This window comes from Scyliorhinus canicula, chromosome 7 (assembly GCF_902713615.1).
Source record: "Scyliorhinus canicula chromosome 7, sScyCan1.1, whole genome shotgun sequence".
Lineage (NCBI taxonomy): Eukaryota > Metazoa > Chordata > Chondrichthyes > Carcharhiniformes > Scyliorhinidae > Scyliorhinus > Scyliorhinus canicula.
Window position 1 is genome coordinate 159134444 of NC_052152.1, and position 72089 is coordinate 159206532.

The 72089-nt window shown below is 47.9% G+C and overlaps 1 long non-coding RNA gene and 1 pseudogene across 1 annotated transcript; one reads left to right on the forward strand and one right to left on the reverse strand.

The window, feature by feature from the left end:
- Nucleotides 1-6136: 6136 nt before the first annotated feature.
- On the reverse strand, nt 6137-14496 carry LOC119968655. Its single transcript, XR_005461164.1, has 3 exons — nt 14281-14496; nt 12863-12993; nt 6137-7200 (listed from the first exon to the last, which is right to left on the reverse strand). It is a non-coding gene; the product is annotated as an uncharacterized LOC119968655 (long non-coding RNA).
- Nucleotides 11957-12045, forward strand: LOC119969822 (annotated as a pseudogene).
- Nucleotides 14497-72089: the final 57593 nt, after the last annotated feature.

The following is a 72089-nucleotide window of genomic DNA, read 5'->3' on the forward strand; positions in this document are numbered from 1 at the left end:
ACCATTCAAGGCAGGTGAGTGATGACCACTTGCTGTGAGGAAAGCTGTGGGGCTCCTCAGATTCTGTCTTTTTGCTGACAGTGCACTGACTCCCATTCTCATGTCTGAGTGTGAATCGGGGGCACTTCATTTTGGACCATAGTTGGACGGTGGGGGGGGGGGGGGGGGGGGGGGGGGGAAGGGGCATCTTTGTGTCCAATGAGTGATGTGGGTTGCATTCCAGCATGCCCATTACTGTGGGTTTCATGTTTTCTCACTGACAGCATATTTTGAAGGGCCTGTAGCAGGAAATAATTCCAGATGGGGAGAGAGCCTCACCCTACTATAAAGTTTTAAATGACACAGGCATTACATATATATTTTAATGGTGAACATTTAATGTGACACTTATCCATTCCCTAACTGCTGAAATGTCGCTGACATCCCACTCTGAATCTCATGATCGCACCCTATTGTCTGTATCAGCTCTGGGTAAACCTGTCCCAGAGGCTCAGCATCTGACTGGGACCCAGCTGGGTCCTGGGATTCAGCCGACCTCCGACTGCTGTCTCGCCTGGGCATTCCTGCCTCCACTTGATGCACATCAGCAACTGTGAGGTGCTGGGTAGACGTCATTGACCTTCTTGTGGCACTGGGTGCCGGTCCTCCTGGTCATGCTCCCTGACTTGGCTGCCGCTGCCAGTTCCTCCCAGGCGGCACTGGCTGCCTTGTGGCTGACCCTCAAAAACTTTGGGGGAACAAGGCATCCTGTCTGGCCTTGACCGCTTTAAGTAGTCTGCGCAGGTCTGCTTCCCCGAATTGTGGGACTGGTCGCCTTGGTGGCATGACTGCAAGCTGAGAGGGGTTCATTGTGTAGTAGCGGTTTAAGTGCTGCTCTCCCTTGTTAGCAGGTGGCTGGTGAGCATGGTCCCAGCGAATCAGCCGGCAGGACCATGCTTTGCAGCCAGAAACTCGTAGGGCCTCGTTAAGTGGACCAATTAATATTTTATTGTGGTGACGGCCTCGCTGTTGGGAAGCTTGCGGCAGTTCCTGCTCGCTACCATACTTAGAAACATTTCTGTTAAATTGCGCCCTAAGTGTGTTAGATAGCAGTGGGAAGTCACCAACAGAGCCAGCAGGAAACTCCCAGCAAAACCCGCCAAAAATAATTTAGAAACTTTTCCATCAGCTCGCACCCTTGGTGTTCTGTAGTGAGTACCATTCATGGCACTGTGCCCAGTCACTGACAGTGAGAAAATATTCTCTGGTGGGTAGCGTGGATGGAAGGTAATAATCTCAGGATTGAATGGGGATCAGGTTCCACATTTCATGAATGCACCAGTATCACAGGGTCTGAGACAATAGCCAAGAGTGGAAAAATGAGTTATGTCATGATTGATAATTAGAATAGATTATATTAAACATGACATTAAGTATTTGATCTGTATATAGTAATGGCACTAAGTTTGTTATTGAAGACTAGACCTTTTTCGTATTATTGTACTACAAACTAAATGTGTCTGCCACCAAATATCCACCTCTGGTCTTGAGGCTTACCTCTGTTTCTCATTGAGATCAATTCAGTTTGCTGAGTAAATGAAAAATTCAATCTCATTAGCTATGAAGAACTGAAGTGTGGCATAACTTCTGACCAAGGAGACCGTGTCCTTTTTTATCTCTTGCGTTATTGCAAACTAGTTTTGATGTGTTGGGTAAGCTGGGTCTGTGAGGACTGCGTTTACTGCAGTGGTGAGAGAGACAGGCTTCCAACACTTGAAGAAATGCAACTCGATTTTATTGAACTCTTAACTATCATACATGCTTTAACTGTGGGTCGACACTATGCTGACTTGACTGGAGACCTGAGGCTAACCTGACCAGACTACCTTACTACCACATGGTGTTTGTTCTAGTTGCTGCTCACGGGCTCTGACTGTCTCAGAGGCTGGATCCTGAGAGAGCGGGAGGACCCGTGCCCTCTGGCTTTATAGTGGTTGTGTCCTGTCTGGTGATTGGCTGTTGTGTTCTGAATGTTCACTGGTCATCCTGTGTGTCAATCACTGCCTGTCTGTGCACCATCATATATCTGTGTGTATATTATGACAAGTTTCACTGATAATATTGGTCTGCATCTTAATGAAGGGTGCGACCTAATAGCCACGTTATGCCTGAAAGGCAGCACAACACAGCCGATGAATACTGGGAGATCCCTTTTCCGGGATCTACCCGGCTCGCCACATCTTATGAGATCTAACGCGATCTCGCACGACGTCGCAATGTGAATTCTGCCCATTGTGAATCACATCCTAGCAAATCTGTTAGTCTCACTCTAATATGCATTCCCATGATCTAATCAAGGCATTGGGATCTAACCCCTTTGCCTTGGAGATCTCGGGTAGGCACCGTTCAATACGTCTCCACAAATGGGGTCCAGAGTGAATGGCACCCGTGGGGGTCTCCCAGGGCATAGGAGGCCGACAGGTGCTGCCCTCTGGGCATTTTGGCTTCCTGGCACTGCCAGTGCCACCTGGATACCTTGCCACTGCCAGCTTGACACATTGAGAATGCCACATGGATGCCAGCCAGGCACTGCCAAGCGTCTAGGTGGAACTGCCATTTGGCAGTGGCACCTGGGACTGGGACTTGTCCCGCATGCTGCTCTTGCATTTACAAAGAAAGATTTTGCACTTGCCTTCACCTATTCTTTCTTCAGATCAGTTGAATACATGATTGAATCTGGCCAGGATGCAGAGCTACTTAATTAGGCACTGTATTGTCTGGATCCTGGTTAGTTACATCTATGCTTTGGCAACATCCTGGAACCTACAGGCTAAAGTCAAAAATGGCACCCCCAGGGGTGCGCAGGTGCGGGGTGGCGGTGGGGGGTGGTTGCTGAGGACCTCTCATGGTTGAGTGGGAGCTTTTGGGGTTTCAGGGATCGCGTCAGGGGGGTCGAGAGATCGGGACGTCATTTTTCTCCTTTTGCACTGAGGTGCTCCGATTACTCAGTGCAGAAATGGGACTAAGTGCGGCCTCGTCAGGCACTGAGGCCCCAAATCTACCCAAATTGTCCCATTCAGTAGCATGTGGTTTCTCAACACTCCGAGCACTGGGGAACACCTGGCTAAACGCGCTCATTATGGGACTCTGTTCCCAGTCAGGTAGATCGCATCCATAATGTTCGTTACCATTATGGGAACTTTTCATGGAGGAAAGAGAATCAAATGGAAGAATGGTTCTTGATTGAATAGCACAATGTAGCAACATCTGTGACTTCTTATTACACTTATAATTCCTCTCTGCTTGTCAGGGGAGGTGTTAACACACTCTAGAATTTCAGGTGAACACATTCAGCATAGTATACTTTGGCATAATTTCCGTTTCCAACATGAAGACTTGTCAAATGGGTGCATGGGCTGAAAACAGAACTACAAAAGTATAGATCCATTCTGGGAACCATGCTCATATTTAATGAAATTTCATGGCAGGAGCTGAGCCTTACTAAATAACCCTTTGTAAGTTGAAATGAATGATGTGGTAGTGCAGAATTTCTGTGTGTGCCTCAGATCAATTAAACTGCATATCTGATGCCTCGATATTGTAATATATTGCTCATTATTCATTCTGGTGTATTAATTCTTTGGGTAGTGTGAAACTATAATACTTGGAAAGGGCAATAGGCCAAAAAGGTGTAAAGCCACCTTGGATCTCTAAAGAGTGTGCGCTTGGCTACAATAAAATGTTATTGAAGTAAATGGGAAGCTGTTTGCGTGTTAGGCTAAAAGTGTTTCGACTAAGTGCGTGTTATCTTGAAATTGAAAAATGACCACATTCCATTTAATGCGTTTTCAATTAAATATGTTTCGAAGATAAGTTTTGCTTTTCACATTAAAACTGAAACAATGACAAGTTAAATATTAAGAATAAAAGCAAAAATAGGAAGTTGCATCCTGAAAATTACGGTATAATTATAGCCCACTGCCAGTAACAAGATAAAAAAGTGCTGGTTTTGCTTTGTGTACAGATGCTTTCCAGTATATTATGGTCAGTTAAACTTCCTTGTTTCAGAATTTCTCAGTGAAAGTAATGCCAACAAAAATCCAGTATTTATTTTATTATTCCGTTTCTAAAATACTGTGTGAAGCAATAGCTGCAAATATTCAACGCTTTGACCATGTGCTAACTTTATAAGACCTTCGCCAAACATGGGTGAATTATGGATTGTGCCTCCTTCTATTTAGACTAAACATTCCATAATTAATCTTTTCCTACAATATTTTTGGTGAATCAGTTCGTACTTGTTAAATATACTGAAAAAATTAATATTTTCAGTTTGGGATCATTCATCTTGCAGATCGTATTGAATGGCCTCGGTGTAGTATATTTGAACCCCAACCCCCCCCCCCCCCCCCCCCCCCCATCTATATGCCTATCTAGGACTGGGACATGCCCCGCATGCTGTCCTTGCATTTATAAAGAAAGGTTTTGCACTTACCTTACTATTCTGTCTTCAGATCAGTTGCATACCTGATTCAATCTGGCCGGGAAGCAGTGCTATTTAATTAGGCACAGTATTGTCTGGACCCTGATGAGTTATATTTATGCTTTGGCACATCGTGAAACCTACAGGTTAAAATCAGAAATGGCAGTACAGGGTTAAGTTCCAAGCAGGCCTCTTCTTCCTTCGCACCAGCTGTTGGCCTGTTTCAATCTTGCTCTGGCCTCAGTTAACATGCAATTGAGGTCTTATTAAGGATGTAAAACTCCTGTTAGCATTTACACATGAATCTCCTGCCACAATCTATGAATGTTGTCTACATGGACTTCCAGAATGCATTTGATAAGATCCCCCACAAGATAGTTAGGAAAAATAAAAATGTACAGAATTGTAGGTAACCTTGTTACAAGGGTTGGTAATTAGTTGGGGTAGGAGACAGAGAATAGGGATAAAGGTACACATATCACTAAAACCAAGTGCACAGGTACGAAGAGTAATCTCATTGCCGAGTGGAATGTTGGCCTTTATCTGAATGGGACTGGAATACAACGAGAAATTACACTTCTGTTGTGCATTAGGTTTTGGGCACTGGTTCTCAAGAAGCATATATTGCACTTAAAGGTGTGAAGTGAAGAATTATCAAAATTATACAGAATTTGAAAGGATTGATTTCAGGAATCTTTAGGTTAAAAAAATATGGCGGGATTCTCCGGTCCGCCGTTTTCTGATGTGGCTTGCCCCTGCCGGCAGCAGGATTCTCCGTTCCCGCACCCCGCCAATGGGGTTTCCCATTGTGGCTACCTCACGCTGTTGGGAAATCCGTGGGTGTGGGTACACTGCCGGCGGACTGGAGGAGTCCACCGACGGAGAATTCCGCTGGTGGTCTATCTCTTAACTTCTACATTCCTTGTAGTCACATGGCACAAGGGCGGCACAGTGGCACTGTGGTTAGCACCGCTGCCTCACAGCGCCAGGGACCCGGGTTCAATTCTGGCCTTGGGTAGCTGTCTGCATGAAGTTTGCACAATCTCCCCGTGTCTGTGTGGATTTCCTCCAGGTTCTCTGGTTTCCTCCCAAAGTCCAAAGATGTGCAGGTTAGGTGGGTTGGCCATGCTAAATCGCCCCGAAAGTGTCCAAAGGTTATGTGGGGTTGCAGGGGTAGGCTGGGGAAATGGGCCTGGGTGGGGTGTTCTTTCAGAAGGTCAGTGCAGATTTGATGGGTCAAATGGCCGCCTTCTACATTTTCTATAATTTTCCCAAAAAATGGTCAAGTGTCAGCTTCTGACTGTAAACCAGTGTGGTTCTCTCCAGAAACTCCCTACCACTCTCCTCCCCATGGCAATGGAAGACCCCCTCCAGAAGCTTTGGGATGGTGGTATCGGGGGAGTATTGGGGGGGGGGGGGGGCACTCCCCGCCTGCTCATTCTCTGATGCGTACCCCTCTATCCCACATCACATATCAGGGGAAACCACCCTGACATGTCCACCTCAGTGCCCCGATACTTCCTCCTGGCACTGCCACTGTGCCAGGGTCAATGGCAATCCTCCAGGCACCTCTGCACCCCAGCGTTGTCATCATGACTGGAATTTATTTTTGCAAACCAGTAGTGATTTGCGCCAGCCTGATGCTACACCGCTGGGGGAGCGGTCTACGGGGTTGGACGCTATGGCGTAAAGCCATTTAATGCTATTTAAATACATGCAAATTCATGTTAATCAGGTTTACGTCTTCACTGGGCATGAACCTGATCATGTCACTGGCAGAGGGCGGGGATGATCTCAAACTGAGATCTCCTCAGCGCAAATCCCGCCATTGTCCTCGCGTGAGATTTTGCTGCCATAATGGGATTTGCGCTCATGGGGAACAGACCTGAAAAACGCGCCCAATAATGACGGACTTGTTGGCGAACCAGCTTTGTTGAATAGTTTACAACAGACCTGGAACTGAGGCAAAGAAAGCCACCAATGTTGAAAAGCTTTGGAAACTAGGGGTCCAATGTCACCTGTTTCTCCCAAGCGTGCTACACTGTACAGATATCAAGCTATAAATTACTCTCACCGCATCTTTTTGAAATCCACTTCCATCGCTGTCATTGGCAGCAGGTTCAAGGCCATTATCACTCGCTTTATTAAAAGTTCCTCACATCTGTCTACATTTCTTGCCCAAAATCTTAAATCTATTTCCCCAACTCCCATCAGTTAATTGGAATAATTTTCTTTCACTACTTTATCTTAACCGGTCATAATCTTGTACAAATCTATCCTCAACCTCCTTTATTCAGAGGACAACTCTTGCTTTTCCAACGAAACCTTGTAGCTAAAATCCCTCATCGTGGAACCATTCTGGTAAATCTCTTCTACACCTGCACAGGGACTGCCACTTTCTATCTCTTCTCCCAAAACGTTTTGCCTGCCTCCTTGCTGCATTAAATTCCATTTGCCTTTTTGCAACAGTAGCAGAAGGAGGGAGAATTTGGTTTTTACCAACTCAAATAGTGCCAGAGGGTCAAGCACAGGAGCCACAAGAGGAAAAGAAGGAAGTCAAGGGGAGCAGAGGGAACAACAGAGGGTTCCCGAAGGATGGCTCATAAGGGAGAGGGGCGAGGGGGGTGATGGTGCAGGGAATGATCATTGCCACTTGATTGAAGACTGCTTTTGAGAGAGGTCTGTATCTTCTATCAAAAAGTCCATCATCTTCATTCAATCCTTTCAAACTGTTCCACCTGAAGAACACAAAAGCATAACAAATTACTGAAATCAGTATTCACCTACGACAAAAATAAACAATGAACTGATCATCGGCACTGTCTTATCAAGGTTATTGTCTTGTGCAGTTGTGCTTCCCCTCCTTTGGGTAGGTCTAGCTCAGTGTTTTTCAAACTTTTTTACTGGGGACCCATTTTTACCAACCGGCCAACTTTTGGGACCCAACCTGGCTGACCTTCGTGACCCACGCCGGCCGACCTTCGTGACCCACGCCGGCCGACCTTCGTGACCCACGCCGGCTGACCTTCACAGCCCACACCGGCCGACATTCGCGGCCCACGCCGGCAGACCTTTGCAACCCACGACAGCTTACCTGCGCGACCCATCAATTTCTCTTACCTTGTTTGCTGCTGACAAAGTGGCACAGTAGCACAAGTGGATAGCACTGTGGCTTCACAGCGCCAGAGTCCCAGGTTCGATTCCCCGCTGGGTCACTGTCTGTGCGGAGTCTGCACTTTCTCCCCGTGTCTGTGTGGGTTTCCTCCGGGTGCTCCGGTTTCCTTCCACAGTCCAAAGATGTGCAGGTTAGGTGGATTGGCTACACTAAAATTGCCCTTAGTGTCCAAAAGAGTTAGGAGGGGTTATTGAGTTACGGGTAGTGAGGGCTTAAGTGGGTCAGTGCAGACCCGATGGGCCGAATGGCCTCCTTCTGCACTGTATGTTCTATGTTCTAAAAATGGAGGAAATGGTCTGGAGTCCCTTTGGCCCTCGTACACGTTCCTCCAACCTGTTGGATGAAGGGGAAGCCTTCCGTTGTCGTAAAGTATGGAGTCTCGATCTGTCCAAAGCTTTGCATTTTTTTCCTGTAAAATTTTATCAAATAAAACCCCCCTGAACTTGTAAAAAAAATAGCTGCGACCGTTTTTAAAAAAAAGGGCCCGATCACCGGCGCATGCGTGCCAGATCATCGGTGTTCGCAACCATTTTGAAGGCTGCTTGGAGCTGCCATTATTAAAAGCCGGCTGCTGCGGCTGTTGCACACAGATTTGCGCGATCGGGAGCGCCGCGACGGACGGCTCTGCGACCCTCCCGCCACATGCCCGTAACCCACCTGTGGGTCGCGCCCCCGAGTTTGACAATGCCTGGTCTAGCTGCTATATTTTATGCACTACCTGGTCCTGGAAGAGAGAGAGTGATTTATTGTGATTAGGTGTTTTTACAGGTTTGCATGTTGTCTGTAAGGCCACACATGGTTGAAGAGCTCAGATATTTCTGCGGTGCGTGAAGTCCCAAACATTAAATTCTGCCGTTGGTGCCGAAATGGGTGGTGGATGCAATACGTTGAGATTGTAATGCTGGTTGTGATGCAGTTATTGAGACATGTTCATGAGATGGAACCTCACCTTAACCACTCGTGTTAGAACATTAACTTCCTTCCGTCACTGGAGTCACGTCCCGGCAGCAGTGCTCCTAGCTGTGACCTTCTCAGCCATCTCATTACACATCCATCACATTAGCTGCTTCTGTGGCCTCCTTCTTCGCCACTTCATGCCAGTCCTTCTCTTCCTTTCTTGGTCCCTCAGTCATCCTGATACATGCCATTATCTCTCAGTCAGTGCATTCCACACATTCAGTGGAAGTCCATGTGGGGAGGGTACACATGCTATTCCATGGAAATTGGTCCTAATCAACACTTGAGTGTCAATTTTGGCTCCCCCAGGCAGGTCTAAATTAGGGTAATCAGCAATTAGTTCCAAAACTGTGATCAAAACGAGACTTTTAAAAAATGTTTCTGATTTTTCCAATTAAGGGGCAATTTGGCGTGGCCAATCCACCTACCCAGCACATCTTTGGCTTGTGGAGGTGAGACCCATGCAGACACAGGGAGAATGTGCAAACTCCACGCTGACACTGATGCAGGGCCATATCGAACCCGCATCCTCAGCGCGTGAGGCAACAGTAGGCCACCATGTCGCCCCAAAACGAGAGAGAATGATAAAGAACACAGTATCCCTATGCTTTATTAATTGAAATGTGGGAAGCGCTGGCAAGACTGACTCATTCCTAATTTGTTGCTGACCCTAATTGCCCTGAGAAGGTGGTGGCAAGTCACCTTCATGAACCACTTTAGTCCCTCTCATGCAGGTACATCCACAGTGCGTCAGGGAGGGAGTGCCTGTTTTCATTCTTTTCCCAAAATAATCCCAATCTTAAAATTAGAACTTGGTCATTTGAGAGTGAAATCAGAATGTACAGTGGAGCCTTCTTTATATACACCTTTAAAAAAGGTTCCTGATGCTGTTTATTGGTTTTAAATGATATCAAAACTTGTTTGCATTCACTAAGAATGTATTCCAAATACTCTAGTGGTTTACATGGGATTTGTATCATATGATGAAGCATTGAAATGTACTGATAAAGTGTTGAGTCAGCTGATTTCTCCCAGGAAGAGCAATTGGCCTTAACATTCCTGGGTCACTCAGGAAAAATTGCCAGATTTTACACCTGATTACCATCCAGTGAACTGTTGATCTATGTGCATATATCACACAACATCAGGGGTGAGATTCTCCATTCCTGATGCTTGGGGCAGGATACTGGGGCAGGATTTGTGGATTCCCATGACAGCAAAACTAGCGCCACTCCTGGACCGATTCAGTGACTGTGGAGGGGCTAGCACCGGCGTCACGTGGAACACAACTGATTCCAGTGAGAAACGGTACGGGATTCGCTACGTCCATGATTGACATGCGGGAGGCTGACAAGCTGCAGCTGCATATACACATTACAATCCCCACACACACTCATCACAGCCAACAATGTGGTACTGGTTGCTCTGGAGCGTGACCATCCCACTAACGGGTCAGCTGGGGCCAGAGGGCACCTAGGGGGGTACCTGGAGGAACACCCATACCACCAGTGGGCAGTCAGCAGCATGTGCAGATGCATGGCTGCCTTGCAGGCCACGGCAATGGGGCTCCATGCCCGTTCACCCAGATCCAGCAACTCACCTCCTGGCTACCCCCCGTTACTCCCCCTGGACCTGGCACAAGCCCCCCCCGACCAACGGCATGACTGTCAGCAAAAGACTGCAATCTTGGACACTTTCCGTACCCTCTTTCTCCCTCAACAGCCATGCGCCCCGTTGGGAATTCACCCCAGTGGGGGCGGAGCATTGCGGAGGCCTCGGAGAATACTGGGTCAGGCCCGCTAATGCTATGCCAACGGTGTTTACTGTACGAGCTTTCTGGAAAACATTGATGCAGCTGTTGAGGCGACGGAGAATTGAGATTTGGTGTGAAACCAGCTCCTGCCACGACTTCGGTGTCCAAACTGATTTTTTGCCCAATCGCGTTTCCCGAATCTGGTGTCGGCTGACGGAGAATCCCAACCCAGGTTTTTCTGTTGAAAAGACACAGGTTTGAATCATTTCGCTGGGTTTTCAAAGTGGCTGCGGACCCAGTTTGGACATGATTTCCAAGTCCCTGAGGTTGTCATGGATTCCAAAGCCTATGGGGAAAGTTGCAATTTTCAAAGGGCTGCTGGAGGAGGGAGCGGGAAACTTGCTTGCTATCAATTAATGACCCTTTAAGTTCCTTAAGGAACTTGTAAAGGGGCCTTTCTGGTACAGTGCAAAAAAAAAGGTAAGGTAAGGTGGGGTTACGGGGATAGGGTGGAGGTGTGTGGTTAGGTAGGGTGCTCTTTCCAAGGGCCGGTTCAGACTCGATGGGCTGAATGGCCTCCTTCTGCACTGTAAATTCTGTGATTCTGTGAATGCAGTATGATATAAATCACTTCTGAAGGAAGCAGAATCCACTTGTACCTTCCAAATTGTCCATGATTTGATTGGGAAGATTTTGTTTTGTTGCACTGCCGCAATCTTTATGAATTATTTTTATGGGTAAGGTAATCCAAACTTGACAGGCACTGCAATATTTTCTGCCTTGAATCCAGGGCGGTTCATTCTATAGCTCCTGAAATTGAGGCAATACTAAGCTTCCTGTGAATGAAGTAGAACCACACACGCTCAACACCAGTCACATTGCTTCAACATTCAACTCCAGCCGGTGTTATTGATCACATGGTCTGATTGCCAGATGTTAACAACTTGTTTATGGAAGGATGCCTTTTGAAAATATTTTTAATGGAGACATTTCTTTTCACTATTCAATTTGCAAAGTTGTATATTGATTAGAAACTGTTGTAAGCTGATAACTATAAGTTGCTGTGTGATAAATGAAATGAAATGAAAATTGCTTATTGTCACGAGTAGGCTTCAATGAAGTTACTGTGAAAAGCCTCTAGTCGCCACATTCCGGCACCTGTTCGGGGAGGCTGGTATGGAAATTGAACCGTGCTGCTGGCCTGCCTTGGTCTGCTTTAAAAGCCAGCGATTTAGCCCAGTGTGCTAAACCAGCCACTGCTCTGCTTTCCCCATTAATTATTCCTCATGCATATCTGGTTGACATCTGCCATTGCAGAAGCTGTGCTACCGCTAAGCTTATTATAGTTCCATAAACTGTCATTTAATTCCTAATCTGTGTAGCATTTATATACAAACAGTGAGCAGGGTAATAGTTTTGTGTCTTTTAACTAGTGTCATCAAAAGTGACTGTGGCATGCAAAATGGTTCATTGGTTAGATTATATTCATTCATGTGGTCACTTAACAACAGTGTTTTTATTCTATCTTTTATTGTAGAAAACCGCACATTCATTCAGTTGACACACTGAGAAAATTGTGTTGTAACTGGTTATGTTGATGTTGTTTGGGTTATTATGTGAATGGAGAGAAAGCATTCCCTTTGATGAGGTTGGGAGGGGCCTCAGTAGTCTTACATAACACACAAACTGTTGTTTTTTCAAGCTGCATCACACAGTGATAATTATGTATCTTAGTCCGAATCTGTCTATTGCTTCATTTGATACATGTTCAAAGGTTAGGAATCATTTGTGGTTTTGGATCTATGGTCAAAATTTAATACCCATCTCTCCCCCGATAACGGGTTTGGAGCCAGGGAGGCGTGGGGGGGGGGGGGGGGGGGGGGGGGGGGAATGGGAATCGGGAGGGGGGGGGGGCAGGGATGACATTTAATCAGGCAGGAAGATGTGGTACTGAAATCCTGACACCTTCCCACCTTTTCCCGATTAAATCCAGGATGGGAAAACTTGTGAATTGTCTATGGGTTTTACTTGCAGTCTCCAAGGGCCCTTGTTCAAAACCACTCGGAGCTTGATCGAGACAGCCTTCACTGGGAAGGGGATAGAGCCTCAGAAAACCACACCCTTGCTCTTTCTTCTGAGTCACCCACCCCTTGCCACTCGTCTAGCCAACGAACCAATCCTTCCGACCTCCATCCTGCCCACGCTCACCTGTGGCCTGAGTCCCTCTGCAATCCTTGACCTCTGATTGGTGCATTATCAGCAGATGCCACCACTGCCAGTGTCACTTTTGGGCAATGGAGAGGCGGCAGCCACTGTCAGGGGACTGGATTTGCACCCCAGGGTCCTGAATCCCAGGACGGCCCATCACTGTTCTGTTAAGCGCCTGATGAACACTTAATTCCGAGGGGCCTTCAACAAAGGAAGTTGGGCTCCAGTTGGTCCTCCTGCCAGTGGAAAAGACCACCGTTACCAACATTAAATTCTGTAAAACATTTCTCTTAATGTGTACAAGTACCTTGTTATTTTTGGAATAATTTCAGGTTCCGGCAATTGCTTAAGGAATGGAGAATGAAGATCCTCCGCTTAATCTTCCATGCAGTGAATTTATCCATAATTACTTTAATCTTTATGTAGGGTCCATCTTAGCTGTGGAAAAATAAATTAAGGTTCAGCAATAAAAATCTTTCCATATCTTTCTGAGGGTTCATTTTGTTGTTTGCAGTTGATGTTTGTATGATCACTACAGGGAAGAACAACTTACTCACTATGGGAATGTTATGATGCAAGACTTTGTCAGGAATTAATATTAAATAACTTGAGCTGCCTGTTGATCTGTCAGAATAGGAGTTTCATGCAAAGGAGGTGGAATGGTCTTCCAACTCAACTTCCAATCTGTTATCCACGTACCCCTATCCCCACTCCACTGAGTATTCAGCCCAATGGAATGTCCTGCCCATCTGAATCACATGTGTTACTTTAAAAGCCACAAAATCATGAAATGGATTGTGCTGGCATTTGTAACACTGCATTTATACTTTGGCATCCTTTACTATGCCAAAAAATCTTCACTATAACAATGGGAAAATCAAATCATTTCATCTGATTTATGCGCTGCTAAATTACAGTACAATGTTGGTCAAACACTATATTTAGCACAGTCACCTCTAACACTACGGATGTTCTTATTATGCCAGTTAAGTATTACGTTTGCTGCAGTTTCCATAATTAATGCATCCTTCCTTAATCATGAATACAATAAATTGGAGATATTAGGGCGGCATGGTGGCACAGTGGTTAGCACTGCTTCCTCACATCTCCAGGGTCCAAGGTTCAATTCTGGACTTGGGTGATTGTCTGTGTGGAGTCTGCACGTTCTTCCTGTGTCTGCGTGATTTCCTCCCACAGCCCAAAGATGGGCAGGTTAGGTGGATTGGCTATGCTAACTTGCCCCTTAGTGTCCAAAAGGTAAGGTGGGGTTACTGGGTTACAGAGATAGGGTGGAGGCATGGGCTTAGGTAGAGTACTCTTTCCAAGGGCTGGTGCAGACCCGATGGGCCAAATGGCCTCTTTCTGCACTGTAAATTGTATGATTCTATGATTTTGTTATCGTGCCTTTTCTGTGATCTTAATTTTATACTTAATTCGAAAGATGTGCCATCACTGGGCAAGACCAGAATTTTTGTGCCAATCCAAGATACAGCAAAAAAGTGGTCCTGGGCCAGAGGACAGTTAAGCGTCAACCCCATTGATGTGGATCTTGGGTTACTATTGGCTAGATTGGATAAGGCTAGCAGATTCCATCCCCAGAGGATATTAATGAGCCATTAAAAATGATACTCCAACAGCTTCATAGTCCCCCTTACTAATGCTAGACGTTTATTTCCAGGTTCTTAAACAACAATGGCAGGGTTTGAAATGATGTTAGGGACTTACGTGGATTTTCCAGCATTTTCTCTTTTGGTTTGAAATGATGTTCTCTGGATTATTACTATCAGCTCTGAATTTATCTTTTAGTAATTCTATCTCTGACCAGATCATTCATCAGTTTTTCAAACTCATGAAAAGGTTCAACTAAATGTCTCAGTCAGCAACATACTAATCAATATTCTCCCCCTCTTCCTGAGCTCTGATGTTGAACATACACGTTCCTTGTAGTGAATAAAATGGCTTCTGTCCAAGACCTTTGTTTCACCCAAGATAACCTCAGTAATCACATGACTATGGCAAATCACAGGAGACATGAGGCAACAGTGGGTGTGCCATTTTGAATTTGTACAAGAGTAATTCTGTGTCACGTAGAATTACACTCCTTATCCTAAACATCTCCTTGTTTCCCCAATCCTCCCAACTCCTTTCTTCTCTCCTGAAGTCTGAAAATCTGAAAACATCAACTTTTTAAAGGTTCTGAACCCAGATGACCAGTAAAAAATTGCTCCTTCATTGGTAAAAGTTCACCAATTGAGGAGCAGACTCTTTCATTCAATTGGGCCCAGAAACCCGGCAGGGTTGAAGCCAGAAAATCTTGAAGTTAGCTTTGTTCCAAATGCAAAGAAGAGAGAAACGAAAATGAGCTTGCTTTATGGGCTGCATTACAGAAATTCAAAGGCATAATTTGAGCGTTGGCTGTGTCCTGCGATGGATACGTAGAACACATATTCTTAAATAATCATCCCGACTGTAACAGGGAGAAGTTTACCATTTCCCAAATCATAGTTGTTCTTGTTTTTGAATGAGATTACAATTTATGGGCAGTTTTGTACTATGGGCCCATACTTGTGCAGAGAGAGAGGAGCCTAAGATCATTTTATGAAACAGTTTCACAAAAAGTTAATCCAGCTGGCAGAGAGGGCAGACTTCCATCAGGCTTGGAAAAATTCAAATATTGACCCCATAACTGAAAAGACAGTACCCAATCCTGTACAGCCTTGTCCCTCCCTCTACACTACGTACATTGAATAAAATTAGAAACAGATGGTAAATATTTAGAAGCATCTACAAATAAAAATTACTATTTTCATACGTCACAAATTCTCATGGGATTATCATTTCAATTGAAACAATATTACGGTTTCATTTACAGTAAAGATAGTTACAGTTTGCATTCCCTTTCACAAAGCCAAATGTTTTTATTACTTTAACTCCCACTGACATTGGCATCAAAGCATGTTTCGATTTTTTCCTTTCCAGTAACTAATAAAAGCCAAGCAAAATATTTGAAAGAAGGAAATTACACATTATACCCAAGTGTAAAATTACAGCACCAGTCTCAAATTCAGTTTGATTGTGAGGTGTGGTGAGAGGGTCAGAGGAAGTCACTGGTGCAACATTACTTTCATTTTGTAAACCCCACCTGCTTAGATATTCCTGCACTAAAATGCATTTACTAAAAGTTAAGGAATAATTTGATTACTTGGTTTCACATTCTGCTAACAGACATTGAAATACCTGAAGTACTCAGGAGGTCTGGCAGAGAATAGAATCATGGAATCCCTACAGTGCAGAAGGAGGCCATTCAGCCCATCACCTACCTTTTGAATGAGCCCTTCACCCATATCCTCTCCAATGTCCACCCCTCCCTATCTCCATAGCCTGACCTGCACATCCCTGGACACAAAGGGGCAATTTATCATGGCCAATCCACCTAATCCACACATATTTGGACTGTGGGAGGAAACTGGAGCACCCGGAACAAACCCACGCCGACTTGGGGAGAATGTACAAACTCCTCACAATGACCCAAGGCGGAATTTAACCCATGTCCCTAGTGCTCTGAGGCAGCAGTGCTAACCACTGTGCCACCACGCCACCCGAAACAGACTTTCGGTTCGAAAAACAGAGCTAATGTTTCAAGTCTAAGTTTTTTTTGGGAATGCCTCCTCCAACTTCACTCACATTCTCCTCCCCCTCCCATCATCTCCCATCCCATTCGTCCCTCCCCCTTACCCCTCCTTCCATGCCATCTCCCTATTGGGTTATTATAATGATATGATATTGTGTAATATCTTCCAGTGTAGTCCATGGACGGGATTCTGTGGCTCCCCCTGACTATGGCGGCGCTGGACACAGTCCGCAGCCACCACGCGAGGTTGACAAAACCTCAGACCACAAGTGATCCACGCCATTGGGAAGTCAGCCCATCGGAGGTGGAGCATTGGGGGAGGGCCTTCAGGTGACGTCCTGAGACCATCCCAACGGCGTGCGGTGTACTCATCGATGACGCCGTTTTGGAGGGGGCGGATCATCCAACGACAGACACCAACCCTGATTTTTGCGTCAAACGGGATTCCCCGCACAATCGGCCAATGCGATTTCGGCGTCAGCAATCGGAGAATCCCGCCCTAAGTGTTGATGCCAATGCAGAATCCATGGACTTTTACGTCAGAAAAAATGGTGCTGCACCTGGACCGGTACCGCTACCGTTGAGGGGCTAGCACCAGTGTCACGTGGAACGCAATTGATTCCAATGAAAATCGGTGCGGGTTTTGCCGGGTCCATGATTGACCCTTGGGAGGCTGAGGAGCTGCAGCCGCACATACACATTACACTCCCCACACACATTTATCCCAGCCAAAAAGATGGCACTGGTTGTGCTGGAGCATGCCCATACAGCTGATGGGTCGGCTGGGGCCAGAGAGCACCCGGAGGGGGTGCCCTGAGGGGACACCTATACGACCCGTGGCACTACGTTCACAGTGGGCTGTTAGCGGTGTGCGCAGCTGCATGGCTGCTTTGCCGGCTGCGGCAATGGTGTTCCATGCCCGTCCAACCGACCCCACAGCCCACCTCCTGGCCACCCGCCGGCCCTGGCAGAAGCCCACCGGCCAGCGGCACAACTGTTCAGCAAACTATGGCGATGTTGGACACCTTCCGTACCCCCTCTCCCTCAGCAGCCGCCAAGCCTGGGTGTCATGATTTTTAAAAAGACATGTGAACCACGCCATCGGGATAATGGCCCATCGGAGGCGGAAAATCGCGGAGGCCCCGGGGAATACCGGGTCAGGCCAGCTAATTATATGCAAACAGTGTCCACTGTATAGACGTTGTGGATTGCCTTGATGCCACTGTCGAGGTGCTGGTACATTGCGATTTGGCGTCAAATCGGCGCCTGCCGCGATTTCGGAACCGATTCTCTACCCAATTACCTTTCCCGATTTCGGCATCGGCTAAAGGAGAATCCCGCTCCATATCTTTTGGGGATCCTTTATCTCATCTTCTGTTAATCATGATGTGTTTAGCCTGTGTAGACCTCCATTCTCAAATTAACTTTGACATTTTTATGGCTTGCTTGACTGGTTCAGACACACCTGAATCAATGAGTCATGGCTGAGGACTTATCGGATGGTGGGGTTTCCCTTCTTGCCATCTGAAGAGTAGGCGGCGAAGACAACCCTGCCTGCCGTGCAGCCATTTAAAACTCCAACAGCCTTTGGCTTCAGCCAGGACTTCTGCCCCTCACCAGGGAGGAAGTTGTTGGCAGTTCTGTAGTCCCTGCAGCACCAAGAAGCTGCAGTGGGCAAGACTGGGACTGCAAGCAGTCCCTGGAGCCGAAGTCCTGGGAGTCCAGGACGATATAGGTGTAGTGGTCTCATGGCAGATGTGGAGATGAGGCCCAGGCAGAGAAAGTTGAGGGTGTCGAGCGAGAGGCTGGGGGTGGGGTGAGAGTCTCTGCATATGCCGGCCCTTCCAGCAGGAGTGCCCAATTTTGAAGAGAGGTTGTTGATGCAAGCACCCTTCTTCCCTTACCACCTGAGACTGGAATATAGTTTAGTTTCACACTTCCCCTCGGCACTGGTCTCCCGCCAGCTGGAAATTAAGACTGTTTGGAAAACTCAAAGTGGTCAATATTGGCCATTTAAGGACCGCAATTGGGCAAAAGCGGGAGGGCTGGCCAAGACTTCACCGATCCAATTGTAAAATTGCAGAGAGGGTGGGAGCCTGATGGGAAAGACATCTGAGAAATTTTACGATCACCCTCCCCACCCATTCACAAATGTGGTGGAAGGGAATGTAAAATTTGGTTGAATAGATCTGGAGGTAATGGATAAAGAACTGATTGGCAGACAGGGAGCAGAGAGTGGGAAAGAACGTGTCCTTCTCAGAGAAGCAGGCAGTGACTAGTGGGGTACCGCAGGGTTCAGTGCTGGGAACCCAGCTGTTCACAATATACATGAATGATTTGGACAAAGGAATTGCATGCAATATTTCCAAATTTGCAGACAATACTGAGCTGGTGGCAGTGTGTGCTGTGAGGAGGATGCAAAGAGGCTGCAGGGTGACTTAGACAGGCTGGCCTAGTGGGAAAATACTTAGCAAATGCAATATAATGTGGGTAAATGTGAGGTTATCCACTTTGGTGGCAAAACAGGAAGGCAGACTATTATCTGAATGGTGGCAGTTTAGCAAAAGGAAAGTGCAACAAAACCTGGGTGTCATGGTGGAACAGTTGCTGAAGATTGGCATGCAGGTACAGCAGGTGGTGAGGAAAGCTAATGGCATGCTGGCCTTCATAGCCGGAGGATTTGAGTATAGGAGTAGGGATGTCTTGCTGCATTAAACAGGGCCTTGGTGAAGCTACACCTTGAGTATTGTGTGCAGTTTTGGTCTTCTCGTTTGAGGGAAGGACATTCTTGCTATTGAGGGTGTCCAGCGAAGGTTCACCAGACTAATTCCTGGGATGACAGGACTGACATATGAAAAAAAACTGGATTGACTGGGTTTGTACTCCCTGGAGTTTAGAAGAATGAGAGGGATCACCTGGAAACATATAAACTCCTGATGGGACCAGACAGGTCAGATGCGGGAATAATGTTCCCGATGTTGGGGATGTCCAGAACCAGTCTAAGAATAAGGGGTAAGCCATTCAGGACTGAGATGAGGAAGAACGTCTTCTCACAAAGAGTTGTAAACTTGTGGAATTCTCTACTACAGAAATCTGTTGAAATGAAATGAAAATCGCTTATTGTCACGAGTAGGCTTCAATGAAGTTACTGTGAAAAGCCCCTAGTCGCCACATTCCGGCGCCTGTCCGGGGAGGCTGGTACGTGAAGTTGGGGCCAGTTCGTTGGATATACTCAAGAGGGAGCTGGATGTGGCCCTTGTGGCTAAAGGGATCAAGGGGTATGGAGAGACAGTGGGAGTGGGATACTGAATTTGCATGATCAGCCATGATCATATTGAATAGTAGTGCAGACTCGAAGGGCTGAATGGCTTACTGCTGCACCTATTTTCTATATTTCAATGTATGCTGTTTAAACAATTTGAAATCGGATAATAGGTCAGCTGCATCCCAATTCCAACTGGGAGTTTTTGTGGAGATTCTGACAATATACCTTTGACCATCCTTCTTTTATTGTACATCAGACGAGTGTTGCTGAGGTTGCTTTTGTGCGCTTTTCTGAAGCTCTGTCCATGAAAATAAGTTATGGTGAGAGTGCACCAAGGAGTAATGGCGTCTTTGCTTTTTATTCAATTTATTGTTCAGCATTGCCCGAAGCTGCCCATTGAAATCGCAACCTTCTCTAGCCCAATTTTTCTGACGTTTTTTGTTTGATTCATCTTTGCTCACTTTCCCAACTGAGCTAACCCGGTGCTGGTCCTCACATGTGCTGTCCCACTCATGGAACTGCCAGGCGAAGCGCTACCATCTCACCATGAGGGATCCGCCGGCTTATCAGCTCTTTATTTGAGCATGTCTCCAAAGCTTTCTTCGCAGACATCACGCTGCGTCTTCAACACTGCCTGATGCGAAAACTTTGATGCAGTCTGACTAAAAGGTCAAGGGTCTTCTTGTGCAATATAACATGATCTATGGTTGTTCTCCAAGTCATACCTGTACTTAACCTTGCTGTCACGTTGCTGATCATCATGTGTTTTTTTAAAATAAATTTAGAGTACCCAATTATTTTTCCCAATTAAGGGTCAATTTAGTGTGGCCAATCCACCCATCATGCACATCTTTGGGTAGTGGGTGTGGAACCCATGCAGACACGGGGAGAACGTGCAAACTCCACACAGTGACCCAGGGCCGGGATTCGAACCCGGGTCCTCAGCGCCGTAGGCAGTAATGCTAACCACTGTGCCACCATGCTGCCCTATGTTGTGTTATTTTAATGATATAATGCTTTCAGTGTATTTACTGTGTAGCCACCTGGGTTGGCCACTTCCCGAGTTTAAAATGGAGATTCGCTAAGAATGCAGGGAAAAATGGACAGGCTCAGAAAAGCAGGCAGAATGCAAAGTTTTCCTGGATATTCAAGCTGCAGAAAAGCAGACAACACTGAAACCGGCAGTCATCTACATATTAATGAGCGATCCCCGGGAACAATAGCAACAGTTAAAGATAATCGAGGTAAAGCCAGACTCCTCGGCGCCAGCAGGAGTCCAAAACAAAAGAAGCCAACGAACACTTAGGAACTGCCCAGCGATCAGGGAACAGCTCCAGTATTGGAGAAATCAATTCAAATGATCAGAACTTAGTCCAATCAATTGGAGCCAGGTACGGGGTTCCGCCCAAAAGGGCGCGAAGCCCCTGGGGACTATAAATTAGAGTCCCCACGTTCATCTCGTCCTTCTTGGCAGGGTCACTCAGCAGCTTGAAGCAACCCGTGACCTGCCTAGCAGCTGCACCAACAAGTAAGTGTCCAGTCAACGCACGCTACGAGATAGGCGCTCCTGACCCTTAGTCCATACCAGCTGGAAGCCCGCAGTCTCAGGATCGAACGAGAGGCCATTGTTCCCTGACCGAGTGGGTTCCTTTTCCAAAAGCTAAGTATTGGCCTGTAGTGATAGAGATAGTCTAGTTCTGTAGTATTTTATGCATGAGTAGCGATTGACTGTGTATATAATAAATGTGTTTTGATTTGAACCTTACTAACTGGTGTATTGAGTCATTGATCAGCACTTGAACTTGAACCTCGTGGTTGTATCATAAGGATACCTGGCGACTCTAGAGCAAGGTGATTAAACAGAGCCAATTGAGTGTAAAGCACACTCACCAAAATGGGCAGAAACTGTACAAGACACAAAGCACCATTTGCTCAGAAGGGACTGAGGAAACTCATTGTAAGTTCATTCATTATGATTTAGCACATGAGAAGATTTAGGCATAGATATAAAGCTTGAATGCATCAGAGATGTGTGTGTATGCTCTGATCAAAACAAAAGTGAAACTAATACTGCATGACATGACACATTGCCCTTCCAGTGATGTCACAATGATATTCCTCTCCCCTTCTCCTCACCCTTCTCCCATGCCACTTGCAAGTGTCTCGACTTTTAAAGACATTAAATGGATTTACATTAATTAAAAACAAATTCCAATTTTGTAAATGGAATCACTAGAAGAAGGAGGAGAAAGATCATTTAGGAATCATCAATGCTACATGTCTTCATTACTAATCTGGAGTATCAGTTCATACCTTACATCAGATATCACATTCCTCGTTCTTGGTCTCCACTATTGTCTCCTCCATTTGTGCTTCGTGACTTATCTGGAGCACTGGCATTAACATCATTAGAGAAAATCCTCAGAGTAGATGTATTTAAGCTGGTAATTGGATGGTCACGAATACGTGGCACTAGATACAATGATGTTTTTGGAATGGTTGAGGCAGTGTGCTGGTGAAATTGCTCTTCCCCAATGTCTCTGGCGAAGAACAAAAATACAGGTTTCTTGTAAACGGTGAATGTCGTGTGAAAATAGCCCTGTGAGAGTTTGCTTCACATGCTGTTCTAGAAAGCCTGCAGTAATGGTGAGGCGAGTGATGAATAAAGAGATGAGATAACATTTGTATTAACCTTTAACGTATAGGTGGTGGCCAGATTTCCGTAACCTAACCTCCATACAATCTCTGTGTCAAGAAGCCCAAGCACTTCCTCTTCTAAGAACTAAGGGGCTGGTGGTTGCACGGGCTTCATTCTGCCCAAATGTATTCAAGATATTTATTCAAGATATTTATACATCGCCTTGTCCTACAAGAAGAAAATCAAGAAGTTCAGTGTTGGCGTGATTCATGTAACAGTATTTTGCAGCCAGTAGTGCGGCGCTCGTCCGATAACTCCAAGATGAAGGGGATAGATCCTTAGTTACCTCAGGGAACCTCATATTAGACTGAGACTAGCTGTCTCGCTCTAATATGCAGATTTACCAAAAAGTGACTTCGGGACCCTCGGGGGAACAAGGCATCCCTCCTAGCCTCCACCACGTCCAGGAGCCTCCTCAGGTCAGCATACCCGAATCTTAGGGCCGGTCTCCTCGGCGACATTGTTGCAAGCTGGCTGGGGTTGGTTAAGCAAGTGCAGCTTAAGTACTGCTTGACCTTGTTAGTGAGGGGGTGGGGGGCTGGCCAGCGCGGTCCCGGCGAATTAGCTGGCATTCGGGGCGAGAAGTGGACCGATTAATGCTCAATAGGGTTGCCGGCCTCGCTAGGCCGAGCGCTGGGAAACTTGTGCCAATAGCACACTTAGAAATTTTTCTGGAGAATCCGCCCGTAATGTAAAACAATTTGTTAAATATAAGGGGTAAAATTCTCTGCAATGGCCAACGCCGGCGTGAAACCCGGAGTGTTTCACGCCGGCGTCGGAGGCCGCTCCTCGCCCCCTATTCTCCCCCCCCCCCCTCTGTGGGGCTAGGAGCGGCGTTAGGAGAAACTCGGCCACTTGCGTCAAGGTGGCGCGCATTCGCGGTTGCCGTCTTCCCCTCCGCTGCCCCGCAAGACATGGCGGCTTGATCTTGTGGGGCGGCGGAGGGGAAAGAGTGCGTTTCTTAGAGATGCCGGCCCAACGATCGGTGGGCACCGATCGCGGGCCAGTCCCCTCCCGAGCACGCCAGTGGTGCTCGTTCTTCTCTCCGCCCCCCACAGGCCCCACACTTACCTGTCGTGCGCTGTTCACGCCGGCAACGACCAGGTGTGTGTTGCCGCCGGCGTGAACAGGTCGGGATCATCAGGCCGCTCGGCCCATCCGGGCCGGACGGCGACCGCCGATTCTCCGAGCGGCGTGTCGCAAAACGCGACACGCCATTTTGGGGGGGGGGTGGGAGAATCGCGAGGGATGCCAGAGCGGCCCTCCCGCGATTCTCCCACCCGGCGTGGGGAGCGGAGAATCGGGCCCCAGATGTGAAAATCCAAAATTCTGTCCAGGATTTTGAAATTGATATTTGATGTTTTAGAGGTGATATTGCTGACAAGAAGATTTGTGGGAAAAGTAGATACTTGAAATTAAATGCACACGCTACCTAATGCACTATGGAATCATACACCACCCAGTTGGTGTTTAAAGGAAGATGGACAAATAAATACGAGTGAGATAAGATTCGAAGAACAATTGTTTGAGTGTCAGTAAGCTATTCCTCAATTTATAACAAGGGCCTCATTCTGTATTTACTATTTTGAGCAGTAATAGTCATTGCACTTCCCCCTATTTACAGGATTATTACATAGACATGGAAAATATCACAATATTGCTTTTCTGCTGGGTTGCACTACCTTTTTTCAGCAAAATTGGTAAAACCAGCACAAAATATTGATGAGCTTCAAGTGCAAATTACAGCCAGCGCAAATTGGGTGTTGGTGACGGTTTGCGCTAACTTGAGAGGCACTTGCTCCTCCCACAAAATTGGCCACTACCAGAGGATGAATTGCTCACTGTTACAAATCCCTGCTCGTTACACTGAATGGATCTTAAAAATTAAGCTTTTTTTAGATGCAAGGAGACAATTAGCTTTGTTTTCTTTTTCAATTTACTAAGAAATTGATTACTGCACACCAATGAAGACAGTATTCTGTCTGTATAACTTTTTAAAACCACTTTTGGTTATTTACATTGACCATATGGTGCAGAAGGAGGTCATTCGGCCCATTGAGTCTGCACCGACCCACGTATGCCCTCACTTTCACCCTATATCTGTAACCTAATAACCCCTCCTAACCTTTTAGTCACTAAGGGCAATTTATCATGGCCAATCCACCTAACCTGCATATCTTTGGATTGTGGGATGAAACCGTAGCACCCGGAGGAAACCCACGCAGACACAGGGAGAATGTGCAGACTCTGCACAGACAGTGACCCAGCGGGGAATCATACCTGAGACCCTGGTGCTGTGAAGCCATAGTGCTAACCACTGTGCTGCTACTTGGGATACTGATAGGTGATGAATTGGACACTCAAATTAAAATGCTTATATATTCAACCAAGGGCAGCACGGTGGCACAGTGGTTAGCATTGCTGCCTACAGCGCTGAGGATCCGGGTTCGAATCCCGGCCCTGGGTCATTGTCCGTGTGGAGTTTGCTCATTCTCCCCGTGTCTGCGTGGGTTTCACCCCCACAACCCAAAGATGTGCAGGATAGGTAGATTGGCCACTCTAAAATTGCCCCTTAATTGGAAAAAATAATTGGGTACTCCAAATTTATAAAAAAATATCTATATATATTCAACCATATCAATTATACCGCACCAGGTTAACACCCTTAAATATACCCAGGGATGTCGATCACGCAATTTAATTTTAAAAATGGTGTTCTAAAATGTAACCAATTGTGACGGTTCAAGGTAGAGATTGCATTCAGTGACATGCAAGTGAGTTTAAGTGGAAACCTGAGTAAAATGGCACTTTCGACCATCATGGCACTGTTTTCTTCATTGTAACACACTTCAACAAGGGTGGGATTTTCCAGTCCATCCGAAATGAATGGACTTTTGAACCACTCACCACATTTGACGGCCCCGTCCTAAATTTACATCAATTTCATTCTAGAAATGGTCAGAATAGAAAAGTAAAATGCATGTCATGTATGAGGATGTACTTTATGTAAGTAAAGATAACTCTCCTCTCTTTTGGTCTGCTAGTTTTGTGCATCACACGCAGAGGAAATTTGGGTGCTGTGATGTCACTCCTCTTTTAGTACAATTCTTAAATGTTAATGTGTGGTCAAGATTAATCTACCATTTGATAGTTTTTCTTGTGAGAAGAATGGGAGCTATGTTTTCGTGATTGGCCTCAGCAACCTCCTTGTGAGGCGATTTCTAGATCAGGGTGATGAATCATTCAGTAATGTGTTGTGTTGCCAGATTACCATTTATTGCTTTAAAAAAGCAAATCAACAAAAAGATTTCATAGCGAATACGGGATATGATGAGTAAACACGTTTATATCATTTCTTGGGGATTTCTGTTGAACTTCTGCCAAAGATATGGGGGGCAATCTGAAGAACGCCTTCCATCCTTCTGACATAGGATTTCCCAGACCCCATGTGCTGCCAACCAAAAGGAGGACTGGCAGCTCTTCAGTCCCATCGGCTGAGATTGGGGGCTACTGCTGGAACTGCAGCCAGTACTGGACCAACCACCATGATGGCTGCCCTAAGTCCAGATAGCTGTCCACTGCAGGCCCCATCCAAATCAGGCTAGATTTGGTGTTGGGAAGGGAGTCAGTCATTAAGGCAGGGGGTTTTTGTTCAGCGGGGATGACCCTTGTCACTGCGAGGACCCTCTGTGGGCCACACCATGCCTGAAAAGGAGGGTAACCCTGAGCCGGCAGGGAGGCCTCCAGGATACACCTAATGGTCTTCCCACATAGCGGTGCCCATTGCTGCAGGCAATATACTATCATATCAGCAACAGGAAAAGACTCTTAAATGTTCCTAAACTGGACAAGTAAGGGGCTCAATTAGCCTTAGGGGTGGGGGTTGCAGAGTGCGCAAGTCGGGGGAGGGGTGATCTGCCATCTTTCCTAACTTTGGTAAAATTCCATCTGCACCTGATGGGTATGCCACCCTTGCCATTCCACCTGATTTCATCATTCCTCTCTGTCATCTATCCTGCATCCCGGAAAATTCCTTGGGTGCTGCAAGATTCTGGCCACAGTGTGCACTCTGATTGGATTTATGTCAGGGCCCAGAAATAGATTGGAATGTTATTGCAATTTAACATAATGGAAATGGCTTCATTTCAACATTTGTGCTAGTTCCTGTCCTTTCTACCAAAAGCACACTTCCTGAAAATATAATTTCTATATAGGCGACACAATGGCACAGTGGTTAGCACTGCACCAGGGACCCGAGTTTGATTCCGACTTTGGGTGACTGTGTGGAGTTTGCACATTCTCCCCGTGTCTGCATGGGTTTCCTTTGGGTGCTCAAGTTTCCTCCCACAGTCCAAAGATGTGCAGTTTAGGTGGATTGGCTATGCTAAATTGCCCCTAGGGGGGTTACGTGGGTAGGGTGTGGTTTGGGCCTAGGTAGGCCTCTTTCGGAGAATCAGTGCAGATCCGATGGGCCGAATGGCCTCCTTCTGCATAGGAGGGATTCTGTGATAAATTGGAGGCTACCATGACCAAAATGTATGTGTTCCCTTTTGCTGCCTGTGATCAGTATATTTGTATGCAAATGGTTTTCTTATCCCTAGAACAGGGGTGGGCAAACTGTTCCGTGCAAGGGCCACATTCAGAAATTCACAATTTTAAAGGGCCGCATAGTATATTAAGTAAAATAATTACTTCACCCGGTTATGATTCTGGGCGCCTCATATAGAACATAGAACATAGAACAGTACAGCACAGAACAGGCCCTTCGACCCTCAATGTTGTGCCGAGCAATGATCACCCTACTCAAACCCACGTATCCACCCTATACCCGTAACCCAACAACCCCCCCTAACCTTACTTTTTAGGACACTACGGGCAATTTAGCATGGCCAATCCACCTAACCCGCGCATCTTTGGACTGTGGGAGGAAACCGGAGCACCCGGAGGAAACCCACGTACACACGGGGAGGACGTGCAGACTCCGCACAGACAGTGACCCAGCCGGGAACCGAACCTGGGACCCTGGAGCTGTGAAGCATTTATGCTAACCACCATGCTACCGTGCTGCCCAAACAGTACAGCACAGAACAGGCCCTTCAGCCCTCGATGTTGTGCCGAGCAATGATCACCCTACTCAAGTTAACGTATCCACCCTATACCAGTAAGTAACCCAACAGCCGCCCCCCCCATTAACCTTAAAAAAAAATTTTTTTTTTAAATTAAAAATTTTTTTTTTTTTTTTGTTAATGACTTGGTGGGCCGCATAAAGACCTTTGGTGGGCCGCATAAAGACCTTTGGCGGGCCGCATGCGGCCCGCGGGCCGTAGTTTGCCCACCCCTGCCCTAGAATGACTGTCTCAATTAAATAATTTCCAGCTGCAAGCTTTTTTGTGAATGTTAAAAATAAAGAAGGTTATTTAATATCTCCCGCTTGTCCTGGATATTTAAAACGTAATGTCTCACTCACTCGGTTGATAAACATTATCACATGCACAATGATCACATACAGATACAGATGAAAGTAAAACAATACAATTACAATTTATGATAATCTGAGTATATTTCAAAGCAGACCTGTAGTTTCTAGATAAATTGATGCTTTAGCTGAAGTGAAGGTTTTACAAAGCACAGAATTCTTTGTACAGTTGAATTTCCAGTAAGTTGGTTCTCAGGTTGGAAGTTGGAACCAGTTGGAGGATGGGGAGTCCTCTTGTTTTAAAGTTATTGTTCTTTAATATCTTGGCTGTTTTAGACGATTCGCTGTCGGTTCAACGGTTTTTTGATGGTATGTCTTCTTAAAAGCAGACAACAAAGTGACTTTCTCATCATATGACCTTTGCAAGTTCAAAGACCTTTTTCAAAAAGGTGTGGTATGTTGATTACACATCCCGTGTTGTTTGGCATCTTGAAATTCACCCAGTCTAGTCTGATTGAGAGACCATCGTTATACAATGGAAGGTCGATGGAATCCATTCACATTCATCTAATACACATTGTGTTTCAATGTTTCTTTTGATCATGATGAAACAGAAAGATGAACCAACTGTAATGCAACAGTTCTTTTGTTGATGGTCAATCCTTAAAGGATGTGTGAATTCCCCAGATGTGTGTGTGTATGTGACTGTGTGTGTGTATGTGTATACATAAGTATGTGTGTGTGTGTGCTTGTGTACATAAGTGCGTGTGTACATTATTGTGTGTGCGTTTGTGTGCACATGTGTATGCAAGTATGTGTGTGTATATGAAGGTTATTTAATATCTTTGTGTCACACATTATTGTGTGTGGATGTGTGTGTATATGAGCGTGTGTATACATGTGTGTACATGAGAGTATACGTGTATGTGTGTATGTGTGTATTAGTGTACGTGTGTGCAAATGTGCATGTGCGTAATTGTGTGTACGTGAGCTTTTAATAATCTTTATTGTCACAAGTAGGCTTACATTAACACTGCAATTAAGTTACTGTGAAAAACCCCTAGTCGCCACATTCCGGCGCCTGTTCGGATGCACAGAGGGAGAATTCAGAATGTCCAAATTACCCAACAGCACGTCTTTTGGGACTTGTGGAAGGAAACTGGAGCACCCGGAGGAAACCCACGCAGACACGGGAGAACATGCAGACTCCACACAGACAGTGAACCAAGCTGGGAATCGAACCTGGGACCCTGGAGCTGTGAAGCAACAGTGCTACCCACTGTGCTACCATTTGCAAATATGTTTGTGAGTGCAGGTGCACATGTGTATGTTTGTGTGTGTGTACATATATGTATGTGTGCGCAAATGTACGTGCTTTATTTTCTTTTTTGAAAATGTTTCCACTTAAGGGGCAATTTAGTGTGGCCAATCTGAGCACATCTTTGGGTTGTGGGAGTGGGACCCACGCAGACGTGGGGAGAATGTGCAAACTCCACTTGGACAGTGACACTGTGGGCCGGGATCAAACCCAGGTCCTCGACGCCGCAAGGCAGCGGTGCTAACCAATGCACCACCGTGCTGCCCCGCGTGTGTATGTGTGTATCTGAATGTGTGTGTGTGTATGTGTGCGTGTATACATGTGTACGTGAGTGTATGTATGTGTGTGTATGTATATGTGTACGTGAGTGTGTGTACGTTAGTGTGCATGTGTGCACATGCGAATGTGTGTGTACATGTGTATGTGCGCATGTGTACGTGTGTGTGTGTGTATAACTGTGTGTATGTGAGAGTGCATGTGTGTGTGTGCATATATATGTGTGTGTGTCAGTGTGCGTATGTATTTGAATGTGTGTGTCTGTATGTGAGTATGTGTGTGTGTGTGCATTTGTGTGTGCGTGCGTGCATGCACATGTGTGTGTACACAATGGTGATGTGAATGGTGATGAAATTCTGGAATTTGTCCTGTTGATCTCGACTAGATGGCTAGTACTGACAAGAGCACTTCACTGTCCTTGACAGCTTGCCTTTATCAACAATTACATACTTTTAATAGTCAACATTTGTCCTGTTTGAAAGAAGGATTGGAAAAGCTTTGATTCTGTCTTTGTTTTGACAGACTTTCTCTTGGGTTTTTTTGTGGTATAAATTATGCTAATCATTCTTGGAGAGAAATTAAACATTAGCACTGGAGCCTCGCAGGCAAAGCATTTGTGGCTAATACCATACATAGAGAATATTTAGTCATCACTGTGTAACTCTTTAATATCTCGCTTCATGAAATGACAAACTAAAATTTAAATTTATAATGTATACAGAATGATGAGTATACAAAACGAAGAATGTTGGGCGGAATTCTCCGCAAGGCCCAACGCCGTCGGGAAACCCGGAGAGGTTCACGACGGCGTCGGAGGCCTCTCCTTGCCCCCTATTCTCTCCCACCCCCCCCCCCCCCCGGGGGGGCTAGGAGGGCCGTGCCATAAATCAAGGCCGCGGGGCCTTGTCGCTGGTGTCAAGGCCCGGTGCGCCGAGAATGACGCGTATGCGTGGCTGACGTCACGACGGATGACGACTCAAACCCACGCATGCGTGGTTGCCATCTTCCCCTCCGCTGCCCCGCAAGACGTGGTGGCTTGATCTTGCAGGACGGCGGAGGGGAAAGACTGCGTCCGTTTGAGACACCGGCCCGACGATCGGTGGGCACCGATCGCGGGCAGTCCCCTCCCGAGCACGGTCGTGGTGCTCACTCCCCCTCCATCCCCCACAAGCCACAAACCAGGTATTGGCGCCATGTTCACGCTGGTAGCGACCAGGTATGGCGCCGCCGGCGTGAACCGGGCAGGAACGGCAGGCCGCTCGGCCCATCTGGGCCGGACAATCGCGGGGCGCTGTGAAAAACGGCAGCCCGCGATTCTCCGAGCGGCGTGCCGCAAAACGCGACATGCCATTTTGGGGTGGGTGGGAGAATCGCGGGGGGGGTGCCAAGCGGCCCACCCGCGATAGTCCCACCCGGCGTGGGAGCGGAGAATCGCGCCTGTTGCTCTGCACAACTAACATCATTCATTGTGTGTGAGGCGACCAGACTTTAGATGTACATTTTATGCCCAGGATTCACTGTTGCTGGATCGAAATCCTGGAACTCCCTTCCTACTGTGTGGGCATCTGGTCGCGGGCCAGGCCACCGTGGGGGCACCCCCCGGGGTCCGATCACCCCACGGCCCCCCCCCAGGACCCCGGGAGTCCGCTCGCGCCGCCAATCCCGCCGCCACCAGACGTGATTGAAACCACGGCGGCGGGATTGGCCTGTCAGTGGCGGGACTTCGGCCCATCACGGGCCAGAGATTCGCCGCGGGGGGCACGCCGATCGGCGGGGCGTGATTCCCGCCCCTGCCAATTCCCTGCGGGGGGTCAGAGAATTTCACCCCTCTACCACATGTACTGCAACGGTTCAAGAAAACACTTCACCACCACCTTCTCTCAAGAGCAATTAGGGATGAGAAACAAATGTTTATCTTGCCAACAATGCCGCATCCCATGAAAGAATAACAAAAATCAGAATTATTGTACTTGAAGGACTTTGAATCATTTCCAAGAAGCATGATGTGTTTACCTCATAAACGCATGCCCGACTATCTTTAATTATGTCGTTGGGCCCAATTATTTTCTCACAGGTGTATTCTATGAATTAAGCCATTGCTTCCACCTGTGGAATATATCTTGGTTATCCAATAAATTTTTGGTTTCATTGCATTAAATTTGTTGAAAACATATGTCAGAGTAATGGCACATCTATGGCATTCACCATCACTCCGCAGTATTTTGGCTGTGTTGGCATAGTTGTGTTTAGGAATCCATTATTTTCATATCAAATGTTTGGATGCTCCTGCTCACCCTTATGCAGCCACCATTGAGGGCCTCACACTCTTCTTGCATAGCATCCATCTTCCTCCAAGCGATTCAACAATGATAGACACATTGCCCAAACACCTTGCAACACACTTGTTGATATTCCTTCCAAAATGAGATGGCCCATAACATGAGGGAGCAGAACTCACAAGCTGTGTTGGACAAGCACCCCTGCATCACAGAAACCTAAAGGAGGAGATGGTCCTCAGCAGGGTTGAGCTGGCTATGGAAGTGGCCATTGCATTTGGAGCCATTGGGATTATTGCAGATGACAGAACATAGAACATAGAACAGTACAGCACAGAACAGGCCCTTCGGCCCTCAATGTTGTGCCGAGCAATGATCACCCTACTTAAACCCACGTAACCCGTATACCCGTAACCCAACAATCCCCCCATTAACCTTACACTACGGGCAATTTAGCATGGCCAATCCACCTAACCCGCACATCTTTGGACTGTGGGAGGAAACCGGAGCACCCGGAGGAAACCCACGCACACACGGGGAGGACGTGCAGACTCCACACAGACAGTGACCCAGCCGGGAATCGAACCTGGGACCCTGGAGCTGTGAAGCATTGATGCTAACCACCATGCTACCGTGAGGCATGTTCCTGTCATATGCTCTTTTCAAATCCCACTTTACCCATGTCCTGCCAGCTGGCATGAAGTGCAGGCTGCAGTTCATGTGGGCAAGGACCTCTTGTTTTCCATCCCACCCCACAGCCAATCCATCATTCTCCCTCCCACTACTGAGGTTCTGCTTTCAGATACACAAAAACCAGTGCAGCCTCAGGAGAAGGGTCAAGAGTTGCATTATACCCTCAATGAAAAGGTCCTGTCATATCCCCAATGAAAAGGTCCTGCCATATCACCAACGCAAAGGTCCTGTCATATCCCCAATGCAAACATCCTGCCATATCCCCAATGAAAAAGTCCTGTCATATCCCCAATGCAAACATCCTGCCATATCCCCAATGAAAAGGTCCTGTCATATCCCCAATGCAAACATCCTGTCATATCCCCAATGAAAAGGTCCTGCCATATCCCCAATGCAAACATCCTGCCATATCACCAACGCAAAGGTCCTGTCATATCCCCAATGCAAACATCCTGCCATATCCCCAATGAAAAGGTCCTGCCATATCCCCAATGAAAAGGTCCTGTCATATCCCCAATGAAAAGGTCCTGCCAAATCCCCAATGAAAAGGTCCTGTCATATCCCCAATGCAAACGTCCTGCCATATCCCCAATGAAAAGGTCCTGCCATATCCCCAATGAAAAGGTCCTGCCATATCCCCAATGAAAAGGTCCTGTCATATCCCCAATGAAAAGGTCCTGCCAAATCCCCAATGAAAAGGTCCTCTCATATCCCCAATGCAAACGTCCTGCCATATCCCCAATGAAAAGGTCCTGTCATATCCTCAATGAAAAGGTCCTGCCATATCCCCAATGCAAACGTCCTGCCATATCCCCAATGAAAAGGTCCTGCCATATCCCCAATGAAAAGGTCCTGTCATATCCTCAATGAAAAGGTCCTGCCATATCCCCAATGCAAACGTCCTGCCATATCCCCAATGGAAAGGTCCTGTCATATCCCCAATGAAAAGGTCCTTCCATATCCCCAATGCAAAGGTCCTTCCATATCCCCAATGAAAAGGTCCTGCCATATCCCCAATGAAAAGGTCCTGTCGTATCCCCAATGAAAAGGTCCTGTCATATCCCCAATGAAAAGGTCCTGTCATATCCCCAATGAAAAGGTCCTTCCATATCCCCAATGAAAAGGTCCTTCCATATCCCCAATGAAAAGGTCCTGTCATATCCCCAATGAAAAGGTCCTGCCATATCCCCAATGAAAAGGTCCTGTCATATCCCCAATGAAAAGGTCCTTCCATATCCCCAATGAAAAGGTCCTGCCATATCCCCAATGAAAAGGTCCTTCCATATCCCCAATGAAAAGGTCCTGTCATATCCCCAATGCAAAGGTCCTTCCATATCCCCAATGAAAAGGTCCTGTCATATCCCCAATGCAAAGGTCCTTCCATATCCCCAATGAAAAGGTCCTGTCACTTGTTATGAGGCTCACAGCCATCAGTTGTGTTACTGACACTGAATATACTTTGGAGGCGAATATGGATTAAGGGCCTTGACATAGTGATTCACTGAACAGTTCAAGGGGAAAGGACAGTTTTATTGCCAGCTCTCCAAAGGCGAGCTCAGGGATGGGTCCCACCATAAAGGGTTCATATGAAGACTCCAATCGGGATGCTTGCAGACTATGCTGATGAGCATACACACCAAGGTGCTTGGTGCATTGGCAGGTTTGTTAAACAGACCGTTGATACTATCAATGAGCACACAGCCATCACCTCAGGAATGGAAGCTCGGCTTCAACTCAGCACTGGGCTTTATGAAGGGCTTTGGAACCCATTGTTCCCAGCATGGAAGTGTGACTAATTCTATAACAGCACTTGTGGACTTACTTGTGATGCAGCGTCTGGTGACAGCAGAACAGGCAGAAACCACCTGACATCAGAATGCTGCAGTGGAAACTCAGACTAAGGTCATGAGATCTGTACTTCCTCGTATGCAGGCTCAAACTGCTGACTTTATAGCTGCAGGTCTCAGTGCTCAAAGGGGAAAGCAGGTTCTTACAGCTGTTCAGCAATAAATCTTCCAACTCAGGTGGCTGAGATGCTGCCCGAGGAAAGCGGTAGTGATGTTGTGGTGCAAAAACCTGCTTTTCTCTCTCAGGATGACAGCATTTATACTCCATCACAATCACTCCACCAGACCCCTTGCTGTTGACTGTCATCCCATCCTGAGATGGAGTCTGAAACCATGTCCTCATGGCCCAGATCTTCTTGAGGTCATCCTGCAAGGCCACCTGCAATCTCCAGCCATGAAAAAGAGTTACCTTCCACCAGTCATACTGTAGACATTTGAGGAACACTGCGGAGAAGAACTAGGAGAGGCAAAGACACCCACAAGACTCCCGCAAGGCAGCACGGTGACACAGTGGTTCGCACTGCTGCCTCACAGCATCAGGGATCCGGGTTCAATTCCGGCCTTGGGTGTAGAGTTTGCACTTTCTCCCAGTGTCTGTGTGGGTTTCCTCCGGGTGTTCCGATTTCCTCCCCCAGTACAAAGATGTGTAGGTTGGGTGGATTGGTCATGCCAAATTGCTCCTTGGTGTCCAAAAGGTTAGACGGGGTTCCAAGGATAGGGCAGGGGTGTGGGCCCAGATAGGGTGCCCTTTCAGAGGGTTAGTGCAGACTCAATGGGCCGAATGTTCTCCTTCCGTACTGCAGGGATTTTAAGAGTCTGAGATTGGCCTAAGAAAGGGATGCAAAAGGGTCCATATTTTTGTATGTAATACTGGATGTGCTTTTGGATGAAGTTGTAATGCAAAGGTGTTATGTATTCCAGTCCCCAAAAGTTTGAATTAATCACACTTTCACACTCCAAATAATGGAGCTTCATCAAGTCCATCTCTTGCTGTTTTCTGTGTGGTTAGTGGGCAGATACATTGTTGTTCAGCAGATTCTCTTCTCCCATCTCTCCGTTGGCCAATACTCAAAAGGAAAAGATAAATGAATAAGCTCTAGGCCACCCTAGAGCACATAGACATTAACATCTTTGGGAGAAGAAGGCTGCGGCATGACTCCACCTGGTTTATCAATGCACAAGTTGCTTCAAGGCTCAGTGACTTGCCGAGGCAGAACGGCAGTGGCAGAAAAAGGAGAGGGAAGCCAAACTGGAGCTGTTCATTCCACTCCCCCAAACAATAACATGATCCACTGTGGAAGAAGCTTGCGTATCCAGAATTAGGTGCTTGCAGAACTGCTGTCCATCTGGTCCACCGAGCTGATGTAACTTGTGATACTCTGTTCATGGAGAGTAGAGAATAGACTGCATGGGGACATTTGATGGTCAACTGCTGGTCCAGCACGAGGCCTGCTGTAACCATCACTCCTCGACATGTGGATTCCATGGCTCTGAGGCAGCTGCCATATGCCAGGCCCACGTTGTCCAGTTTGATGGAGTAGTATCATACTGATCTTAGATGGTCACCATGTTCTTGGGCTAGGACTGCAGTGATGTACCCTTCTTTTTCATGAACAAACATGGTGAAAGGCTTTCCATTGTTTGGAATTCCTAGAGCAGGTGCTGAGCACAATGCCTGTTTCAGGTTCAAGAATTATTCTTTCTGTTCTGTTGTGAGGTCAACCGTGTCTTTTGATTTTCTGTTGCCTTTTAAGAGATCATTTAATGGTTGAGTCATCTGAGTAAATTAATCAATCCAATTTCTGTTAAAGTTGCATAATCCTAAAAAGGATCTCACCTCCTGGACAGTTTCAGGCTCATTGGCAGCTTTAATTGCAGCCGTTCTGCCCTGGGTAAATTCTCTTTTAGAACATAGAACAGTACAGCACAGAACAGGCCCTTCAGCCCTCAATGTTGTGCCGAGCCATGATCACCCTACTCAAACCCACGTATCCACCCTATACCCGTAACCCAACAACCCCCCCTTAACCTTACTTTTATTTCTGACCTAAGTCGACAACTTCATCTTGGGAAATTTGTGCTTTGGCAAGACTGGCTTTGTGCTCATTGCTGCTAAGGTGATCTAAAAGTAAAAGTAAGTCATTTTCATGATCTTCCTCATTAATGGAGGCCATCAAAATATCATCTACATACTGAATAAGGGTGGAGGGCATATCAGACAATCCCCTCAGGTGGTCCTGTAGAGCCATGTGAAAAACAGTAGGGCTGTTGTGGAACCCTTGTGGTAGTCTAGTCCATGTGTACTGCTGTTGTCTGATGGTGAAAGTAAACCATGGTTGTACTTCCTTAGCTAGTGGTACTGACCAAAAGCCATTTGCCATGTCTATAACTGAAAACCATTGAAGGTCTGGTGTTAAGGCATTAAAGAGGGCGGATGGGTCAGCTACCAAAGGAGCTTTCCTGACAGTGAATTGGTTGGCCTTTCTACAGTCAATAGTGAGGCGCCATGTACCATTAGCCTTCTTGACAGGCTACACTGGACCGTTTGATGAACTTTGAATTTACACTAATATTCCTCTGTCTTCCAATTGTTTCACTATAGGTAGTTTTCCCTCAACTGAGGAGGGGTTAATGAGATACTTTTTAGTGCATGGTGGAGCCGATCCAGTGAAGGATGCTGGTTCCATTTTTAATAGGCGACAGTCATTTTTTGTCCTTGGTCCAAATTGGGTGTTGCTCCAGTTGGCTCTTTTTGAGGCATCTAATGGACCAAGTGACTTTTCCATTATCAAAATTAAGAGAAGAATTTAATTGGGCTATTATACCAATGCCCAAAAGGGCTTGTGTCACTGGGCCTACCCAGATGGAGGCTATCAGTTGATGTGGGCCAAATTCAAGCAACATGGGTCCTGTTTGTTGAAGGGTTAATGGATCACCCCCTGCTGCATAGACTTAAATCTCTTGTCTCTTTAAGGGAAAAAGTTTGAATAATGTTGAGAAACACAGGTTAATTCTGCTCAAGTATTAAATAGAAAATCAATTTGTTGACCTCCCACTCTCAATGAAATATAGAGTCCATCCTTTTTTTCTCAATTAAAGTATGTAATGCTGTGTGAATGGACTCACTGAGAGTGGGATCCGCTAGTTTTTCGTTGCATCAAACAGGGCCCTCTTGTGTCGTGGGGTTAATTTGTTGAATCTGTCGACAAAAATGTCATCGTCATCCATTACGTCTCTACGTGGTGAAATTGGGCAGGGCCTATGTTCTTCCCTGTACGTATCTTGATGAAACGTGTCTCGTGGCGGATCCTTGTAGTATGTGTCACGGGGCAGTTCTCGAGGCGTGTCTCGATAGTATGAGTCACGGGGTTGGTCCCGAGGAGGGTCTCGATAATATGAGTCACGACATGGATAATCATCTCCTCGTCCGTTAGCCTGTATTCTGAAACGACATGTTTTTGTCCAATTCCCTCTTCACCACAAAAATGACATTTTCCCTGTTTTTTGGAATCCTTGACCGGAGCAAGAAAAGGGGCTGGGTTTCCTGCTAGGTTTCCTGTGCTACTTGCAGCATTGCTGTTTGAGGCTGAGCCTGAGGTGTGCCATGGTTTTTAACTTCCAAGCCACGGTCAAGTTGAATACATCGTTCTACTAATGCCCTGTAGGTAGTACCTATCAGCACCCAGTCAGGAAGGACCATATTTAAAGCTTTAGACAGTTCTGGTCTCAAACCAGCAGCAAATGAGGTTTTGAATGGTCCTAAGGTACTCATATCCCAATTCTCCTCTCTTGCTTGGAGATCCATTCCGGAATGCTGCATCCAAACTGCTCTAAATCTTTCCTCATAGTCTTGCAGATCCTCTGAATGCTTTTGAACACAGGATGTTATTTTTCCCCAATCAGTTTTAGGTGGATTGAATCTTAGTAGCCAATTTTTAATCGATTGCCAACCTCCTTCCAGATGTTGTAAATCGTCGCCAAGAGGCAAACGAATCTCCGTCGAGAGTATTCTACTATCGCGGGAACCAACCATCACAGACAAAACCTGTACACCATCTAGCGGATGGAGCCTGTAAATATTCTGACAGCGCTCTAGCTGATCCCAGGTGGCCAAACCTCCCCTTTTTAGGGTGCGGGAGTTCTCTGGACCATTTATCGATTTTATCGGGGTCTGCCGGATCATGAATCCAATGTCGGGCATACTGAGATCTAGTGGTTGTTACCTCGTCTTCACTTGTTTCTGTCACCTCAACCTTAACCCGTTTGGTCCATAATGGGGTGAGTCGTAATACTCTAGTTTTGCCACTAGGTTCGTCTTTTGTGTCACCATCGCTATCTTTGTCTGAGCTAACAAGTTTCTTTTGTTCATTGTCTCGTGTAGTGATGCCAATCTCAGATCCCGTAGGAGCTGCTCCGAGAGACTTTTGAATCGGAATTAGCAGGGTGTTTTGGTTTAAAAAAAAATTTGGCGGCCTCTGAGCCGCTAACTTTCAGCAATTTGTAATGACCTCCCATGTTGTCCGTTTCATTCTCATGAGTATACTTTTCTTTAGGCAATTTGTTCTCTGTTTGTAGCCCAGTATTTTGGTAATTCAATTCATCAGTTTGGGATATTAATTGTTGAACTCTGTAGATCGCTTTGGCTAACAGGGCTTTAGTTTGATCTAATTTTTCAGCCTTAGGTCTTAGATCCGATTTTCCCCCTCAGTTCGTCCAACTCCGTTAGCTTCTCCCTTCGTTTGTCGATTCCGCCAATTGTGGGTAATTGGCTGGCTGGCTCCCCAACTTCTCCCCCCTTTTACCAACCAAGCCAATTGTTGGATCTCTGTGTCTATTCATATACCAGTAACGCCGTACCATATACCAAATAACAGAGATTCAAACTGGCTTTTTGGGTTAAAAGGCAATTTGCCACCTTCATTTTTTGTCAGCTTCTAGTGTCTATTGATAAGTTTCAATTTTCACACAAGTACAAATTTAGAAGGTCCGACTAGCCCTGCAGTAAGCTAATCAGAATGGTTGTTTGTCCTTAGCAAATACAGATAAGTTGAATTCAAAATACAAGGACAGCTCGTAGTAATTTCTTCAAGTCAAGATACACAGTACAAAGAACTGCGCAGTTTAAAATCGGATAAACAGCAGTTTGCAAAGCAGACAGATAGATTAGAAAATTGTTTGAAATTATTCTGGAATGACTTTCTCGTCTTGATACTCTGACTTTTAAGAAGATAATTTTCTATTAAGTTTCGTCCCCTTTACATCCATGATTGGTGTTGACTTATCTAAAATTCATTTAATTGACTAAAATGACTGTCTGTTAAATTAAAGATTAACCATTTCGGCAACCTTCCGCTCTGATGAAAAGCTTACTGAGCAGAAATTCCTTTCCATGGGTGATTCTGTGGTTACCATGGACAAGGCTGCGTACTCAGTCCCCTACTATACTCCCTATACGCACATGACTGCGTGTCAAAATTTGCCTCCAACTCCACCTGCAAGTTTGCTGACGACACAACCGTAGTGGGCCAAGTCTTGAACAATGATGAGTCAGAATACAGGAGGGAGACAGAGAACCTAGTGGAGTGGTGTAATGACAACAATCTCTCCCTCATTGTCAGCAAAACTAAGGAGCTGGTCATTGACTTCAGGAAACAAAGTATCGTGCACACCCCAGTCTGCATCAACGGGGCCGAGGTGGAGATGGTTGACAGCTTCAAATTCCTAGGGGTGCACATCACCAAAAATCTGTCCTGGTCCACCCACGTCGACGCTATGACAAAGAAAGCATAACATCACCTATACTTCCTCAAGAAACTAAGGAAATTCGGCACGTCCACATTGACTTTTATAAACTTTTACAGGTGCACCGTAGAAAGCATCACAGCCTGGTATGGCACCTGCTCGGCCTAAGACCGGAAGAAACTACAGAGAATCATGAACATTGCCCAGTCCAACACACAAACCTGCTTCCCATCCATTGACTCTGTCGACATCTCCCACTGCCTTGGAACCCCTCAAAGAGCCCTCACCTGTACATAGACACAGGCATTGGGTGAAGCATACAGGAGTGTAGTACTACTCAGTAGAGAAGGTATGTGAAGAGATCAGATCAGCCCTCACCTGGCTTACTCACTCTTCCATCGGGAAGGTGAAATACTAAACACATACTAACTGATTCAAAAACAGCTTCTTCCCAGCTGTTACCATACTCCTAAATGACCCTCTTAAGGACTAATTGACTTATGGACTGATCTGATCTCTTCACATACCTTCTCTACTGAGTAGTACTACACTCCTGTATGCTTCACCCAATGCCTGTGTCTATGCACTTACATTGTGTATTGTATGTTTGCCCTATTATGTATTTAATTTTCATGTACGGGATGATCTGTCTGAGCTGCACACAGAACAATACCTTTCACTGTACCTTGGCGCACATGACAATGAACCAATTCAATCCAAAAACTATATTTACAACATCGTGGATTGGCAGATTAGATGCCTTGGTGCCATTAGAAGGTTTTTTGCTTATGTTTTCTATCACTACCTGGCAACGTTTCATGACCTTTACATTGTTAGTTGAGGTGGAGACAGCCCTGCAGACCCCTGCACTTCTGGGTTGGAATTCTCCGGCTGTTGGGGTTCTCTTTTCCCACTGGCAGCGCAGCCCTCCGGGTGGGTTTCCCAGAAGTGTGGGGTAGCTTCAATGGGAAATCCCATTGACAAGCAATGGTGTTTCAGACGCCTAGTCAGCTCTCAACAGTGGCTAAGAGACTGGACTAGAACCATAACTTTTTTAAGTTTTTAAGGCAGTTTGTTAAGATCAATTCGTTCATAAGAAGTAGGACTTGGTTATTTTATAAACAAACTTTATTACACCAAAAGGAAAAACAATATTTAAACTTTTAAACTTCAACCCTAACAATAACAGATTACAGGCAGTTTCTTAACCTTATCACATGAGTTCTCATTAAACATCGCTTCAAGTGAACATACAGCTCTCATTGCACTTACATAGGCAGGCAAAGATGATACTTATATTTACGATGCAATTTTCTGTTGTTAGGCAAATTCCTTCAGAACCCTTTTTGAAAGCATGTCTCTGGTCAGATTTTTTTCATGACCTCTCCCGGTGGCTTTTCAAATCCTTCACCTCATCTGTTCAAAACAGGATTCTTTCTTTCCCTCTCTCTGAGCTCCACCCAGCCTCTCAAACAATGGTTGCCTCCTGGGGTATTCAGACTTGAACCTATCAGCGTTATCTTGGTTGTTTGATTTCCCACTCCTCTTTATTCAAAATAACAGAGCCATGCTATTCATATGCAACTAACCTCCCATTGATGGACAAAGAGGCGAGGCCATCAGCCACTGTAATAGGCTAATGGAGTGTCCCAAAGGACAATGGATCTCGAGTGACTCATCTTGCTCAACAGGGGCATCCTGTATATTCCCACTAACCATGTTCTGAATGGGACAATGTGGCTCAGGCCATGTGTGGGCCTATCACTCTGACTCTGTGCTAACAGTTTTCCCCTCAGTCTGTTTAACCCTTAAATTCCTGCTACATCTTTGATCCAATTTAGTAGCAGATGGGGAGAAAGAATCCCACCACCAGGGAACAGCTCACCAAGGAAAAACACACAGCTGGGGGTCTGGAGAACCCTCTGTCGGTACACTCAGTACAGCTGCAAGAATACTCCCTATGATTCTCTATGAATTCTGGCTGCTCTACCGAGGCTCTGGAGAAATGTGGCCCCATGCCTCTGGTTTTCCTCCTGGTTTAGGGCCATCTGTGCTGCTTCCGAGAGCCTGGGAGTCCTCTCTCTCTCTCACTTGGCTGCACTTCAGTCAGCAGCAGTTTCAGTGTAATGTATACAGCTCCCCTTTAAAAGGGGCAGGCTGCCTTTAAATGGTTCACGCTGGCAGAAACATATAGGTTCTCCATGCAAATTGCTGAATTTGCTGTTGAGCATACAGCTATCATTCAAATGGGGAAGTGGCACAAAGTCTGCGTTCTGCCTGCTTCAGTGGGAACAGGCATGGGCTACTGGCAAACCATGAAAGCGGGAGTGAGCCAATCTTTACCCCATTATCTTTAGCCTATATTGAACATTGGATGCCCCCGCAATGTTCACTGCAATGAATTCTAATGCATGACTACATCACTGGATGATTGGCAAGAACTACGGTTTAACTTATATAAAAGCAGACTACTGCAGACGCTGGAAATCTGAAACAAAAACAGAAAGTGCTGGAAAATCTGCCAAAGGAGAGTCATATTGTGATCTAAATGTTAACTCTGTATCTCTCTCCACTGTTTAACTTGTCTTGTTTGCCCCAATTTTACCACTGCAGCTTTCTAACCTCATGGCCATTTTATTTTTATTAAAATAAAAATGATTGCAATTCCCTCAAGACTTCCAAAGAATCTTACCATAATAAAAGGATCTGGAAAGATGATGTCCATTGTTGATAGCTTTTTAACGAATACAGCCTTTAACTGTTCAAACTTGTGAATGTTTTCTGAGGTGAAAAGGGCTGTTATCTTATTCTATCCAGTTGAAAATGTTACGATATCTTTGTTACCTGTTGAGTGACAGCTATTGAAATGAAAATCGCTTATTGTCACGAGTAGGCTTCAATGAAGTTACTGTGAAAAGCCCCTAGTCACCACATTCCGGCACCTGTTCAGGGAGGCTGGTATGAGAATTGAACCCTGCTGCTGGCCTGCCTTGGTCTGCTTTAAAAGTCAGCGATTTAGCCCAGTGTGCTAAACCAGCCCCAGTGCTGTTCTTTTTTGAACATATTGTGATGGTGCTGATTCAAGTAAAACAATGAAGGGCACCGATGATTTATTTCCAAACTGCTCCCCTCATCATTACCAGTGCGAAGGATCCTCTTTGTACGTTTATCATCTATTTCCTTACGTTACATTTGTGAGATGTGCGGTAAAGAAATTGTCTGTTCAGATCTATCGATAGCAGAGGAATGTTCGCAATAAAGAGGCTGCAATACAACGTTTGGTGTCTGTGGTTAACTGCTCACTAGGAACCTGCACCTGACATAATAGGATGTTAGTACTGGCAATCCAAAAGTGGCTGTGTGCTGTGTAGTCTTGCACAACTTCACGGAAGGCCCTAAAAGCTGCTTAATTGAATGGTGCTGTTCACATACATGGTTTGCACCCCTTGTTGTCCCCCCCCCCCCCCCCACCCCCCCATCCCCCCATCCTTCAGAAACAATTTTAGGGGTCACAGCAGAACCATGAGATTTTACTCTCACATAACTAACCCGTTCACTCTCAGGACAGCTGTTTCACCATTTCATACCATACAGTAAAATTCCCCCACATGCTCATACATTGGCACCAAGAATGCTTTGAGATTTGTGAATAGTAAGAATGGCATTTAAAGATGTAGAGAGGTGCGTATTTTTTGACTTATAGACAAAACAAAATAGTTTCGAGTTTTAAGGCAAAATTAATGACCAACATTCTAATTTAGTAATCTTGAGCAGATCTGGGTGTTGCAAATGAAACCTCACTAATGCTCTTCAAACTGAAATATTGGTGAACTGTTTAGCAATTGTTCCCTTGCTCTAAAACAGTTCTATCCGTCCTTGCCTTCCTAACCTTAGTTCTATCATGACCTGCTTTCTGTTGCTGTGGGATGTTGGAAGTGGGTGCAGGGGGGGGGAGGGGGAAGAGGTGGAAGGGGTTTAGGGGCTGGGGCGAGGGGAGGAGGGAGATGTGGGGGGTGGTGGGGGAAGGGGAGAAGGAGGGTGGGGTGGAGGGGTTGTCGGATGTGGGACGTGGGGGGGGGTGGGGAGAGGAGGAATGTGTTGGGGGATGAGGAGGAGGGGGGATGAGTGTGTGAGGTGAGAATGCCAAGGGACTAGGAAATGAGTTGAGGTTATTTTCTGAGAAAGCTGCAATTATGCATGACAGACTGTTTTCCTGAATCCAGTTGTAAATTTGGTTTGCCTTTCTCCTGCTACAAAGAATAATTCAGCCAGCGTAAAGAAATGTAGACAAAATTCTTCATTGCTGACGGCTCACGTCACAATTTCTTGCTGCTAGGATGGTGGGGTGAGTTTTTTTTGAGTAACAGGGGCAAATATTTGCTGACCCAAATTTCTTTCACCAGGCATTGATGAGGCAAATACCCATTGAATACACAAGACATTCAGAATTTGCGAGTAAAGTATCATTTTTCTTTATAACTGAGGCACCCTCAATTACGACGCGAGAGCGAGGTCGGTAATCAAAAGGCTTTAATCTACAGAGAACTGAACAGCATCCGAGAGAAGTGTGCTCACCACATGGAGCCTTATCCTATATACCGTTTCCTGGGGGCGTAGCCAGAGGCGGAGTCCCCCAGGGTTCCAAGCATATTAAAGGGGCAAGGTATTAAAGGTCAGGTAGCGTTTACAGCAGTTATTAATGCCGTTCATCACAATAACATTAACATGAAACAAACAAAAAAAACCAATCAGAACTGGTTTAAACACGTGATATAAAAAAAACATAAGTCTCCAGTGCTATGCTCACTATCTTAAGCTTACGTTTCAAGTGGTATTGCTCCTGAGTCTCAATTGAGCATTTATTGAGTGGCGACTTTCATTGAAAGGCAGCTCCAGGGATGAAATGAGGGGTTCCTGGGATTGCATTCAGACCTGCAAGCCTTCACACAGGAGGCCACTGCCAATGTGGGAAAAGGACGTGGCACCCAGTCTCTCAGTGGTGAGCAGGAAGGTTAATGATACCTTACAATGGTGGGCAGGCTGGTTGTCACTGTGGACTCCTTTCACGGCACCCCGGACGAGGATCTTTTCCGCCTCTCTGACAATCACTGTGCCATCCTCAGAGTCCACGGCAAATGTGGAGAGCTTTACTCCAACAGGACACCAGTCAGCAATCTGCCTCGAATGCCACTGACAGGGAGGAGAGGTGAAGAGGAGGAGAACCATGCACCCACACCCTTTCCCCTAACTTAATATGCACATCCCTGCACACTAAGGAGCAATTTAGCATGGCCAATCCACCTAACCTGCCGTGTAAACCGGAGCACCCGGAGGAAACCCACAAAGACACAGACAGCCACCCAAAGTCAGAACCGAACCCAGGTCCTTCGTGCTGTGAGGCAGCAGTGCTAACCACTGTGCCACCATGCTGCCACACATTGCATTGTAACCCCAAACCTGCTGGAAGTCATTATTCTTCCCTCATAGATAAGATCAAACATTATGTTCATCACGATGAGGGATGTTAATGTAGATGCCTTAATCAGACTCAATATAAGATTCTCTACCACCAGTCTGACAATAATAACACACAAATGCTAAAACTTGCATTTATATAGAGCCTTTACTGTAATAAGACATCTCAAGGTGCATTACAGGAGTGCTGATGGAGAGGTTTATGGAGGGAATTCCAGTGATTAGGGCCTGTGGCTGAAGGAACATCTACCAATAGTAGAATGATCGAAGTTGGAGAGATCTAGAAGCCAGAATTGGAGGAGCTCAGGTCTCCCAGAGAGTTGTAGGGCTGAAGGAAATGACAGAGATGGGAAGAAACAAGGCACTGGAGTGGTGTGTCCACTCCAAGACATAGGCACTGCTTAACTGGAAGCCAAAGGAGATAACAGAGGAAAGATGGATGAACGGGATTTGGCGCAACAAAGGACATGGGCAACATGGGTTTTCAATAATCTTACATTTGTGGAGGCTATAACTGGAAGGTCAGCAAGGAGTGTGCTTGGTCATTCAAGTCTAGAGGCAACAATGTCTTGGGTTAGAGGTTCAGCAGCAGATGAGTTCAGACAAGGGTGGCATTTTGTGATGTCACGAAGGTGAAAATAGGTTGTCTTGGTGATGGCACGAATATGTGGGAAGCTCATCAGAGCCGATTATGACAACAAAAAATGCTTTGCTGGGAAGAGGAACGGAATCTGTTCAACAAAGGCGTTGAATTTGTGATGGAAACTGAGGACAAAGGCCTTCCCAACATTCAGTTAGAGGAAATTTCTGCTCATCCAGAACTGAAGGAGAAACAGGCTGATAAATTAAAGACAGTGAGGCAGAGCTGGATATCGTCAGCATGTCACAAACAAGCAACAGGTAGATGAGAATTAGATTGTGTAAGGAGAGATCCTTGGGCAACACCATTGATGTTTTATAATATATATATATATAGATATCATCATGGCTATTTCTAAAAGTTTAGAAACTGAATAAAGATTCTTAAAATGGCTGAATCTATATCTGTCTGTGACCCCCGATCAAAAGGAGCTGACTGGTTGTATCAGAGATACAAGCACATTGTTAACTCTGGGGAACCACTAACCACCCTTGTGGGCTGCACAGGCCAAATTCACAGAGAGCTATGTAAAGGCCATCTGCATTTCATTATCCAGGCTGGTCAAGCGGTGTCTACTCATCTGCTAAGACAAAGGACCCCTTGACATAATTTACATTCTTAAAGTTTGAGACATTTCACAATCTTGGGGGACCCAGATGAGGGTTTCACATTCTTTTTCAAAGGCAGTATGGAGAGGTGAGAGTCACGCATCATGAGCCTCTAGCTGTAGAACCAGTAATATTGCCTTGCTGAACTGCAAAGCTTAGTCTGCTGTTTCACATCTGACTGGCAGCCTGACAGAAAAGGACCTCTGTCGAGGTTGAACACCTGGCTCTGTCTACACAGCCTCTGCATGAAACTCTGTGACATCACCGACAAGACTAATTCTTCTCCGCATGCCTACCATATTGTGTGAAGTTAAAACAACCGGAAAAATGAGGTTTGCAACATCACTTTTCAGCCCACCGACCTCAGTAAAAGAATATCTCATTGGACTTTGATTCAAGACTTTGGAACCCACTTGAAACAATATTCCTTTTCTCTGTGGTCTCTACACTGTAAATCATTCTTTGCTCTATTCTGTCTCTTTACTGAGTGTGGAGGCAACGTTGGGATCCACCTGTTGCATTCTGAGCGTCTGCATGTAAACAAGCCCTTTGAGTTCATCCTCTTTATAGTTTGCTGTGAGGTGATTAATAGAAAATTTGACTGCACCAGAATATGACACTGCTTATAAAGAGGAAAACAAATCAAAAACACCTTTCTGTTTGCGATAGAACCATAGAATCACTACAGTGCAGAAGGAGGCCATTCGGCCCATCGGGTCTGGACCGACCCTCTGAAAGAGCACCCTGCCTAGGCCTACTCTCCCGCCCTAGCCCAGAACCTCACCTCACCTGCATATCTTTGGACACTAAGGGGCAATTTAGCATGGCAAAACTACCAGGGAACCCTGGTCCGTGGCGCTGTGAGGCAACAGGGCTCACCACTGTGCTAATCACTTATGGCCAGGTGGTGAGAAGGGAAAGGAATGCTGTTTAAATTAACAACCAACTGGCCACCCCCACCCCCACTCCTGTCTGTAACACAAAATACATTGAGCTTTGCTTATTTTTTATTCCATGCCCTTTTGATACATGTTCCAAAGGTACTGCGACTTCAGGTAGATTTACGTGTATTTAAATCATTGTAACCTATTGCATGTGTCCCATCATAAGTGATGCATGACTGTACATATCAGTCACGCAAAGTGTTATGCTTGATGCACAATTTGAATTTAACTTTTTAAGCTTAGTTGAGCACCCTGAAAATATGAACCAACAGTGAAACAAGTCCAGTTTTGTATTAAACCAATCAAAAATTGAATGTTTTACTAAATCTGCAGCACACCAACACGTGCTCAAGCAAACATATGCCCCTAACCTTGTTCAGTTTGGTGCATTTTTCAGAACAATTTTCAGCAACTTCTAGTTGAAAGTTACAGTAAATGTGAATGTTCTCTTCCCACACCCCAAGAATGTGGCAATTGTTCCGACAGTTGTAAGCGATGACTCTTAATACGATTTGCTGACACCATTCCCCATATTAGCAAAAATAAGGCTGGGTTTCCCATCAAAACTCAGCTGATCAGCTGATTTCCCAGCACTATATCGTAAAATGTTCCTTGGTCTTGAATTTACATAATAAATTAGCTAAGGTCACAGGGTCATTTTCTTTTCCACCCCCCTCCGCGTCCTGGCCCCTGCCCCCCCCCCCCCCCCCCCCCACCCCCGTCCAGACCCTAGCTTACGGTTCAAGGGAAAAAACACATCAGGCCATAAGATCTGGGCGGAAATGATTGGCACTTTCTTTGTTCCTTTTATTTAAGCAACGGTTTGTGCTCGGTTAAGCAAGATTAACAGTAGGTGCACTTCAAACTAGAGAGGAAAAGCAATTTAACTGAGTCTGCCAATTCAGGGTCATCACTTGGAGCCATACTTCCCTATTTCAAATTTAGCTATTTTAAATTGATGTTAGCAAAGTAGTGAAAAACATAACTTTGCAATGGTTCAAGGCCTGGTTAGGTAGCTCGTCTTATGTCTGATATAGTACATAGAACATACAGTGCAGAAGGAGGCCATCGAGTCACATAAGCCCTCACTTCCACCCTATCCCCATAACCCAATCTATTCAACGCAGTCATTTTTCAGTATAGAGTTTTCGGCCATGCGATCTCAGCCAAGGCAGCAGAAAGGGTGTTATATTTGCTTCAATGGCACAGTCTAAGAGAAAGTAAAACCAGGCAGAACTCTGGTGAAAGAGCGGAGAAGCGGAATTAGTTGGATAGTTCTTTACAAAGCCAAATGCCTCCATTGTGCTGTATAGTTCAATGGTTTCAGCTCTTAATTGCTATCTATCAGCTCCCACTGGAAAAACGTGTGTGTTTGTGTTTGTCTCGTATTAAGACACAGCAATGAAGTAAAAATGAAAGCGTATTGGTATCTCTGGAAGCATAAAGTAGTGCGGTACAGTGACTTAACAATAAAATAAAATAGACTGTAGGAACAAAAATACTGGATCACTCATCGTTTCAGTCTAGTAATTGGACATTGGCTACTGTAACTCTAGTGGGACATTCAGGGAGCAATGAAGAAGTTACAATGGGAGGTCAAGGGCCCCTGTGGAATGTTGACACTTGTGACAATAGAAACAGCGTGGCGGGGGGGGGGGGGGGGGGGGGGGGATTTTGAGCCCACGTTAGTGGTCCCCAGGATCGCCGATGCTAGCAGACAATCCAGAGAGATTCAGGTAACGCTTATGTTTATAAATACACTTGAATGGAATTATCCAGCCCCTCCTCCCCCCACCCTATGTTTCCCCTCACTGAAGGCAGAGTCTCACTATATAAAGTGTCAGGCTCAGATTGAATACCGGTGTGTAGCTCTCCAACTGCAAAGCCCAGTTTTCACTCCAGGCCACGAGCCTGTCTGAGTATAAAAAAATGAGTGGACAGGGGTTATGCTGTCAGCCTGGCAGGGTGGGGCCTGATAGAGCTGACACGTTGAAAAAATATAGTACGATTCCGCCAGCCTATGTCTGACTGAAAATAGATTTTATTTTAATTTGGCGCCCCTTACATGACAAGAGCTCACTCTGAATGGCCATCCTTTTTTTCAGATGCATGGCACTGCTAATTCAAGCACCTGATAAAGTATCTTGGGCAGGATTCTCCATTTCAGAGACAGTGTGTTGATGCTGGGACAGAATCCCCTCACCCCCGGGTTAGTGGCACAACTGTCAGCACGCTATGGCGATGTTGGGCACTTTCCGTACTCTCTCTCTCTCTCTCCCTCAGCAGCCGCAGCATCTGTTTCTTGATTTTTTAAACCACAAGTGCACCTCCTCTCCGTTAGAAATTCCTCCCGGTGGGGGCGGAGCATCACGGAGGCCCCAGAGAATACCAGGTCGGGCCGACTGATGATATGCCAACAGCGTTTATTGTACGTGCGGAGTAGAACGCATTGCCGCCGCTGTCGAGGCACCGGGAGCATGGAATTCTGCCAGGCGCCCGGCACTGACCACGACTTTGGCCTCATGATCGATTCTCCACCCAATCCCCTTTCCCAATTCTGGTGTCAGCCGACGGACAATCCCATCCTGTATTCCTCAAAATGTAGCTATATTACGTTCTAGCTTACCTTTCTTTTCCTCAGTATTTTATGAAGGAGAAGTGATATCCACTCAGCTGTTGCTAGATAGATTTCCAACAACAACTAACTCTCTTAAGATTCATAATGTGGAGGATAGAATTGACAAAAGAGACATAGCATGGAAAGGGGAAAATGGCCATTTGACCAACTTTAATAAAAAATAAAATGAAAGCCCAAAGAAGAAACCATCCCTCCAAGCATTACTAATACATGGAAATAAAAACCTGGTGAGTTAAAAAGTACTTCCCTCCTGTGGTGGTCTATCTCTCAAGCAGAAATATGCATTATAAAAGCTCAGATGGCTCGAGAAGAAAAGTCCAAAAGAAGTTTATTAAGACAACAAAAGTAGACAGCACGTGGTGTAATGGTTAGCACTGCTGCTCATGGCGCCGAGATCCCAGGTTCGATCCCATTCTGGGTCACTCTCCGTGTGGGGTTTGCACATTCTCCCCCTCTTTGCGTGGGATTCGCCCCCACAACCCAAAGATGTGCAGGTTAGGAGGATTGGCCACACTAAGTTGCCGCTTAATTGGAAAAAATGAATCGGGTACTCTAAATTTATTTTTAAAAGGACAACCAAAGTAAATGCTCCAACACGGCTTACAGTTCCAGATTCCAATCAAGACCACTGTTCAGTCGGTCCCAGTCCGGGCTGGCTTTTATAAGGTGATTCCTACTGACCCCAGTTGTTGCCCTCTTCCGTCCACTAGCGGGGAGCTCGTATTCCATGAGTTCCCCAAGGAGATCAATTGTGGTGTGCCCATGGTCCTAGTAAGGGTTACGTAGAACACATCGGCAGAAGGAGGCCATTCGGCCCATTGAGTCTGCACTGACCCACGTAAGCCCTCACTTCCACCCTATCCCCGTAACCCAATAAGCCCTCCTAACCTTTTTGGACACTAAGGGCAATTTATCATGGCCAATCCACCTAACCTGCAAGTCTTTGGACTGTGGGAGGAAACTGGAGCACCCGGAGGAAACACACGCAGACACGGGGAGAACGTGCAGACTCCACACAGTCAGTGACCCAGTGGGGAATCATACCTGGGACCCTGGCGCTGTGAAGCCATAGTGCTATTCTTATTATATCCCTCCTCTCCCGAAGTCCAAATGTTCCTCATAAGCTGGTTGCAGAGGGAGGGCGCGATCTTCCGGCCTTGTTACATTTGTGCTCAAGTGTAACGAGGCCGGTGAATAGTGGGAGAAGACAAAAACGGGAGCCACCGCTATTTGTCAGTCTAACACCCTCTTCCAAAACCTTACAGATATTGATTGATATGGCAGGGATGTTGGACGTGGAAGTTGCCCTGGTGGTGCTGATGCTATGCGATGCGGCCAGACGCCAGAGAAGGCGGTAGCAGCTGCAGCTGTTGATGCTCATGGCAGCGGCTCAGGTGCTGGACCTCACCTCATCAGGCTAGGGGGGGGACCCAGAGGGGGAGTCCCACGATGGCCCAAGGTGTACAGGCGCCACTGGTCATTCGAACAAATGACAATCAGCGCGTGCCGCTCAACAAGGGGATATTGCGACACCTGTGCCACATCCTCGTGGACTTGGCACTATGTGGAGTGTGCCACTATTGGACACCTGCTCCCGGTGGCTGTCAAGGTCACTGCAGTCCTGAACCTTTATGCCACGGGATCATTCCAGTGCTCGAGCGGAGACCTGTGCGGTATCTCACAGGCCACAGCCCACAGGTGCATCCAGCAGGTCACAAATGCCCTGTATGCCCAGACGGCAAATTTCTCCACCATTGCCGGGATGCCGAGGTCCAGGGAGTCATAGATGCCATACGTCTTGCCCTGGGCTCACCGGGCCATCTGGAGGTGCACCATGTTAACCAAAAAATACAGCTCATGTGCGACCACCAGATGAAGTTAATGCACGTGTGTGCACACTTCCCGGGAAGTGTGCACGACAGCTACATCCTGGGCATTCTGTCATCCCTGCCCTTTTCGAGTAGCAGCCCAGGATGGGCCGTTAGCTCTTAGGGGATAAGGGGTATTTGCTGAGAACCTGGATAATGACGCAGTTCGGAGTCCGGAAACCCGGTACAATGAGGTCCGGACTGTCATTGAGCAGTGCAATGGACTCCTCAAGAATCAGTTCCGATGCCTTGACCACTCCGGAGGTGCCTCCAGTACACCGCCTGGAGGGTCGCCTGCTTTGTTGTGCTCTGCCATGTCCTCCATAACCTCGCACAGCAATGGGGCGACGAGCTGAAGGTTGGTGACGGGGAACATGTGGCCACCTCAGAGGAGGAGGGGGACAGGGACAGGGACGAAGATGAGGAGGAGGCACCGGAGCAGCAGGGGCTGGACGACGAAGCTGGGGAGGTACCTGAGGCCTGGTTGAAGGCTGCAGGACAGGCGGCATCAGTGAGGGCCTGGTACGCCCAGAGGGGCAAGGAGGTCCTCATACTGGCCCGGTTCACCACATTGCCTGGTCCATCATTGCATTCTTGCGGGGCTCTCTAGGTTCATTTTGGTTATTTTTTAGGAGCGCGTGTAGGGGTACCAGCAAAGTAGGCAGGTTCGGGATAAACTTCCCACAATAGTTGACAAGTCATAGAAACAACCTCAGCTCTGTCGCACTCTCAGGCATCAGGGCTCCCTTGGTGGACCAGACCTTTTCCTCCACCAGATGCAACCCTTCATTATCGACGCTAAAACCAAATATGTGACCTCTTTTGCTTGGAAGACGCACTTGCCCCTTTTCAGGTGGACATCCACATCAGAGAAGCATCAGAGGACCTCCTCTGCCAGGGTCGCAGGTTCGATTTCTGGCTGGGTTACTGTCTGTGCGGAGTCTGCACATTCTCCCCGTGTCTGCGTGGGGTTCCTCCGGGTGTTCCGGTTTCCTCCCACAAGTCCCGAAAGACGTGCTTGTTAGGTGAATTGGACATTCTCAGTGTACCTGAACAGGTGCTAGAATGTGGCGACAAGGGGCGTTTCACAGTAACTTCATTACATGTAAACCTACTTGCGGCAATAAAGATTATTATTATATTATCGTCGCCATAGAGCCGAACGGACCTGTCTGGTTTCAGCATCGGGACCACAGGCGTGGCCCACTCTGCAAACTGGACCCAGGCATATGATGTCCAGGTTCTCTCATTTGCTCAGCTCATCATCGGCCTTTGGCATCAGGGCACTTGGGACTGGATGGGCCCTGAAATATCTGTGTTGGGCCTCTGGGTCAACAAAGGTTTTAGCTGTAGCCCTCTTTATCTTTGCCAGGCGGTCCTGGTAAATGTCCAGATACTTTCCGAGAACTTTGTACAGACCTAATGATACCCACCCAGAGGATTTGTTGCTAGTCCAAGCAAAGCAGTTGTAACCAGTCGCAGCCTAGGAGGCTAGGACCGGGCCCCTGCACCACTGCCAGTGGTAGTCAGACCGACTGCTGCCCGTGGATAACCAGTGTCAGCGTGGTCCTATTAATGGTCAATGGTTCTCCGGTGTATGTAGCCAGCCAGGCCTTAGTATCCTTCAAACCCAGGTGCTGGATCCCCAGACAGGGCCTCGACCACCACAGTTCCTGCAACCACGAGTGCAGCACAGCTGTTGGTACTCCTCACTGCCCTGTGGGGAGATGTCCCATTGGGCTGTGGCAGCCCTTGGCCTGATCATGGTGCTATTTTGGAGGTGACTAGGCCATTATCTTGGACGGCATTGTTCATTGAAATGGGGGCTGGCCAATGTCAGAGTCCATAGAACCCTTCTTCTGCGTTCTCGCAGGAGAGCGACAACACTTTGGCCCGTTTCAGATCCAAATCCAGTTACGGTAACAGCTTCCTCTGGGTCGCCACATTGTACTTACTGATCTGTTGAGCTGCTCACAGAAAAATACTTTTAACTATACCTTGGTACACTTGACAATAAACAAGATCCAAATCCATATTGTTTATGCCACATACCAACCAATCTCTCAACATCTCAGAGAGGGATGGGCCAAAGTCACAACTTGCGAAGCTGTGTCAAAAACTCCACAACCGTTTCCCCCGGGGTCCATCCAGCCATATCAAACGATGGCATGGGGTTATAGTGATTAGCAACAAGTTCCATGAGTTCATTAAAGGTCCTTGAGTCCGGGGACACCGGGTAGGTGAGGTTCTTGATGACACTGAATGTCGGTGCCCCACAGGCGGTCAGGAGTATTATCTTTTACCGGTCATCTCCAACAATACCTTTTGTCTGGAAGAAACACCGCGTCCGTTTGATGTACTAGGTCCAATCTTCCACGCCTGCATCAAAGACCTCTAGGCTTCTGAAAAGCGGCATTGTTTAAAGCCCCACCTAACTCATTCTTGCGCTGCAGAATTCCGGTGTGGTCAGGGCATCCAGGATTACGCCGTTGTTTTCCTCGTCGCCAGTAAACAATCAGGAGGCCCGAGCAGGTAAGTCCAAAAGAAGTTTAATCAGACAAAAAAAGTAAAGGCTGCAATGTGGCTTCCAGTTCCAGTTCCCAAATGGGCTACTGTTGAGCATCCAAGTCCCGGCTGGCTTTTATAAGGCGATTTCCCTGAACTCCAGCTGACAGGCCATCCCCCATTAGCAAGGGAGCTTGTATTCCACGAGTCCCACAGGGAGCTCAATTGGGATGTCCCCGTGGGTCTCATGAGGGTTATTACATGCATGAATTGACATCATAGAATTGACATAATTTTAACACAATTTTTTCCTTTCTAACTAAAACTCTCTCAATTATTTTCCTGATTTTGGGTTGTGCGAATCTCATATTTTCAGTTTACACTTTCAGTGTAAAAACTGCAAAGCTACAGTTCCAAAATCAATGTGTACTTTCCACAACATTTTCAATGCATCCGATTCAATCAACAGGCATACCAGCAGCATTGCTCTTCCCTTATAGTATAACAAATATTGTCATATGTGCAGTTCAAAAAAATCACAGCCACACAGTTAAGGACATTTATGTGAAACATACTACTTTTGATTGATATTAGCCAATGTGAAATATGCTGGGCGCGATTTTCCCGACTTACGAAAAATCGGGAAATTGGCGGGAAAAACGGGCGCGTTTGATGACGGTCGGGAAGGGTCCATTTCCCGACGTATTCACTTCCGGGAAACGGGCTAGTAATGCGGCCGCGTCAATTACGTGCGCCATTACGACGGAACGCGGCGACGACACGAACACGCCCACGTGGCGCCGCCCGACGCCGTAAAAAGGCGCGGGCGAGCACAGAATCTGTCGGCCATGATGTCGGAGCCCAGGAGAGCTGCCCCTCGATTTGTTGAGGCTGATGTGGAGGCGCTGCTCGATGCCGTCGAGCAGAGGAGGGGCAGCGTAGAGGGCATCGCCAACCTTCCGGCGTGGTACGCCAGGCCTGACGTGAGGTGGCTCCTGCCGTTAGTGCTGTGGGGCAGACCCCTCGCTCTGCAGAGCAATGCAGGAAAAAGCTGCATGACCTCACCAGGGCTGCCAGGGTAAGTGCCAAGAGGGTGCCCCCTGGTCAAAACCATCCCTCCCCCCTTAACTTAATCACCCACCTGCCCCCCTGGCACGGGGGGGGGGGGGGGGGGGTGGAGGGGGATTGGGGCAGAGTTATTTGAGGGTGGTTCACAAAGTTGTCACAGACCCAGCGCTCTGGCCTCCGTGGAGAGATGCAATGGTCTTATGACAACTTCACCCCCAAACTGTGCCAGTATCTGAACGGACTGCTGATACCTGTCGAATTGTAATGATCTACCTATGTCCCCTCCCCCAACAGGCCAAGTCCGCTCACAACACCCGTGAGCGGCACAAGACTGGAGGGGGTTCGCCCAACCTGCACCCCCTGCCCACATTTGAGCTGAGGGCACTGGACCTTGTTGAGGGGTCTGGCACCCGGGAAGTCGCGCTATGCGAGGTTGGCGGATCTGCAGCAAGTGAGACAACCCTCCTTGACAAACACCCACCCCTCCCCCATCCTCTGTCCCTTCACACACCCTGCCCACTTGGACACCTTCCCCATCCTCTGTCCCTTCACACACCCTGCCCACCGGATACCTCCCCCATCCTCTGTCCCTTCACACACCCTGCCCACTGGGACCGTCCAGCGGCCGGCCGAGCGAATCTAAATAACCCGTTTCATTCTCTTCCCTAGGACGTGATGCCGAACGACCAGGGCCGTCTGGCTGCAGACGGACACAGGCATCTGCCCCCACCTCACCTGGGGCCGAACAACAGAGTGTGCCCGATCAGCGGGGAGCCCCATCCTCCCCAACCCAATCTGCGGAGCAGGACGCCCAGAGGGTGGCGATACCAGAAGCCACAGAAATGGCCAGCGAACACCCTGCGGACTCTCAGCGGCCCCATACCATAAAGGAGGCGTTAAATACAGACAACCTCGGGCTTGCGGCACTGCTATCTCCCACACCATCCACCATCCCAGAGACACTCACCCCGGCGGGCCTATTTAGTGAAGAGTCTCCTGGGTCACAGTCTGGTTCGCACATCACAGCTGAGCAGGTACAGCAGGTGGAGGTCGGAGCAACCGAGGGCCCGGACTGGCGGAGGCCAGGCCAGGCCCAGCATGCAGCTGGCTCCCAGACGTTTTCTGAGTTCCTGGAGTTTCTCAACCCACCCGCACAGCCGATGCATCAAGAAACCCAGGGTAACAATGACGGGATGAGGGCTGTTTTCCAGACTCTGCAGACGCTGTTTGAGGAGTCGAACCGCGTCCAGGAGCAGGGAGTAGTGCCGCACATGGCAGCAACCGAGGCCAACACCGCACGGGTGGCATCCGCGGTGGAGGCAATGGTCAGGTTATGCAAGGCATTGGGGTTAATGTGCATGCGTCATCCTCGGCCCTGGACAGGGTTGCCCTCTCACAGGCAGCAATGCGCCAGAGCCAAAACGACATTGCCGGCGCCCTGCGGGCCTTGGCCGAGTCTCAGCAGGTCATGGGCCAGTCGCAGCAGTCAGTCGCCGAGCGCATCAACCGCCTGACACACGCGCTGGATGGCGTCGTGCACTCACAGGTTGAGGTCGCACAGTCCCTGGCGGGAATGTCTAACTCCCTGGACTCCGTGTCTGCGCAAACCTTCGGATCCTGGTCGATACCGTCGCAGGCCTCCAGGAGTGTCGGTGGTGCGACGGGGCACCTCCCCGCTCGCACCTCTGTCCCAAAGTGAGGCCCGGGGGCACCGGGCTCCCCGAGGGAGGAGGAGGTTACGGGGCCCGTCCCATTAACTCCATCACGGGACGTCCCGGAATTCTCGGCCTCCCCCCGTCCCATCCCTGGTGCATCGGGTGGGCAGCAGGCAGAGCAGGGTGGCACAACGTCACCCGAGACGCCCGCAGAGCAGCCTGGCCCATCAAGGCCGGGTCGCCCCAGGAAACGCTTGCCGAAAGAGAAACAAGTCGAAGGGGGCGATTCGCAGTAGTCCTCCTCCACTCCTGCTGTATCATCTGGGGACTCGCGTAGACGTAGTGTTAGGGCCCGTAAGGCAACAAAGTGAGACACAGAGTAAGTTGGCACGGGTGAAGGGCACAGTTTAGTTGTAGGGGCTAGGGCACCTGTAAATGTTTGTTCACATTAAACGCACTGTTCCACCTTACTTGTAATACCGTGTGATTGTTCCACAGCCACAGGAATCGTGATGGTGACCGAGTGTCGCTGGGGTTGACGAACGGTGAAACATCGGTGCCGGGTGTGCAGTCCCCTCCATCTCCCCCACTGCCCCCCTCCATCTCCCCCACTCCCCCCCTCTGTCTCCCCCACTCCCCCCTCCATCTCCCCCACTGCCCCCTCCATCTCCCCCACTCCCCCCCTCCGTCTCCCCCACTGCCCCCCTCCATCTCCCCCACTCCCCCCTCCGTCTCCCCCACTCCCCCCCGCTCTGGACCCCCCTCCCGTTCTCAGGGATGCCTTCCCCGTTGTGGCCAGACTCGAGCAGTGCGCTGAGCGGTGCGCTCACCTCCTGGAAGCAGTCGTCAGCCAGCACGACTGGTTGACAAACTTAAAAAGCAGGTGTGTTTCACGCCGTGTAAACAGTGCGCGATTAAGTCGGGACTTCGGCCCATTCGGGCCGGAGAATAGCGGAGGGGCCAAAAACTAGCGTTTCTGGTCGTGTCGGGGGCGCGTTAGAGGCGTTTGGCGGGAATGGCAACTTGGAGTCTGTGCGGGGTTCGGAGAATAGCGGGAGGGCGTCGGACCAGCGTCGCCGTAAAAATTTGCAGACGCCCGCTATTCTCCGATTTTTCGTAAGTCGGGAGAATCACGCCCGCTGATTCTTGAAAAATCTGTCTATTGCTGAATATCATTATATGTTTTGAAGTACTAGGTCCTCGATACAAATCTTTCCTTTCACTTCCTTACAACTCCTTGCCTTGCTTTTATAGTTAGTATTAACTTCAATTGGGCAGGATTTAAAATAGTTTATCATCATCCTACAAACCTCCTGAAATGCAGTAACTTGCCAGCTTCATAATGTTTATAATTAATTCTCTTTGATGTGTTGGGTATGCTGGGTCTGCGAGGACTGCGTTTACCATAGCAGTGAGAGAGACAGGCTTCCAACACTTGGAGAAATGCAACTCTATTTTATTAACTCTTAACTATTAAACATGCTTTAACTGTGGGTTGACACTATGCTGAGTTGACGGGAGACCTGAGGCTAACCTGACCAGACTATCTTACTACCACATGGTGGATGTTCGAGTTGTTGCTCACAGGCTCTGGCTGTCTCAGAGGCTGCATCCCAAGAGAGCGGGAAAACTAGTGCCCTCTGGCTTTATAGTGGCCGTGTCCTGTCTGGTGATTGGCTGCTGTGCTCTGTGTGTTTATTGGTCATCCTGTGTGTCAATCAATGTCTGTCTGTGCACCATCATATACTTGTGTGTATATTATGACACTCTTTATCATGTTTACGGCATCATATATTTTCTCCCATCACAATACTGCTGCTCTTCGTTCTGCAACTAAACTGGGTAGGTCTGGATTGCCGATTTCTCTGCTGTCAATGATGCTCTGGTTGGATCTAAAGCTCCAGTTGCATAACAAAATTACAATTCCTTAACCTTATGAATGGTCACTTGCGAGTCTTTCTGCGGGATAGCAGAAACACAATAGACAAAATTGTGTAATTTACATCACTATGGGTTTGCTCAACCATTTTCTCCCCCTCCACCCAGATCAGTTATTTCTATTTGCCTTCTCTTTTGAAGTGCTGACTCTTTTTTGAGGAGGGGCGCACAAGCAGTTAGCATCCTCTACGTATCTAGCCACAAGCGACCTTATTATGCATGTAGGAGCTTTGCCAGCAGGCAAATTGACCTTGGACGGGGAAGCAGTTTGCACTCTCTAGGTATCAGTCACAATCGCCACTTGATGCACAGTACTGGAAAAGGCGGCTGTGTAGTCAATTATCTTCTTACCAACCAAACGGTCTTGAGACCACAGTAGTGCCTATTGTGGTTGTGATCAATTAATTCAGAGAGGGCTTTGAGTGAGGGTGATCTTTGCTGTGCAGTTACTCAATGATTAAACGTGTTGAGACAAATACCAGAGTAATAATGTACAGTTTTGGCCTCCATACCAAATTAAGGATATACTTGCCTTAGTAGGGTTTCAATTAAGATTCAATAGATTGTTTCTGGGATGAGAAGCTTGTCCTATGAGGAGATATTGAGTAGAATGGGCTTAAAAACCCTGGCGTTCAAAAGAATGAGAGGCAATCTGATTGAAATCTCAAGATTTCGAGAGAGCTTGAAAGGCAGATGCTGAGAAGCTGTTTCCCGGGTAGGATAAAGGGTTATCACTAATGATAGCTATTGAGCATAAGTGTATGGAACTATGTCATAGGGCAACTTGCTGAGAGAAAATGAGTGTGAGATATCTTACAGAGTAGCGCCAACGATGCCTGTTTCTTGGTTAATCTTTTGTTAATAGTATGTGAATAAATGTGCTTCCACCAAAAGACCATTGTCTCCAGCAAGATCACTTCTGGAAGCTAGTGAATCCCAAGATAAACCTTCAGTAAAAAATTCTGAGGCTGGTCATAGTCTTAGGATAAGGGGGGAGCATTTTGAATTAGGATAAGGAGAAACGTCTCTACTTGGAGGGTTATGAACCATTGACATTCTCTACTACCGAGAGGTGTGGGTGGTCTATTGTTGAGTATATTAATGGTTGGAATAGATAGGCTGTTGGATTCTAGGGAGTCGAGCTGTTCCCCTTACTTGAAGGGTCAATAATGAGGGGGGATAATTTTAAGGTGAGGGCAGGGAGGTTTACAGGGGTTTGAGGAAAATAAATTTCACTCAGAGGGTGGTAGGAGTGTGGGATGCACTGCCTGGCAGAGTGGGAGAGAAGGTAAACCTCACAACCTTTAAAAAGTACACGGATGAGCACTTGAAATGTCATAACATTCAAGGCTATGGCCAAGTGCTAGCAAGTGGGATTAGTGTAGATTTAGTGTTGTTTTGTCAGTGCAGTCTTGGGACGAAGGGCCTCTTCTGTACTGTATGAATCAATGGGTGCGATTCAACCAGAAAAAAATCGATGTCCAGTTTTGGGTGCGTTTAGCACGGATTTTCACGGCGGTTGCAGCGTTGAGAAACACTCCTCTATTCAACGGCACTTTGCCGTTTTTTGGCCTTGGAAAGTTTCTCTCCACCGAGGCTGCACTTGAGTAATTTCTTGCTGGCGAGCCCAACAGAAAAGGTTTGTGCAGATCAGGGTGCCATTTTGTCTGGCTGCCTCGATCTTCCCACCCCCCTTTCAGCCTCCCCCCCTTTTCAACCCACCCTCCCCCTCAAACCTTTCCCTGTCCCCAACCATCTGGGAGACCCCTATGGACCAGTACTAACCAGCGCCTTGGCATGGTCTCTCAGGGAATCCTGCAAACGCCTATTTAAATGGATGGCTCATTTAACTATAATTCGGGTGCGACGAGGCCGCTGAATTGCGTCCTATGACTCTATGGGCATTGGGTGAAAAAGTGGAGTCAGGTTAAAGATTATTCATGATCAAATGGTGGTGCAGGCTTGAGGTCCATATGGTCTAATGCCCCTTTCATTTCTTCTGTTCTTATGAAATTATGACCAATTTTTAATGAATATGAGGGAAATTTTCAGTTTTGACGTGGGCTATAAAACCAATGGATGTGATATGGCTGTCTGTATTCGTCATCTCACTCTTCTTTCAATTGAAGTCCATCAAAAGGAAAATACAGAAGTGTATGTACCAGGTATCTGGTTTATGCTGTAGATTTCCACCCTGATCAAACTGAAAACAACCCCTTTGATATTGATACCAATAGCCCTGTTAAAAGAAAACTATTTTTTTGTGCAAGTTGAATTTAAGGATTTTATTTCACTTCACAGATTAATTTCAAAACCGGGATGAGAAAATGCACACAAACTTTGGGATTCTTTGTGCACATTTTCGCTTATAGAGGGGGGCTAATTGTATCTATTATCACCTGACAATAAATGGAACATTGAGAATCAGTGACCCGTTTTACACCTTCGCTAATTTACTTTACGAGTGGCTCACAGCCAGCAGCAATCAGGATGTTGGCCAACCTGTTTCAGCTGAATTTGAATTTGATATAATGACCATTAAAGATAAAATTAATTTTGGAAAATCAGTCAATTAAAATTTCACATTGGCATTCCTGAGCATACCATAAGGCTTAATGACCCTACACACACCCAATACGAACTATTCTAGCAATTTCAAATATAGCCAGACTGTATCCCATTCCCTGTTCTGAAAGCACCTACCCAGCCCCGCAAGATCTCGGGATTCTCTCGCCAGTGTTCCAAGCTCTTTTTCATTCCAGGACCATCCTCATTGGACCAAAACCTCAGACCTCCTTTTCTCAGTGATCCTAAGAACTGCTTCAGTGTTCCCAGATATTATGTTGCTGGTGGTACAAGAATCTTCAGACCAGACCACCTCCATCAAGACGACTCCATGCCTGTGCTGTAAGACTTTGATTAATTTTTTGAGTCCTCCTAATCCCAGCACCCAATTCAGTGGTGACAAGTCAGTCTTCTATTTGTTTTACAACCGCATACCTATACCCTCCAATTCATTGGGCGGCATGGTGGCACAGTGGTTAGCATTACTGCTTCACAGAGCCAGGGACCTGGCTTCAATTCCAGCTTTTGGTGACTGTCTGTGCAGAGTTTGCATGTTCTCCCTGTGTCTGCATGGGTTTCCTCCTGGTGCTCTGGTTTCCTCCCACAGTTCAAAGGTGTGCAGGTGAGGTGAATTGATCATGCTAAATTGCCCCTTAGTGTCTAAAGATTAAGTGGGGTTATGAGGATGGGGTGTCGGAGTGGGCCTAAAGATAAGTGGGGTTATGAGGATGGGGTGGCGGAGTGCGCCTAGGTAGGGTGCTCTGAAGGAGAGTCGGTGCAGACTTGATGGGCTGAATGGTCTCCTTCTGCACTGTAGGTATTCTATTTTATTTTGTCCAGTCTTATAGGATATTAAGTTGGATAAATTAAATCCGTGGCGGGATTCTCTCAGCCCGGGGCCGGAGAATCCCTGTGACCGGCGCAAATCGCGCCATGCTGCCCCGACGCTGGAACGCGATTCTCCGCAGAGTGGAGAATCGGCGCCATTGGTGGCGGTGTGGTTGGCACGATGCCGGTCTACGTGGCCAGCCCGCTGATTCTCGGCCTGGTCCGTTGTAAAAACGCCGAGTCCAGCCTGCGCCGTCCACACCTGCTCTCAGCCGGCGGAAACTCGGCGTGGAAGGGTCGGGGGGGGGGCGGCCTGTGTGTGTGTGTGTGGGGGGTGGGTGGGGGGGGGGGGGGGGGGGGGGGGGTCCGACCCTGCGGGGGGGACTCCGATGTGGCCTGGCCTGCGATCGGAGCCCACCGATCGTTGGGCCGGCCCCTCTGGCTGGTGCACTCCTTTCTTTCGTTCCGACCCCTGTAGTCCTGCGCCATGTTGTGTCGGGGCCGGCGCGCTGAAGGAAGCCACTGCACATATGCAAGTTGGCGCATGCGCGGATCCTGAGGCGCTCAGTTCATGCTGGGATCAGCAGCTGGAGCGGACTGAACCGCTCCAGTGCTGTGCTGGCCCCCTGTAGGGGCCAGAATTGCTGTTCCTGAGGCCGTGTTGACGCCGTCGAGAAACACGATAGCTTCAGGATCAGAGAATCCCGCCCCCAGTATCCAATGATTTTTGTTTACTTGTGACATTGTTGTTTTTTAAGTTACATAGACCTAGTTATGAATGATGTAGTCTAACTTGATTCCAATTCCCTTCGACTAATGCAGATAAGGGGCGAAATTCTCCGACCCCACGCAGGGACAGAGAATTGGCCGGCGGCGGCGTTATTCCCGCTCCCGCCAGGTTTTCAATTTTCCGAACGGCCATAAACCGGCGTTGTCCAAATCCCGCCGGCAGCCTCGGAGAAAAGCTGCCGCCGGCGGAATGTCATTTAATTTTTACTGTCAAGAAATCTCCGGCCTGGATGGGCCGAAGTCCCGCCGACGTGGCCACGGGTTACGTCGGCGGAAATCACAGTAGGTTTAAAATGGCATCAACCATTGATGATGGTTGACGCCGTTCAGTTACCTACATCGAGTGCGGCGGGGGGGGGGGGGAGAGAGTACCGCCGTTTGTGTGTGGGGGGGAGAGGAGGAGAGTACCGGCGTTTGGGGGGGAGAGTACCGGCGTTTGTGGTGGGGGGGTAGCTGCATTGGAGAGTGGGGGGGGGTGGGGTGGGGGGGGGGTGGGGGTAGGGGTGGGGGTAGGGGTGGGGGTGGGGGGGGGGGTGTAGGGGTGGGGGTAGGGGTGGGGTTGTAGGGGTGGGGGTAGGGGTAGGGGTGGGGGTGGGGGGCAGCAGCGTGCAGAGGGGGGGGGGGGCGATGGCGCGTTGGCCCCGGGCATCCATTGGATGGGGGCATCAGCAGATCTTCCTCAAGGCTCCCCTTCCTCCCAGCTGCCTTGTCTTTGTTTGAGAGCGAGAGAGAGGGAGATTGTGGGGACAGACAGAGAGAGAGAGACAGAGAGAGGGAGTCCCGTCCGTCCTCTGGCTGAGAGCAGGGCTTTGGTGAGTGTATTGCAATCTGCCTAAACCCAGGAATATTGCGTGGTTAGAATGCAGAGGGAAATGCTGGGATCCCGGGGTGGGAGATGTGTCTGGATTTGTCTATTTCAGCTTCAGCCTCTGCAATTTCAGGTCAGTTTCACAACAACAGGAAAAACGCGCGGAGAGAGAGGGAAAAACTTTTGGCAAAGTTTCTGGGAATTAGAATCAAGTTAGACGGATGGGACTCCCTCTCTCTGTCTCTCTCTCTGTCTGTCCGCACAATCTCCCTCTCTCTCTCTCTCAAACAAAGACAAGGCAGCTGGGAGGAAGGGGAGCCTTGAGGAAGATCTGCTGATGCCCCCATCCAATGGATGCCCGGGGCCAACGCACCGCCGCCCCCCCCCCTCTGCACGCCGCTGCCCCCTACCCCTACCCCCTACCCCCTACCTCTACCCCTACCCCTACCCCCCACCCCCACCCCTACCCCCCCCACTCCTACCCCCCCACCCCTACCCCTACCCCCCCACCCCCACCCCTACCCCCCCCACCCCTACCCCCCCACCCCTACCCCACCCCTCTCCAATGCCGCTACCCCCCACCCCACACAAACGCCAGTACTCTCCTCCCCCCCACACAAACGCCGGTACTCTCCTCCCCCCCCCCCCCACCCACCACCACAAATGCCGGTACTCTCCTCCTCCCCCCCACACACAAATGCCGGTACTCTCCTCCTCCCCCCCACACAAACGCCGTTACTCTCCTCCTCCCTCCCCCACACTCAAACGCCGGTACTCTCCTCCTCCCCCCCCCACACAAATGCCGGTACTCTCCTCCTCCCTCCCACACAAACGCCGGTACTCTCCTCCTCCCCCCCACACAAACGCCGGTACTCTCCTCCTCTCCCCCCCCCCACACACAAACGCCGGTACTCTCCTCCTCTCCCCCCCCCCCCCACACACAAACGCCGGTACTCTCCCCCCCCCCCACACAAACGCCAGTACTCTCCTCCTCTCCCCCCCCCCCACACTCAAACGCCGGTACTCTCCTCCCCCCCCCACACAAACGCCGGTACTCTCCTCCCCCCTCCCCCACACAAACGCCGGTACTCTCCTCCTCCCTCCCCCACCACACAAACGCCGGTACTCTCCCCCCCCCACACAAACGCCGGTACTCTCCTCCCCCCTCCCCCACACAAACGCCGGTACTCTCCTCCTCCCTCCCCCCCCACACAACCGCCGGTACTCTCCCCCCCCCACACAAACGCCGGTACTCTCCTCCCCCCTCCCCCACTCAAACGCCGGTACTCTCCTCCTCCCCCCCACACAAACGCCGGTACTCTCCTCCTCTCCCCCCCCCCCACACACAAACGCCGGTACTCTCGCCCCCCCCAAACGCCGGTACGCTGGTATCCCCCCAAACGCCGGTACCCCGCCCCCCGCAAACACCGGTACTCCCCCCCCCAAACGCCGGTACACCCCCCCCCCAAACGTCGGTACACCCCCCCCAAACGCCGGTACTCCACCCCCCCAAACGCCGGTACTCCCCCCAAACGCCGGTACTCCCCCCCCAAACGCCGGGCAACGTTGATGATGTCGCCCGACGCGCCACTTCCGCAGCGGGTGAAACTGACGTGTATCGCGTCAGTCCGCTGCTGGCCCTTTCGAGAACGGAGATTTAGGGCTTAAAAGAAGGCCCCGACGCCGGAGTCACCGGCGCCGCTTTTGCCCGCCGGAAATGGGCGTGACGCAGGTCTTCAGAGAATTTCGCCCCAGGAGTCCGATTCTACTCTGCACTATTTAGTCAATGGATGCAGAAAAGCTAAAGAACTGGGAAAATAGTTAATTCACTTGAATCTGAAGGCTAAAAATGGAGAAGAAAGATTACTGATTGCCACTGGATTAAATTCTTTGAATTATTAATCAAATGAAAAATTTGAGATTATAAACAAGAATATATTTGGGAGAGGAAGCAGACAGCCTCCAGGGTATACTTGACACTCATGAAGTGATTAACTAAGTGCGTCTGTTGGAGCCATACTTTCGTAATTTGGGAAGTAAGACAAAAATTTGGTGAGTAGTTGAGAGCTGACATAAAGAATTCTTTATTTAGAATGCGTGTACCAAAGTTTGCGTGATCAGGGTGGTGTTGCAGCGGAATTGCATCTGACCTAGAAAAGGCCAAAAAAAGGGGCAAGAGCACATTTTGCAATGAATAATGGAATATTTTTCAAGTTCATCCTCCAAGAGTGTGATTTTACCATAGTATTTATCTGTTTAAAATTTTCCTAAACATTTTTCACCCGGATAACCCTTTGTGTGTGTGTGGGGGGGGGGGGGGGGGGGGGGGGGGGGGGGGGTAGAGCATGAACTTATTTTTTTTGACTCACAAATGCTGTTCACTAATTTCTGACTAAACATAAAGTAAGCAAACCGTTCCCAGCACCTCTCTTGCTATGAGGTGGTCTGCAAGAAGCATAAATCAACAGTGGCGCTGAACTTCCTCTTCTAATGTCTGGGAACTGCTTTGCTGTCATTTTTTTGCCCCCAAGTGACTGTGTGCGAAATCCTAACAAGAAGAGATGGGAGGAGGGGTTAACCTCACAACTCTCAATCTACAAGAGTGCATTGCTGTTCACAAGTCTACGATTCACAGTGCTAGCTAACTGCCTTCATCCATGAAAACATCTCACCTCTCATTTCTTACTGAAGTACAAAGGGTGTAAAGTTTGGTTCCATAGCCGTCCGCACTATCTTCCACGTGAGTTCACTTCAGCCATTATCACCGCGGTCTCCATCCCACCCCAGGCAGAAGTGAGGAAGGCGCTGGACGACCTGTACACAGTTATAAACAACTACGAAACAGAACACCCGGAGGCCTTGTTCATTGTGGCCGGAGACTTCAACAAGGCCAACCTCAAAATTCCACCAGTACATCTCCTGTCCCACCAGATGCGACAACACTCTTGACCACTGCTACTCAAAAACCATTCCATCCCCCGACCGCACTTTGGGAAATCAGACCATAAGACAGTGCTCCTTCTCCCGGCTTACAAGCAGAAACTCAAGCGGGAGAATCCAGCTAAGAGGATTGTGCAGTACTGGTCCGAGGAGACAGAAGAGCTCTTACGTGACTGCTTAGAGACAGTGGACTGGTCCATATTTAAGAACTCAGTGACCAACTTAAATGAGTATGCCACCACCATCACAGACTTCATCAGCAAATGTGTGGACGACTGCGTGCCAAAGAAAGTAGTACGTACGTTCCCCAACCAGAAACCATGGCTGAATCACGGGATTGACTCCCTACTGAAGGACAGATCTGAGCCATTCAAGGCAGACGACCCTGACCTATACAAGAAATCCAGGTACAACCTCCGCAAAGCCACCCGAGATGCCAAGAGAGAATATCAAACCAAGCTAGAGTCACAGACAGACTTTCGGCGGTTGTGAAAAGGACTAAACAACATAACGGGCTACAAAGCAAAGCCGAGCAGTATCTCTGGCAGCAGCACACCCCTCCCCGATGAACTCAATGCATTCTATGCTCGGTTCGAGAAGGTAACCAACAATCCACTGTCGAGTACCCCAGCAGCCCATAATTCACCCACACCCACCATCATAGCTTCCGAAGTCAGATCGGCCTTCCTGAAAGTGAAACCTCGGAAGGCGATGGGCCCAGGCGGGATCCCTGGTCGTGCACTCAGAGCCTGTGCATACCAGCTGGCAGAGGTGTTCACAGACATCTTTAACCTGTCCCTACTCCACTCCGAGGTCCCCTCCTGCTTCATGATGACCACCATCATACCGGTACCAAAGAAGAACCAGGCAACATGCCTCAATGACTACCGTCCGGTGACCCTGACTTCAGTCGTAATGAAGTGCTTCGAGAGGTTGATCATGAAACGCATCACCTCCATACTCCCGGAACGCCTTGATCCACTGCAATTCGCATACGGTTGCAACCGGTCCACATCAGACTCCCTTTCCCTGGCCCTACACTCATCCCTAGAGCATCTCGAAAACAAGGACTCCGACATCAGACGGTAGCATTGTGGATAGCACAAATGCTTCACAGCTCCAGGGTCCCAGGTTCGATTCCGGCTTGGGTCACTGTCTGTGCGAAGTCTGCACATCCTCCCCGTGTGTGCTTGGGATTCCTCCGGGTGCTCCGGTTTCCTCCCACAGTCCAAAGATGTGCAGGTTAGGTGGATTGGCCATGATAAAATTGCCCTTAGTGTCCAAAATTGCCCTTAGTGTTGGGTTGGGTTATGGGGATAGGGTGGATGTGTTGACCTTGGGTAGGGTGCTCTTTCCAAGAGCCAGTGCAGACTCGATGGGCCGAATGGCCTCCTTCTGCACTGTAAATTGTGTGTGTGTGTGACTACAGGTCAGCTTTCAACACCATAATCCCAGCAAAGCCCATATCAAAGCTCCAAAACCTAGTACTTGGCTCTCCACTCTGCAACTGGATCCTCGATTTTCTGACAACCAGTAAGAATGTACAACAACACCTCCTCCACAATAGTCGTCAATACCGGGGCCCCGCAAGGCTGCGTACTTAGCCCCCTACTCTACTCCCTGTACACACACGACTGCGTGGCAAAACTTGGTTCCAACTCCATCTACAAGTTTGCTGACGATACGACCATAGTGGGCCGGATCTCGAATAACAACGAGTCAGAATACAGGAGGGAAATAGAGAACCTAGTGGAGTGGTGTAGCGACAACAATCTCTCCCTCAATGCCAGGAAAACTAAACAGCTGGTCATTGACTTTAGGAAGCAAAGTACTGTTCACACCCCTGTCAGCATCAACGGGGCCGAGGTGGAAATGGTTAGCAGTTTCAAATTCCTAGGGGTGCACATCTCCAAAAATCTGTCCTGGTCCACCCACGTCGACGTTACCACCAAGAAAGCACAACAGCGCCTATACTTCCTCAGGAAACGAAGGAAATTCGGCATGTCCACATTAACCCTTACCAACTTTTACAGATGCACCATAGAAAGCATGCTATGTGGCTGCATCACAGCCTGGTATGGCAACTGCTCGGCCCAGGACCGCAAGGAACTTCAGAGTCGTGAACACCGCCCAGTCCATCACGCAAACCTGCTTCCCATCCATTGATTCCATCTACACCTCCCACTGCCTGGGGAGCATAATCAAAGATCGCTTCTTCCTGGCTTACTCACTCTTCCAACTTCTTCCATCGGGCAGGAGATACAGAAGTCTGAGAACACGCACGAACAGACTCAAAAACAGATTCTTCCCCACTGTCACCAGACTCCTAAATGACCCTCTTATGGACTGACCTCATTAACACTACACCCTGTATGCTTCATCCGATGCCAGTGCTTATGTAGTTACATTGTATATCTTGTGTGGCCCTAATATGTATTTTCTTTTATTCCCTTTTCTTCCCATGTACTTAATGATCTGTTGAGTTGCTCGCAGAAAAATACTTTTCACTGTACCTCCGTACATGTGACAATAAACAAATCCAATCCAATCCAATCCTGTATTTTTGCCACAAGGTGTGCTGCTGTGGGGCCAAAAGTCTTTTGTGCTGACTTCTGCATGGGCTGTATTAGATGCCATTTTGGGTAGGTTGGTAATTTTTGCACTAGGAGTGTGCACTGGAAGTATGCAGAACGTGATGCCAGTTGCTGATTGATCTCTACCGGCACGTTCTGAATTAATAGAAGTGTTTGGTGGTTTGTACTTTCCTTTAGTTCCTTAAAGTTGCTGCAATCCACAGGGAGTGGTATGTATGGTGTGTGGTGACGGCCTTGGTTTTCACTTCAAGGATTCTGCTTGGGTCATTTGCTCCCATTTATGCGTGCTGTTATTACCACCCTCCTTGGTGTAACATGATGTGGAATGAGCAGAGGCAACATTGAAGGAAACAAAGTGTTGAACAAGAACAAAGAACAAAGAAAAGTACAGCACAGGAACAGGCCCTTCGGCCCTCCAAGTCTGCGCTGACCATGCTGCCCGCCTAAACAAAATCATCTGCACTTCTGGGGTCCATATCCCTCTATTCCCATCCTATTCATGTATTTGTCAAGATGCCCTTAAACGTCACTATCGTCCCTGCTTCCACCACCTCCTCCGGCAGCGAGTTCCAGGCACCCACTACCCTCTGTAAAAAAACTTGCCTCGTACATCTCCTCTAAACCTTGCCCCTCGCACCTTAAACCTATGCCCCCTAATATTTGACCCCTCTACTATCTACTCTGTCTATGCCCCTCATAATTTTGTTGACCTCTATCAGGTCGCCCCTCAACCTCCATTCCAGTGAGAACAAATCAAGTTTATTCAACCTCTCCTCATAGCTAATGCCCTCCATACCAGGAAACATCCTGGTAAATCTCTTCTGCACCCTCTCTAAAGCCTCCACATCCTTCTGGTAGTGTGGTGACCAGAGTTGAATACTATATTCCAAGTGTGGTCTAATTAAGGTTCTATACACCTGACTTGAAGAGGGAGGAGGAGGAGGAGAGGGAAGTGCTCTCAACAGAAGGCCTTATTCACCCAGTCTCCTACCTCAGCCTCATTGAGGAACGATGCTTTAGACTGTTTGACAAAGGAGATACTCATTCAAATATGTCACCTGCTGTGGGCAGACTTGCAGCCGCAGTGCTGTGTGAAGTTGACACTGCCAGTGGCTGTAAAGGTGATTGTATTCATGAACTTCTTTATGTTCGTTCCTTCCACGCTGGAGCAAGAAACATTTCCAACATCTTCCAGGTTGCCATCCACTATTGTAAATCGGAGGTGGCTATGATACACCAAATGCAAAGAGAAGGGAATGCATTGCCATTTTTCTATTTCCAGAGATAAGCAGGCAGGCAGAGTGTGCCTTCATCATGATAGCAGGCTTCCTCATAGTGCAGGGTGCTATTGTGTACACATTGCCTTACCGGTACTGCATAAATATTCAACGATGTACCATAACTGGAAAGGTTCCAGGGCCTCAATGTGCAGTTGGTGTACAAGCAGACACATGACGGTCAATGCCCACTATCCTGGTAGCAGTTAAGATGCCTTTATTCTACACCAATTTGCTGTATCATCAGCATTTCAACCACCACAATAGACCAGAGGGCGGCTACTGGGTTACATGAGCTATTCACTGACCACCTGATTTATGACTCTGTTGCACAAACAATGCATGCACCAAATACCATCCTACCACACGGAATGTAATTGATAAGGCCATTGGGGTTCTTAAGCGATGCTTCCGCTGCCTGGTCCATTCTGGAGGAGACCTGCAATACTCGCCTGAATGCATCTCACAGTGCATCGTGGTCTGCTGCATCCTTCTCTAGTGTACAGTGAGCAGCTGAGGGGGAGGAGTAGGAAGGTGAAAAGCAACCAACCAAAACATTCCCTTTCCGGCTGAACTGTCCGTGATTGATTGAGCCGATTGTGGTCTCAGGGAATGCAACCCCAATTCTCCATTTAGCAACAGTCCCTCTGCTACTGACCATCATAGTGTCCTCTTGAATACAATGGGCGCGATTCTCCGCAAATGCGGAGAATCGTGAAGGCTGCCGTGAAACTGGCCGTGTTTCACGGCAGCCTCCGCGCCCCCTCCCGGGACCCGATTCTGCTCCCCGATCGGGGCTAGCAGCGTGGCCCCGTGAACCACGGCATCGCAGGCTTAGCGAACTTTGCTAAGCCCGCGCGCCAAGGGTAACGGCGGCTGACGCGCACGATGACATGAGCCGCGCATGCGCGGATTGGACGGCTCCAACCCGCGCATGCGTGGATGACGTCATCACGCATATGCGTCAAACCCACGCATGCGCGGGCCGTCATGCCCCTCAGCTGCCCCGCGGACTGATCCAGCGGGGCGGCGGAGGAGCAAAGAATGCGCGGGGTTTGGACCCGCTGCCCGCGATCGGTGAGCACCGATCGCAGGCCCATGCCACCCTTGGCGCGGCCGTGGTGCGGCCGTGCCAATCGGTGCCATGGTTCTCCAGAACGGCACTTTGCGGCCGTTTTCACGAACGGTGAGAGCAGGTGTGTTGGAGTTCGTGAAAATGGCTGTAAAGGCCT